Source organism: Ranitomeya imitator, chromosome 5 (genome assembly GCF_032444005.1).
Source record: "Ranitomeya imitator isolate aRanImi1 chromosome 5, aRanImi1.pri, whole genome shotgun sequence".
Classification (NCBI taxonomy): Eukaryota; Metazoa; Chordata; class Amphibia; order Anura; family Dendrobatidae; genus Ranitomeya; species Ranitomeya imitator.
Genome location: NC_091286.1, coordinates 454151311 through 454223399, shown reverse-complemented (window position 1 = coordinate 454223399; position 72089 = coordinate 454151311).

Genomic DNA, 72089 nt, shown 5'->3' with positions numbered 1-72089 from the left:
ACATGCATACATACATATTCTAGAATACCCGATGCGTTAGAATCGGGCCACCATCTAGTATATATACAGTTAGGGCCAGAAATATTTGGACAGTGACACAATTTTCGCGAGTTGGGCTCTGCATGCCACCACATTGGATTTGAAATGAAACCTCTACAACAGAATTCAAGTGCAGATTGTAACGTTTAATATGAAGGGTTGAACAAAAATATCTGATAGAAAATGTAGGAATTGTACACATTTCTTTACAAACACTCCACATTTTAGGAGGTCAAAAGTAATTGGACAAATAAACATAACCCAAACAAAATATTTTTATTTTCAATATTTTGTTGCAAATCCTTTGGAGGCAATCACTGCCTTAAGTCTGGAACCCATGGACATCACCAAACGCTGGGTTTCCTCCTTCTTAATGCTTTGCCAGGCCTTTACAGCCGCAGCCTTCAGGTCTTGCTTGTTTGTGGGTCTTTCCGTCTTAAGTCTGGATTTGAGCAAGTGAAATGCATGCTCAATTGGGTTTAGATCTGGAGATTGACTTGGCCATTGCAGAATGTTCCACTTTTTGGCACTCATGAACTCCTGGGTAGCTTTGGCTGTATGCTTGGGGTCATTGTCCATCTGTACTATGAAGCGCCGTCCAATCAACTTTGCAGCATTTGGCTGAATCTGGGCTGAAAGTATATCCCGGTACACTTCAGAATTCATCCGGCTACTCTTGTCTGCTCTTATGTCATCAATAAACACAAGTGACCCAGTGCCATTGAAAGCCATGCATGCCCATGCCATCACGTTGCCTCCACCATGTTTTACAGAGGATGTGGTGTGCCTTGGATCATGTGCCGTTCCCTTTCTTCTCCAAACTTTTTTCTTCCCATCATTCTGGTACAGGTTGATCTTTGTCTCATCTGTCCATAGAATACTTTTCCAGAACTGAGCTGGCTTCTTGAGGTGTTTTTCTGCAAATTTAACTCTGGCCTGTCTATTTTTGGTATTGATGAATGGTTTGCATCTAGATGTGAACCCTTTGTATTTACTGTCATGGAGTCTTCTCTTTACTGTTGACTTAGAGACAGATACACCTACTTCACTGAGATTGTTCTGGACTTCAGTTGATGTTGTGAACGGGTTCTTCTTCACCAAATTAAGTATGCGGCGATCATCCACCACTGTTGTCATCCGTGGACGCCCAGGCCTTTTTGAGTTCCCAAGCTCACCAGTCAATTCCTTTTTTCTCAGAATGCACCCAACTGTTGATTTTGCTACTCCAAGCATGTCTGCTATCTCTCAGATGGATTTTTTCTTTTTTTTCAGCCTCAGGATGTTCTGCTTCACCTCAATTGAGAGTTCCTTTGACCGCATGTTGTCTGCTCACAGCAACAGCTTCCAAATGCAAAACCACACACCTGGAATCCACCCCTGACCTTTTAACTACTTCATTGATTACAGGTTAACGAGGGAGACGCCTTCAGAGTTAATTGCAGCCCTTAGAGTCCATTGTCCAATTACTTTTGGTCCATTGAAATAGAGGACGCTGTTGTGAATTCTGTGGCTGAGTTCACTCCTGTGGTCACAAGTGGTATTGCAGTCTCTGGGCTTCCTCCCTCAGGTGTTTTGGTGAGCTCGTTGGCTGCCTTGCTATTTAGCTCCACCTGAGTCTGTCTTCCTTGCTCCTTGTCAATGTTCCAGTGTTGGATCTGAGCTACTGCATCTTTCCTTGGGCCTGCTGCTCTGCTAGATAAGTGCTTCTAGTTTGTTTTCTGTTTTTTCTGTCCAGCTTGCTATTAACTTTTGCTGGAAGCTCTGAGAAGCAAAGGGGTGCACCGCCGTGCTGTTAGTTCGGCACGGTGGGTCTTTTTGCCCCTTTGCGTGGTTTTCGTTTTAGGGTTTTTTGTAGACTGCATAGTTCTCTTTGCTATCCTCGCTCTGTCTAGAATATCGGGCCTCACTTTGCTGAATCTATTTCATTCCTACGTTTGTCTTTTCATCTTGCTAACAGTCATTATATGTGGGGGGCTGCCTATTCCTTTGGGGTATTTCTCTGAGGTAAGTCAGGCTTGTATTTCAATCTTCAGGCTAGTCAGCTCCTCAGGCAGTGCCGAGTTGCATAGGTAGTGATAGGCGCAATCCACTGCTGCTTATAGTTGTGTGAGGATAGATCAGGTACTGCAGTCTACAGAGATTCCACGTCTCAGAGCTCGTCCTATTGTTTTTGGTTATTTCCAGATCTCTGTATGTGCGCTGATTACTGCACGCTGTGTTGCCTGATTGCCAGCAATAACAGTACAAGGAGCACACACCAATGATTCCCAATAGAGGGAAAAAAGAAATCCTGACATCATTTTTTTTTCTCTTCAGTCTTTTTTTTCCCCTAGACATTAGAGTGCTTCAGGACACAGCTGTGGACATGGATATTCAGGCTCTGTGCTCCTCAATGGATAATCTCGTTGTAAATGTACAAAAGATTCAAGATACTATTGATCAGAAATCGATGCTAGAACCAAGAATTCCGATTCCTGATTTGTTTTTTGGTGACAGAACTAAGTTCCTGAGCTTCAGAAATAATTGTAAGCTATTTTTGGCCTTGAAACCTCATTCTTCTGGTAATCCTATTCAACAGGTTTTGATTATTATTTCTTTTTTGCGTGGCGACCCACAGGACTGGGCGTTTTCTCTTGCACCAGGAGATTCTGCATTGAGTAATGTTGATGCATTTTTCCAGGCGCTGGGATTGCTTTACGATGAGCCCAATTCAGTGGATCAGGCTGAGAAAAATCTGCTGGCTTTATGCCAGGGTCAGGATGATGTAGAAGTATATTGTCAGAAATTTAGGAAGTGGTCAGTACTCACTCTGTGGAATGAATCTGCACTAGCGGCTTTGTTCAGAAAGGGTCTCTCTGAAGCTCTTAAGGATGTAATGGTGGGATTTCCTATGCCTGCTGGTTTGAATGAGTCTATGTCCTTGGCCATTCAGATCGGTCGTCGCTTGCGCGAGCGTAAATCTGTGCACCATCTGGCGGTATTGTCTGAGAGTAAACCTGAGCCTATGCAGTGCGACAGGACTATGACTAAAGTAGAACGGCAAGAACACAGACGTCTGAACAGACTGTGTTTCTATTGTGGTGATTCTACTCATGCTATTTCTAATTGTCCTAAACGCACTAGGCGGTTCGATAGCTCTGCCGTCATTGGTACTGTACAGTCCAAATTCCTTTTGTCCATTACCTTAATGTGCTCTTTGTCATCGTATTCTGTCATGGCGTTTGTGGATTCAGGCGCTGCCCTGAATCTGATGGATTTGGATTATGCTAAACGTTGTGGATTTTTCTTGGAGCCTTTGCGGTGTCCTATTCCGTTGAGAGGAATTGATGCTACACCTTTGGCCAAGAATAAGCCTCAGTACTGGGCCCAGCTGACCATGTGCATGGCTCCTGCACATCAGGAAGTTATTCGCTTTCTGGTACTGCATAATTTGCATGATGTGGTCGTGTTGGGGTTGCCATGGCTACAAACCCATAATCCAGTATTGGATTGGAACTCTATGTCGGTAACCAGCTGGGGTTGTCAGGGAGTACATGGTGATGTTCCATTTTTGTCTATTTCGTCATCCATTCCTTCTGACATCCCAGAGTTCTTGTCGGACTTTCAGGATGTATTTGAAGAGTCCAAGTCTGATGCCCTACCTCCGCATAGGAATTGTGATTGTGCTATCGATTTGATTCCTGGTAGTAAATTTCCTAAGGGTCGTTTATTTAATTTGTCCGTACCTGAACACACCGCTATGCGCAGTTATGTGAAGGAGTCCCTGGAGAAGGGACATATTCGCCCATCGTCGTCACCATTGGGAGCAGGGTTCTTTTTTGTAGCCAAGAAGGATGGTTCGCTAAGACCGTGTATTGATTACCGCCTTCTTAATAAGATCACTGTTAAGTTTCAGTATCCCTTGCCATTGATTTCTGACTTGTTTGCTCGGATTAAGGGGGCTAGTTGGTTTACTAAGATTGATCTTCGTGGTGCGTATAATCTGGTGAGAATCAGGCAGGGAGATGAATGGAAAACGGCATTTAATACGCCCGAGGGTCATTTTGAGTATCTGGTGATGCCGTTCGGACTTGCCAATGCTCCATCTGTTTTTCAGTCTTTTATGCATGACATTTTCCGTGAGTATCTGGATAAATTCTTGATTGTTTACTTGGATGACATTTTGATCTTTTCAGATGATTGGGAGTCTCATGTGAAGCAGGTCAGAATGGCTTTTCAGGTACTGCGTGCTAATTCCTTGTTCGTGAAGGGATCAAAGTGTCTCTTCGGTGTGCAGAAAGTTTCATTTTTGGGGTTCATCTTTTCCCCTTCTACTATCGAGATGGATCCGGTTAAGGTTCAGGCCATCCAGGATTGGACTCAGCCGACATCTCTAAAGAGTCTGCAGAAATTCCTGGGCTTTGCTAATTTTTATCGTCGCTTCATCTGTAATTTTTCTAGCATTGCCAGACCATTGACCGATTTGACCAAGAAGGGTGCTGATTTGGTTAATTGGTCTTCTGCTGCCGTGGAAGCTTTTCAGGAGTTGAAGCGTCGTTTTTGCTGTGCCCCTGTGTTGTGTCAACCTGATGTTTCTCTTCCGTTCCAGGTCGAGGTTGATGCTTCTGAGATTGGTGCAGGGGCGGTTTTGTCACAGAGAGGTTCTGGTTGCTCAGTGTTCAAACCATGTGCTTTCTTTTCCAGGAAATTTTCTGCTGCTGAGCGTAATTATGATGTGGGCAACCGAGAGTTGTTGGCCATGAAGTGGGCATTCGAGGAGTGGCGTCATTGGCTTGAGGGTGCTAAGCATCGCGTGGTGGTTTTGACTGATCATAAGAACCTTACTTATCTTGAGTCTGCCAAGCGCTTGAATCCTAGACAGGCCCGTTGGTCGTTATTTTTTGCTCGTTTTGATTTTGTGATTTCATACCTTCCGGGCTCTAAAAATGTGAAGGCGGATGCTCTGTCTAGGAGTTTTGTGCCCGACTCTCCGGGGTTATCTGAGCCGGCGAGTATCCTCAAGGAAGGAGTCATTGTGTCTGCCATCTCCCCTGATTTGCGGAGAGTGTTGCAGAAATTTCAGGCTAATAAACCTGATCGTTGTCCGGCCGAGAAACTGTTCGTCCCTGATAGGTGGACTAGTAAAGTTATCTCTGAACTTCATTGTTCGGTGCTGGCCGGTCATCCAGGAATCTTTGGTACCAGGGAGTTGGTTGCTAGATCCTTCTGGTGGCCATCTCTGTCACGGGATGTGCGTGCTTTTGTGCAGTCCTGTGGAATTTGTGCTAGGGCTAAGCCCTGCTGTTCACGTGCCAGTGGGTTGCTTTTGCCCTTGCCGGTCCCGAAGAGGCCTTGGACACATATTTCGATGGATTTCATTTCTGACCTTCCTGTTTCTCAAAAAATGTCGGTCATTTGGGTGGTCTGTGATCGCTTTTCTAAAATGGTCCATCTGGTGCCCTTGGTTAAATTGCCTTCCTCCTCTGATTTGGTGCCTTTGTTCTTCCAGCATGTGGTTCGTTTACATGGCATTCCTGAGAATATTGTTTCTGACAGAGGTTCCCAGTTTGTCTCGAGGTTCTGGCGAGCCTTTTGTGGTAGGATGGGCATTGACCTATCTTTCTCCTCGGCCTTCCATCCTCAGACTAATGGCCAGACCGAACGAACCAATCAGACCTTGGAAACATATCTGAGATGTTTTGTTTCCGCTGACCAGGATGATTGGGTGTCATTTTTGCCGTTGGCTGAGTTCGCCCTTAATAATCGGGCCAGCTCGGCTACCTTGGTCTCTCCATTTTTCTGCAATTCTGGGTTCCATCCTCGTTTCTCTTCAGGACAGGTTGAGTCTTCGGACTGTCCTGGTGTGGATTCTGTGGTGGACAGGTTGCAGCAGATCTGGACTCAGGTAGTGGACAATTTGACCTTGTCCCAGGAGAAGGCTCAGCTTTTCGCTAATCGCAGACGCCGTGTGGGACCCCGACTTCGTGTTGGGGATCTGGTTTGGTTATCTTCTCGTCATATTCCTATGAAGGTTTCCTCTCCTAAGTTTAAACCTTGTTTTATTGGTCCGTATAGGATTTCTGAGATTCTCAATCCTGTGTCTTTTCGTCTGATCCTCCCAGACTCCTTTTCCATACATAATGTATTCCATAGGTCGTTGTTGAGGAGATACGTGGCACCTATGGTTCCATCTGTGGAGCCTCCTGCCCCGGTTTTGGTGGAGGGGGAATTGGAGTATATTGTGGAGAAGATTTTGGATTCTCGTGCCTCTAGACGGAAACTCCAGTATCTGGTCAAATGGAAGGGTTATGCTCAGGAAGATAATTCCTGGGTTTTTGCCTCTGATGTCCATGCCCCAGATCTTGTTCGTGCCTTTCATGTGGCTCATCCTGGTCGGCCTGGGGGTTCTGGTGAGGGTTCGGTGACCCCTCCTCAAGGGGGGGGTACTGTTGTGAATTCTGTGGCTGAGTTCACTCCTGTGGTCACAAGTGGTATTGCAGTCTCTGGGCTTCCTCCCTCAGGTGTTTTGGTGAGCTCGTTGGCTGCCTTGCTATTTAGCTCCACCTGAGTCTGTCTTCCTTGCTCCTTGTCAATGTTCCAGTGTTGGATCTGAGCTACTGCATCTTTCCTTGGGCCTGCTGCTCTGCTAGATAAGTGCTTCTAGTTTGTTTTCTGTTTTTTCTGTCCAGCTTGCTATTAACTTTTGCTGGAAGCTCTGAGAAGCAAAGGGGTGCACCGCCGTGCTGTTAGTTCGGCACGGTGGGTCTTTTTGCCCCTTTGCGTGGTTTTCGTTTTAGGGTTTTTTGTAGACTGCATAGTTCTCTTTGCTATCCTCGCTCTGTCTAGAATATCGGGCCTCACTTTGCTGAATCTATTTCATTCCTACGTTTGTCTTTTCATCTTGCTAACAGTCATTATATGTGGGGGGCTGCCTATTCCTTTGGGGTATTTCTCTGAGGTAAGTCAGGCTTGTATTTCAATCTTCAGGCTAGTCAGCTCCTCAGGCAGTGCCGAGTTGCATAGGTAGTGATAGGCGCAATCCACTGCTGCTTATAGTTGTGTGAGGATAGATCAGGTACTGCAGTCTACAGAGATTCCACGTCTCAGAGCTCGTCCTATTGTTTTTGGTTATTTCCAGATCTCTGTATGTGCGCTGATTACTGCACGCTGTGTTGCCTGATTGCCAGCAATAACAGGACGCTATGCATTACAGAGCTATGATTCCTAAACCCTTTGTCCGATTTGGATGTGGAAACTATCATATTGCAGCTGGGAGTGTGCACTTTCAGCCCATATTATATATATAATTGTATTTCTGAACATGTTTTTGTAAACAGCTAAAATAACAAAACTTGTGTCACTGTCCAAATATTTCTGGCCCTAACTGTATATATATATACATATCTACATACATATATCTATATGCACTATACACACATGTATGCAGTATATTTACACACATATACATATATATATGTATATACAGTATACTGTATATACACGTACAGTTAGGGCCAGAAATATTTGGACAGTGACACAAGTTTTGTTATTTTAGCTGTTTACAAAAACATGTTCAGAAATACAATTATATATATAATATGGGCTGAAAGTGCACACTCCCAGCTGCAATATGATAGTTTCCACATCCAAATCGGAGAAAGGGTTTAGGAATCATAGCTCTGTAATGCATAGCGTCCTCTTTTTTTCAAGGGACCAAAAGTAATTGGACAATGGACTCTAAGGGCTGCAATTAACTCTGAAGGCGTCTCCCTCGTTAACCTGTAATCAATGAAGTAGTTAAAAGGTCAGGGGTGGATTTCAGGTGTGTGGTTTTGCATTTGGAAGCTGTTGCTGTGAGCAGACAACATGCGGTCAAAGGAACTCTCAATTGAGGTGAAGCAGAACATCCTGAGGCTGAAAAAAAAGAAAAAATCCATCAGAGAGATAGCAGACATGCTTGGAGTAGCAAAATCAACAGTTGGGTACATTCTGAGAAAAAAGGAATTGACTGGTGAGCTTGGGAACTCAAAAAGGCCTGGGCGTCCACGGATGACAACAGTGGTGGATGATCGCCGCATACTTAATTTGGTAAAGAAGAACCCGTTCACAACATCAACTGAAGTCCAGAACACTCTCAGTGAAGTAGGTGTATCTGTCTCTAAGTCAACAGTAAAGAGAAGACTCCATGACAGTAAATACAAAGGGTTCACATCTAGATGCAAACCATTCATCAATACCAAAAATAGACAGGCCAGAGTTAAATTTGCAGAAAAACACCTCAAGAAGCCAGCTCAGTTCTGGAAAAGTATTCTATGGACAGATGAGACAAAGATCAACCTGTACCAGAATGATGGGAAGAAAAAAGTTTGGAGAAGAAAGGGAACAGCACATGATCCAAGGCACACCACATCCTCTGTAAAACATGGTGGAGGCAACGTGATGGCATGGGCATGCATGGCTTTCAATGGCACTGAGTCACTTGTGTTTATTGATGACATAAGAGCAGACAAGAGTAGCCGGATGAATTCTGAAGTGTACCGGGATATACTTTCAGCCCAGATTCAGCCAAATGCTGCAAAGTTGATTGGACGGCGCTTCATAGTACAGATGGACAATGACCCCAAGCATACAGCCAAAGCTACCCAGGAGTTCATGAGTGCCAAAAAGTGGAACATTCTGCAATGGCCAAGTCAATCTCCAGATCTAAACCCAATTGAGCATGCATTTCACTTGCTCAAATCCAGACTTAAGACGGAAAGACCCACAAACAAGCAAGACCTGAAGGCTGCGGCTCTAAAGGCCTGGCAAAGCATTAAGAAGGAGGAAACCCAGCGTTTGCTGATGTCCATGGGTTCCAGACTTAAGGCAGTGATTGCCTCCAAAGGATTTGCAACAAAATATTGAAAATAAAAATATTTTGTTTGGGTTATGTATATTTGTCCAATTACTTTTGACCTCCTAAAATGTGGAGTGTTTGTAAAGAAATGTGTACAATTCCTACATTTTCTATCAGATATTTTTGTTCAACCCTTCAAATTAAACGTTACAATCTGCACTTGAATTCTGTTGTAGAGGTTTCATTTCAAATCCAATGTGGTGGCATGCAGAGCCCAACTCGCGAAAATTGTGTCACTGTCCAAATATTTCTGGCCCTAACTGTATAATATATATCCAAGTACTTGTCAACTATATATATAGTAGAATTAAAAGGAATGCAGCACATCATATCTTGGTAACAAATGAATCTGTGAACAAACTTCTATATAATATGTACTGTATGTATTATTATATCTTTTGTTTTGCATTGTTAAATATTTGGCTTACTCCATATTTTCTGATAGAGCTTCAGAGCAGCAGTCTGTTCATGGATTCATTTGTCACCAAGATTGTGATTGGATGTCCATCATTTAAATTAGAATTCCCTGATCCCTCGTATATTTCTATGACTAATGTTGCAGTATACACTATAAATACGTTATGGTTACAACCCATGATGGATCTGTGGCACTCCCGAGGGTCCAATCGCAACAGAGGTACTGCACCTCATCTAGAGGTGTGGTACCCCACTCTCTGGTAAAGAGGAGGCACTACACGGTACCTGCGCACTAGCATCCAACACCACACCACTCCAAGACAGGTGATCTGGGTGGACCCTATTTAGGGAGGGCCCCATCTCAGGCTGGAGGAGAAACTAGGTAGAGGGTGTTGGTGTAGGAAGGAGATATGGGTAGGAGACCTGAGGTAGAGTGATAGTTGGAGTGGAGTGTTGTTATGGAAACAGGAGGGAGGTGGAGTTGGTTGATGAGGAGAAGAGGAGTGAGAGGAGCAATGGCGTGAGAGGAGCTCCAGAGATAGAAGGAGTCCTAGGGGCCAGGAAAGTCAAGAATCCATCCGTGGCGCCCGAATCCACACCAACTGTACTCGGGCGGAGTGACCAGGTCGCAGTGGGGACCGGCACCAGACTAGTGGAGAGACTGTAGGAATCAGCTAGCAAACCGGAGGCTGTGGTGTCTGTATGTGCCACAGCCAAATCTAAAAAACATTCGCTAAGAAGGCAGCAACATAGTATGTTCAAGGGGACCAGGAGGACATCGCCCGACAGGACCTGAGGCTGCTGGCTTGGGACACTGTGTGTAAGGCACAGGGCAGGAGAGCATGAGCCAGCATAGGGAGAGATGACCCAGAAAGGTACACAAGATGGGGTCTCGGAAAAGTGCATTCCAAACTGCCCAAGAGCTGGCTGGATCACCGACCCCGAGGACACAGCACCTGGCTGGTGATTGTAACCTGGAGACTGAGTAAAGTGTGAAGACTGCACCCTGCTGTGTCCTTGGAATTATGTACTACATCACCTGCCCAGTACTGCAACAGTACCCATCGTTTACTTTACTCTATATCTGCCCTGGGGCCCCGCTCTATCCATGGAGAGCTGAAACATCTTTGCTGTATCACCATCGGCCCCAGTGGACCTGAACCGCTACGTTGGCAATGCCTTGCCGAGCACCACAGGTGGCGTCACTAATCAATCCGCAGTCAATGACATCATGCTTTCCCCTGTACCCGAAGTCCGCTGCCTCGGAGTAACCTTCGACTCTGCCCTGTCCTTCAAACCACACATCCAAGCTCTTTCCACCTCCTGTCGCCTCCAGCTCAAAAATATCTCCAGGATCCGTCCTTTCCTCAACCCCCAATCTACTAAAATGCTTGTGCACGCCCTCATCATTTCCCGCCTTGACTACTGCAACATCCTTTTCTGTGGCCTCCCTGCTAACACCCTTGCACCTCTCCAGTCCATCCTTAACTCTGCTGCCCGACTAATCCATCTCTCTCCTCGCTACTCCTCCGCTTCCCCCTCTGCAAATCTCTTCACTGGCTCCCATTCCCTCAGCGTATCCAGTTCAAATTGCTAATACTGACCTACAAAGCCATCCACAACCTGTCTCCTCCATATATCTCTGAACTATTCTCTCGATATCTTCCCTCACGTGATCTCCGGTCCTCCCAAGACCTCCTTCTCTCCTCCACACTTATTCGCTCCTCATCCAATCGCCTCCAAGACTTCTCCCGAATATCCCCCATCCTCTGGAACTCTCTGCCCCAACACGTCCGACTATCAACCACAGTCGGATCCTTCAGACGGAACCTGAAAACTCATCTCTTCAGGAAAGCCTACAGCCTGCACTGACACCGCTGCTGCCTCATCACTATCGAAGCTACCGCCTCACCAACACCGGAGCTACCGCCTCACCAACACCGGAGCTACCGTCTCACCAACACCGGAGCTCCTGCAACCCTCAACCTACTGTCTCCTTCCCCATAATCCTGTAGAATGTAAGCCCGCAAGGGCAGGGTCCTCGCCCCTCTGTATCAGTCCGTCATTGTTAGTTTGTATACTGTATGTGATATTTGTAACTTGTATGTAACCCCTTCTCATGTACAGCACCATGGAATCAATGGTGCTATATAAATAAATAATAATAATAATAATAATCCTATATAATTTTCCTCCTTGCATTTTTATTGCACACCCAGGGCCACTGAGTCAGGTCACTGCCCCGTGGCTTCGAGAAAGAACCGTCCGACCCGATTCCGAGTACCTCACAGCTCTGGTGGGCATCGCAGATCCATTTTTTTTAAAGTTTCCCCATGATTCTTCAATAAAGACTTCTTTTGTCAAATGGATGGAAGTGCTGCATTCCTTTTCCTTCTACTAATTCATAAGCTGTGCTTCACCAGTAGGATCTGGTACGTATTAATCTACCAGTGGGGTGAGCTTCCTTTTTTCTTCCTTTTTTAATTATATATATATATATATATATATATATATATATATATACGTATATATATATATATATATATATATATATATATATACACTACTTAAAAAAATAAAGGGAACACTAGAATCCCACATCCTAAATATCACTGAATGAAATATTTCAGTTGTAAATCCTTAATCATTACATAGTGGAATGTGTTGAGAACAATGACACCTAAAAATGATCAACGTAAGTCATAAATAATATCCCACGGAGGTCTGGAGTTGGAATAAGGCTCAAAATCAAAGTGGAAAATGAAGTTACAGGGTGATCCAACTTCAGTGGAAATGCCCCAAGACAAGGAAATGATGCTCAGTAGTGTGTGTGGCCTCCACGTGCCTGTATGACCTCCCTACAATGCCTGGGCATGCTCCTGATGAGGCAGCGGATGGTCTCCTGAGGGATCTCCTACCAGACCTGGACTAAAGCATCTGCCAACTCCTGGACAGTCTGTGGTGCAATGTGATGTTGGTGGATGGTGTGAGACATGATGTCCCAGATGTGTTCAGGTCTGGGAAACAGGTGGGCCAGTCCATAGCTTCAATGCCTTCATTTTGCAGGAACTGCTGACACACTCCAGCCACATGAGGTCTGGCATTGTCCAGCAATAGGAGGAACCCAGGCCAACCGCACCAGCATATGGTCTCACAAGGGGTCTGAGGATCTCATCTTGGTACCTAATGGCAGCCAGGCTACCTCTGGCAAGCACATGGAGGGCAGTGCGGCCCTCCAAAGAAATGCCTCCCCACACCATTACTGACCCACTGCCAAACTGGTCATGCTGAAGGATGTTGCAGGCAGCAGATCACTCTCCACAGCATCTCCAGACTCTGTCACATCTGTCACATGTGCTCAGTGTGAACCTGCTTTCATCTGTGAAGAGCACAGGGCACCAGTAGCAAATTTGCCAATCCTGGTGTTCTGGGGGAAATGCCAAGTGTCCTGTATGGTGTTGGGCTGTGAGCATAATCCCCATCTGTGGACGTTGGGCACTCAGGCCATCCTCATGTAGTGGGTTTCTATCCGTTTTTGCAGACGCATGCACATTTGTGGCCTGCTCGAGGTCATTTTGCAGGGCTCTGATAGTGCTCCTCCTGTTCCTCCTTGCACAAAGGCTGAGGTAGCAGTCCTGCTTCTGGGTTGTTGCCCTCCTACGGCCACCTCCACGTCTCCTGGTACATTGGCCTGTTTCCTGGTAGCGCCTCCAGCCTCTGGACATTACGCTGACAGACACAGCAAATCTTCTTGCCACAGCTCGCATTGATGGGCCATCCTGGATGAGCGGCACTACCTGAGCCACTTGTGTGGGTTGTAGAGTCCGTCTCATGTTACCATGAGTGTGAAAGCAAAACCAACATTCAAAAGTGACCAAAACATCAGCCAGTAGGGTTGAGCGAAACGGGTCGAACATTTTCAAAAGTCGCCGACTTTTGGCAAAGTCGAGTTTCATGAAACCCGATCCGACCCCTGTGCGTTGTCGGCCATGCGGTACGTGACTTTCGCGCCAAAGTCGCGTTTCAATGACGCGAAAAGCGCCATTTCTCAGCCAATGAAGGTGAACGCAGAGTGTGGGCAGCGTGATGACATAGGTCCTGGTCCCCACCATCTTAGAGAAGGGCATTGCAGTGATTGGCTTGCTGTCTGCGGCGTCCCAGGGGCTATAAAGAAGCATTCCCGCCGACCGCCATCTTACTGCTGCTGATCTGAGCTTAGGGAGAGGTTGCTGCCGCTTCGTCAGAAGCAGGGACAGCGTTAGGCAGGGTCCATTAACCACCAAACCGCTTGTGCTGTAGCGATTTCCACTGTCCAACACCACCTTCGGTGTGCAGGGACAGTGGAAGCTACATTTTTTTTTTTTTCTCAGCGCTGTAGCTCATTGGGCTGCCCTAGAAGGCTCCCTGATAGCTGCATTGCTGTGTGTACGCCGCTGTGCAAACCAACTGCTTTTTTCAAAGCACAAATCCTCTTGTTCCTTCCTTTCTGCACAGCTATCTTTTTTGTTTGTCCACACTTTTTATTTAATTTGTGCATCAGTCCACTCCTTATTGCTGCCTGCCATACCTGGCTGAGATTACTGCAGGGAGATAGTAATTGAAGGACAGTGCCTGTTTTTTTTTTTTTTTTTTGTGGGAGATTAAGATTGGCATTTCTGCTAGAGTGCCATCCCTGTGTGTGCCATCTCTCAGTCAGTGGGCCATAGAAAGCCTATTTATTTTTTTGCTTGATTTGGGTTCTAAAATCTACCTGAAAAAATCACTAAATCAATCAGTGGGAGATAAATATTGGCCTCTGGGCTTGTGTGCCACTCCTGACTCCTGTGTGTGCCATCTCTCAGTCAGTGGGCCATAGAAAGCCTATTTATTTTTTTGCTTGATTTGGGTTCTAAAATCTACCTGAAAAAATCACTAAATCAATCAGTGGGAGATAAATATTGGCCTCTGGGCTTGTGTGCCACTCCTGACTCCTGTGTGTGCCATCTCTCAGTCAGTGGGCCATAGAAAGCCTATTTATTTTTTTGCTTGATTTGGGTTCTAAAATCTACCTGAAAAAATCACTACATCAATCAGTGGGAGAAAAATATTGGCCTCAGGGCTTGTGTGCCACTCCTGACTCCTGTGTGTGCCATCTCTCAGTCAGTGGGCCATAGAAAGCCTATTTATTTGTTTGCTTGATTTGGGTTCTAAAATCTACCTGAAAAAATCACTACATCAATCAGTGGGAAAAAAATATTGGCCTCAGGGCTTGTGTGCCACTCCTGACTCCTGTGTGTGCCATCTCTCAGTCAGTGGGCCATAGAAAGCCTATTTGTTTTTTTGCTTGATTTGGGTTCTAAAATTTACCTGAAAAAATCACTACATCAATCAGTGGGAGAAAAATATTGGCCTCAGGGCTTGTGTGCCACTCCTGACTCCTGTGTGTGCCATCTCTCACTCAGTGGGGCATAGAAAGCCTTTTTTTATTTTTTTTTATTTGGTTTCTAAATTGTCATTGAAAAAATCATTTTACTTTATTTGGTTTCTAAATTATTCCTGAAAAAATCATTTTATTTTATTTTGTTTATAAAGTCTCCCTGAAAAAAAAAAAAAAAAAGGTGGAAGATTAATATTGCCCTTTCTGCTTGTGTGCCAGTCTTGGCTCCTGGGTGTGCCATCTCTCTCTCTCTCTCTCTCAAATTGTGGGCCAAAGAAAGCCGATTAATTTTTTGGCTTGATTTGGGTTCCAAAATCTACCTGAAAAAATCACAACATCAATCAGTGGGAGAAAAATATTGGCCTCTGGGCTTGTGGGCCACTCCTGACTCCTGTGTGTGCCATCTCTCAGTCAGTGGGCCATAAAAAGCCTATTTATTTTTTTGCTGGATTTGGGTTCTAAAATCTACCTGAAAAAATCACAACATCAATCAGTGGGAGAAAAATATTGGCCTCTGGGCTTGTGGGCCACTCCTGACTCCTGTGTGTGCCATCTCTCACTCAGTGGGCCATAGAAAGCCTATTTGTTTTTTTGCTTGATTTGGGTTCTAAAATTTACCTGAAAAAATCACTACATCAATCAGTGGGAGAAAAATATTGGCCTCAGGGCTTGTGTGCCACTCCTGACTCCTGTGTGTGCCATCTCTCACTCACTGGGGCATAGAAAGCCTTTTTTATTTTTTTTTATTTGGTTTCTAAATTGTCATTGAAAAAATCATTTTACTTTATTTGGTTTCTAAATTATTCCTGAAAAAATCATTTTATTTTATTTTGTTTATAAAGTCTCCCTGAAAAAAAAAAAAAAAAAAAGGTGGAAGATTAATATTGCCCTTTCTGCTTGTGTGCCAGTCTTGGCTCCTGGGTGTGCCATCTCTCTCTCTCTCTCTCTCTCAAATTGTGGGCCATAGAAAGCCTATTAATTTTTTGGCTTGATTTGGGTTCCAAAATCTACCTGAAAAAATCACAACATCAATCAGTGGGAGAAAAATATTGGCCTCTGGGCTTGTGGGCCACTCCTGACTCCTGTGTGTGCCATCTCTCAGTCAGTGGGCCATAAAAAGCCTATTTATTTTTTTGCTGGATTTGGGTTCTAAAATCTACCTGAAAAAATCACAACATCAATCAGTGGGAGAAAAATATTGGCCTCTGGGCTTGTGGGCCACTCCTGACTCCTGTGTGTGCCATCTCTCACTCAGTGGGGCATAGAAAGCCTTTTTTTTTTTTTTTTAATTTGGTTTCTAAATTGTCATTGAAAAAATCATTTTATTTTATTTGGTTTCTAAATTATTCCTGAAAAAATCATTTTATTTTATTTTGTTTATAAAGTCTCCCTGAAAAAAAAATAGGTGGGAGATTAATATTGCCCTTTCTGCTTGTGTGCCAGTCTTGACTCCTGGGTGTGCCATCTCTCTCTCTCTCTCTCTCTCTCTCTCTCAAATTGTGGGCCATAGAAAGCTAGAAAGCCTATTAATTTTTTGGCTTGATTTGGGTTCCAAAATCTACCTGAAAAAATCATAACATCAATCAGTGGGAGAAAAATATTGGCCTCTGGGCTTGTGGGCCACTCCTGACTCCTGTGTGTGCCATCTCTCACTCAGTGGGGCATAGAAAGCCTTTTTTTTTTTTTTTTGGTTTCTAAATTGTCATTGAAAAAATCATTTTATTTTATTTGGTTTCTAAATTATTCCTGAAAAAATCATTTTATTTTGTTTATAAAGTCTTACTGAAAAAAAAAAAAAATAGGTGGGAGATTAATATTGCCCTTTCTGCTTGTGTGCCAGTCTTGACTCCTGGGTGTGCCATCTCTCTCTCTCAAATTGCTGGCCATAGAAAGCCTATTAATTTTTTTTCTTGATTTGGGTTCTAAAATCTACCTGAAAAAATCACTACATCAATCAGTGGGAGAAAAATATTGGCCTCTGGGCTTGTGGGCCACTCCTGACTCCTGTGCGTGCCATCTCTCACTCAGTGGGGCATAGAAAGCCTTTTTTTTTTTTTTTTTTGGTTTCTAAATTGTCATTGAAAAAATCATTTTATTTTATTTGGTTTCTAAATTATTCCTGAAAAAATCATTTTATTTTATTATGTTTATAAAGTCTCCCTGAAAAAAAAAAAAAATAGGTGGGAGATTAATATTGCCCTTTCTGCTTGTGTGCCAGTCTTGACTCCTGGGTGTGCCATCTCTCTGTCTCTCTCTCAAATTGCTGGCCATAGAAAGCCTATTAATTTTTTTGCTTGATTTGGGTTCTAAAATCTACCTGAAAAAATCACTACATCAATCAGTGGGAGAAAAATATTGGCCTCTGGGCTTGTGGGCCACTCCTGACTTCTGTGTGTGCCATCTCTCACTCAGTGGGGCATAGAAAGCCTTTTTTTTTTTTCATTTTGTTTCTAAATTGTCATTGAAAAAATCATTTTATTTTATTTGGTTTCTAAATTATTCCTGAAAAAATCATTTTATTTTATTTTGTTTATAAAGTCTCCCTGAAAAAAAAAAAAAATAGGTGGGAGATCAATATTGCCCTTTCTGCTTGTGTGCCAGTCTTGACTCCTGGGTGTGCTATCTCTCTCTCTCTCTCTCTCTCTCTCTCAAATTGTGGGCCATAGAAAGCCTATTAATTTTTTGGCTTGATTTGGGTTCCAAAATCTACCTGAAAAAATCACTACATCAATCAGTGGGAGAAAAATATTGGCCTCAGGGCTTGTGTGCCACTCCTGACTCCTGTGTGTGCCATCTCTCACTCAGTGGACCATAGAAAGCCTATTAATTTTTTTGCTTGATTTGGGTTCTAAAATATACCTGAAAAAATCACTACATCAATCAGTGGGAGAAAAATATTGGCCTCTGGGCTTGTGTGCCACTCCTGACTCCTGTGTGTGCCATCTCTCACTCAGTGGGCCATAGAAAGCCTATTAATTTTTTTGCTTGATTTGGGTTCTAAAATATACCTGAAAAAATCACTACATCAATCAGTGGGAGAAAAATATTGGCCTCTGGGCTTGTGTGCCACTCCTGACTCCTGTGTGTGCCATCTCTCACTCAGTGGGCCATAGAAAGCCTATTAATTTTTTTGCTTGATTTGGGTTCTAAAATATACCTGAAAAAATCACTACATCAATCAGTGGGAGAAAAATATTGGCCTCTGGGCTTGTGTGCCACTCCTGACTCCTGTGTGTGCCATCTCTCACTCAGTGGGCCATAGAAAGCCTATTTTTTTTTTATTTGGTTTCTAAATTCTTCCTGAAAAAATCATTTTATTTTATATTGTTTATAAAGTCTCCCTGAAAAAAAAAAAAAAACAGTGGGAGATTTATATTGACATTTGTGCTTGAGTGACAGTCCTGCGTGTGTGGCATCTCTGTGATTTGGTGCCACAGAAAACAGAGTGTGTAACATTGTGCCTGATTTTCCTTGTGGTCTCACCAACCTGTAAAGGGATATTGAAATCAAACTGAAGTTATAGCTCACCGTGTAAGTTGTTTGACACCAACAAATAAAGTTACTTTGGTTAAGTTTTTAAAACAATGAGGAAGTCTGGTGCAAGAGGTCGTGGCCGTGGGCGTTCATTGTCAGCTGGTAATGATGGTAGTGGAGCATCAGGTGGTCGTGGGAAAAAAAACATTCCACCTAAGTCTGGAGCTGTAGAGCCAGGTTCGTCGTCTGGCTACACAAGGCCTCGAACGCTCTCTTTTCTGGGAGTAGGAAAACCGCTTTTAAAGCCGGAGCAGCAACAGCAAGTTTTGGCTTACCTTGCAGACTCAGCCTCTAGCTCTTTTGCCTCCTCTTCTGAAACTGGTAAATGTAAAAGCAGCGCGTCGTTTGTGGATGTTCACGGTCAGGGACAAGTCGCTTCCTTGTCCTCTTCAGCAAAAACAACAACAAGAGAGAAGGATGCAGCAGGCGACACAACGGGTTACTCCATGGAGCTCTTTACACATACCGTCCCTGGCTTAGAAAGTGAAACAGTTAACAGGCCATGCCCATTACAAGTAGATTCTGACATGGAGTGCACTGGTGCACAGCCACAGCCAGACTACTATGCTGGTCCTTTGACTCAGACCACAACATTGCCCTCTCAGGGTACTGATCCACAATCAGACCCTGATGAGACTATGTTGCCCCATCATGAACGCTATACCACCGACCGACACGGTGACACAGACGAAGTTGCACACGAGGTAGAAGAGGAGGTAATAGATGACCCTGTTGTTGACCCCGATTGGCAGCCATTGGGGGAACAGGGTGCAGGCGGCAGTAGTTCTGAAGCTGAGGAGGAGGGGCCGCAGCAGGCATCAACATCGCAACAGGTTCCATCTGCCGGGCCCGTATCTGGCCCAAAACGCGTGGCAAAGCAAAAAACTGTTGGAGGACAGCGTGTCCATCCGGTTAAAGCTCAGTCTGCAATTCCTGAAAAGGGATCCGATGCTAGGAAGAGTGCAGTCTGGCATTTTTTTAAACAACATCCAATTGATCAGCGCAAAGTCATCTGTCAAAAATGTTCAACTAGCTTAAGCAGAGGTCAGAATCTGAAAAGTCTCAATACAAGTTGCATGCATAGACATTTAACCACCATGCATTTGCAAGCCTGGACTAACTACCAAACATCCCTTAAGGTTGTAGCACCCTCGGCCAATGAAGCTAGTCAGCAACGCAACATCCCTTCCGTCACTGTAAGGCCACCATTTTCCGCACCACCGGCAGTATCTGTGCAGGTTTCTTTGCCAGCCCAAAGCAGTCAGGGTCAGGGAATCACCAGTTTTGTAGGAGGAAATACTGCATCTAGGGCACCGGCGGAAACAATACCGTCTCCAACAGTCTCTCAGTCTGCCATGGCCACCGGCACACCCGCTAGTTCCACGATCTCCAGCTCTCCAGTCCAGCTCACCCTACATGAGACTCTGGTTAGAAAAAGGAAGTACTTATCCTCGCATCCGCGTACACAGGGTTTGAACGCCCACATAGCTAGACTAATTAGCTAGACTAATCTCGTTAGAGATGATGCCCTACCGGTTAGTTGAAAGCGAAGCTTTCAAAGCCCTGATGGAGTACGCTGAACCACGCTACGACCTACCCAGTCGACACTTTTTTTCCAGAAAAGCCATCCCAACCCTGCACCCGCATGTTAAACAGCGCATCGTCCATGCACTCAGGCAATCTGTGAGTACAAAGGTGCACCTGACTACAGAAGCATGGACCAGTAGGCATGGCCAGGGACGTTACGTGTCCATCACGGCACACTGGGTGAATGTGGTGGATGCAGGGTCCACAGGGGACATCAATTTCGGGATAGTTGTGCCTAGCCCACGGTCTAGGAAACAGTTGGATGTAGGCGTTCGCACCCCCTCCTCCTCCTCCTCGTCCTCGTGCAGAAGCGAGAGCTCTTCCACAGACCACAGTCGCCAAACCACTACATCGTCAGCTGTCACTGTTGCACACCAGTTGTCCCATTATGGGGCAGCTACTGGCAAGCGTCAGCAGGCTGTATTGGCTATGAAGTGTTTGGGTGACAACAGACACACCGCGGAAGTTCTGTCTGAGTTCTTGCAGGAAGAAACGCAGTCGTGGCTGGGCACAGTAGATCTTGAGGCAGGCAAGGTAGTAAGCGATAATGGAAGGAATTTCATGGCTGCCATCTCCCTTTCCCAACTGAAACACATTCCTTGCCTGGCTCACTCCTTAAACCTGGTGGTGCAGTGCTTATTGAAAACTTATCCTGGTTTCTCCGACCTGCTCCTCAAAGTGCGTGGACTTTGCTCACATATCCGCCGTTCGCGTGTACACTCCAGCCGTATGCAGACCTATCAGCGGTCTTTGAACCTTCCCCAGCATCGCCTAATCATAGACGTTGCAACAAGGTGGAACTCAACACTGCACATGCTTCAGAGACTGTGCGAACAGAGGCGGGCTGTTATGTTTTTGTGGGAGGATACACATACACGGGCAGGCAGTAGGATGGCAGACATGGAGTTGTCGGGTGTGCAGTGGTCGAAGATACAAGACATGTGTCAAGTCCTTCAGTGTTTTGAGGAATGCACATGGCTGGTTAGTGCAGACAACGCCATAATAAGCATGAGCATCCCCCTAATGCGTCTGCTGATGCAAAATTTGACGCACATAAAGGATCAGGCGTCTGCACCAGAGGAAGAGGAAAGCCTTGATGACAGTCAGCCATTGTCTGGTCAGGGCAGTGTACAGGACGAGGTAGCGGGCGAAGAGGAGGTGGAGGACGAGGAGGATGATGGGGATGAGTATATTTTTAATGAGGAAGCTTTCCCGGGGGCACTGGAAATTGGTGGCGTGGCAAGGCCGGGTTCTGGTTTTTTGAGGGACACAAGAGACGTAGATTTGCCTGCAACTGCACCTCAACCAAGCACAACCGCAGATTTGACAACTGGAACTTTGGCCCACATGGCGGATTATGCCTTGCGTTTCCTCAAAAGGGACACACGCATTACTAAAATGATGAACGATGACGATTACTGGTTGGCCTGCCTCCTTGATCCTCGCTATAAAGGCAAATTGCAAAATATTATGCCACATGAGAACTTGGAACTAATATTAGCAACAAAACAATCAACTCTTGTTGACCGTTTGCTTCAGGCATTCCCAGCACACAGCGCCCGTGATCGTTCTCACACGAGCTCCAGGGGGCAGCAGACCAGGAGTGTTAGGGGTGCACACATCAGAAGTGGCGTTGGACAGAGGGGTTTTCTGACCAGGTTGTGGAGTGATTTTGCTATGACCGCAGACAGGACAGGTACTGCTGCATCATTTGAAAGTGACAGGAGACAACATTTGTCCAGTATGGTTACAAACTATTTTTCATCCCTTATCGATGTTCTCCCTCAACCGTCATTCCCATTTGATTACTGGGCATCAAAATTAGACACCTGGCCAGAATTGGCTGAATATGCATTGCAGGAGCTTGCTTGCCCGGCAGCTAGTGTCCTATCAGAAAGAGTATTCAGTGCTGCAGGTTCAATATTAACCGAAAAAAGGACTCGTCTGGCTACACAAAATGTTGATGATCTAACATTCATTAAAATGAACCACAACTGGATTTCGAATTCTTTTGCCCCACCTTGCCCGGGCGACACCTAGCTTTCCTATGAAAAGCTCTTGCCTGTGGACTACTGTGAATGACTTTTCAAATGTCTTAATTTGCAGCAGCTGATTGTCCAGCATACGACATGTTTACACCTCCCTAAATGGCCAAACTCCCCACACGGGGCCGTGGTATCGTGACTTGGCGCAAGTACCCGTGAGAGTGCTGTTTGTCTGAAGAGGTGGGTGTGCCCGCTTTTGGTCGACAGCACTGCCACTGGGTCCCTCATAGTACAATAAACTGTCTCTGGCGGTGGTGGTGCGCACCCAACGTCAGACACACTGTTGTAACATGAGGGGCACTGGGCCTGTACCGCCGTCCACAAGAGAGTTCACCCACCCCCAGGTCAAATATTGCTCTGCCACTTCCACAATTATCTCTCACACTTCCACCAATGTTTAGACTATGCGCTGAAATCCTTCCATTCCTGCCACTGACAATACCATTGTGTTGACATGTATAATGGTACTTAACATAGTCAGGGGCAGTGTCTTCTATTTACCTAAGTAAAAACTTTGCGCCAAATTAGTAGGTCAGAAACAACGCAGAGGATCCCACCCCTGTACCTAAAGATTGCACCCTTTAGTGTTTTCGCTGGATTTTAATGTGAGACATTCACATTTATGTATTGTTTTGGACTACTAACTGGCAGACACTCATTACAATCATCCTCCGCTGACCAGGCCACTGCTGGCCGTGTTCACCTGGAACCAATTTAAAATTGCCTACAGCCATATGTTATTATGTTAGGCCTTTGATGCCTGTCTGCGGACACTCCTTCCACTAGGCCTCCACTGACCACACCACTGCTGCCCGTGTTCCCCTGGAACCAATTTAAAATTGCCTACAGCCAGCCCAATTTTTTTATGTTAGGCCTTCGAAGCCTGCCTGCGGTCCGTTCTTTCTACTACTACTACACTGACCAGGCCACTGCTGCCCGTGTTCCCCTGGAACCAATTTAAAATTGCCTACAGCCATCTGTTATTATGTTAGGCCTTCGATGCATGTCTGCGGTCACTCCTTCCACTAGGCCTCCACTATCCAGACCACTGCTGCCCGTGTTCCCCTAGAACCAATTTAAAATTGCCTACAGCCAGCCCAATTTTTTTATGTTAGGCCTTCGAAGCCTGTCTGCGGTCCGTTCTTTCTACTACTACTACACTGACCAGGCCACTGCTGCCCGTGTTCCCCTGGAACCAATTTAAAATTGCCTACAGCCAACCCAATTTTTTTATATTAGGCCTTCGAAGCCTGTCTGCGGTCCGTTCTTTCTACTACTACTACACTGACCAGGACACTGCTGCCCGTGTTCCCCTGGAACCAATTTAAAATTGCCTACAGCCATCTGTTATTATGTTAGGTCTTCGATGCCTGTCTGCGGTCACTCCTTCCACTAGGCCTCCACTGACCAGATCACTGCTGCCCGTGTTCCCCTGGAACCAATTTAAAATTGCCTACAGCCAGCCCAATTTTTTTATGTTAGGCCTTCGAAGCCTGTCTGCGGTCCGTTCTTTCAACTACTTCTACACTGACCAGGCCACTGCTGCCCGTGTTCCCCTGGAACCAATTTAAAATTGCCTACAGCCAACCCAATTTTTTTATGTTAGGCCTTCGAAGCCTGTCTGCGGTCTGTTCTTTCTACTACTACTACACTGACCAGGCCACTGCTGCCCGTGTTCCCCTGGAACCAATTTAAAATTGCCTACAGCCATCTGTTATTATGTTAGGCCTTCGATGCCTGTCTGCGGTCACTCCTTCCACTAGGCCTCCACTGACCAGACCACTGCTGCCCGTGTTCCCCTGGAACCAATTTAAAATTGCCTACAGCCAGCCCAATTTTTTTATGTTAGGCCTTCGAAGCCTGTCTGCGGTCCGTTCTTTCTACTACTACTACACTGACCAGGCCACTGCTGCCCGTGTTCCCCTGGAACCAATTTAAAATTGCCTACAGCCATCTGTTATTATGTTAGGCCTTCGATGCCTGTCTGCGGTCACTCCTTCCACTAGGCCTCCACTGACCAGACCACTGCTGCCCGTGTTCCCCTGGAACCAATTTAAAATTGCCTACAGCCAGCCCAATTTTTTTATGTTAGGCCTTCGAAGCCTGTCTGCGGTCCGTTCTTTCTACTACTACTACACTGACCAGGCCACTTCTGCCCGTGTTCCCCTGGAACCAATTTAAAATTGCCTACAGCCATCTGTTATTATGTTAGGCCTTCGATGCCTGTCTGCGGTCACTCCTTCCACTAGGCCTCCACTGACCAGACCACTGCTGCCCGTGTTCCCCTGGAACCAATTTAAAATTGCCTACAGCCAGCCCAATTTTTTTATGTTAGGCCTTCGAAGCCTGTCTGCGGTCCTTCCTTCCAATTGTTCTCCACTGACCAGACCAATGCTGGCCGTGTACCCCTGGAACCCAGCTGAAAGTGCATGGAGCCTCCTTTTTTTCTTTGTTTTATATTTAGAAAGCCCAGATGAACTACGCTGTACCACAGTTCAAGCTACCCAGTCGACATTTCTTTTGCGAGAAAAGCCATCCCAGCCCTCCAGCGGCATGAAAAAGTCTGCATTGTCATAGCACTCAGGCAATCAAACAGTAGAAAGGTGCACCTGACAAGAGACGCATGGACCAGTAGGCATGTCCATAAAAAGTTACGTGTCCATTACGGCGCACTGGGTTAATGTGTTGGATGCATGGTCCACAGGGGACAGCCTACAAAGTCTGTCTGCAGTCCCTAATTCAAATTTTCCTCCGCTGACCACACCACTGCTGCCCGTGTACCCCTGGAACCAATTTTAAAGTGTCTACAGCCTAATTTTGTTATGTTAGGCCTACTACGCCTGTCTGCGGTCCCTCCTTCCAATACTCATCCACTGACCAGACCACTGATGCCTGTGGACCCCTGGAACCTATTTTTAATTGCATAGAGCATCCTTATTTTAATAGTAGGCGTACAAAGTCTGTCTGCGGTCCACTATTGAAATTGTCCTCCACTGCCCAGAGCAATGCTGCCTGTGTACCCCTGTAACTTTTTTAAGCTGCAGTGAGCCACATTTTTGGTTTAAGGCCTACTACCTGTGTCTGTCTGCGCCACTCAATTCAGCTGTGTTCCTTTGAAAAAAGCTGAGCGTCAATAGTCTTGTTTTCAGCCTCTAGGAATTTTAAAACTGCATTGGGGGTACAAATTTGGTAGGGCCTACTAACGGTGTCTGCCGCCCCAAGGTGTGCCCCAGGTTTCGTCCACATTGCTTCGGTCTTCCGACTCTCGTTTAGTAGTTGTAGAAAACTACACTGCATTAGGCCTACAAATTGGGTATGGGGTGTAGAGAGATGGTGTGTTCAACTCCAAGGTGTTCCCCAGGTTTCCTCTCCATTGCTTCGATCTTCATGCTCTCGTTTAGTAGTTGTTGGAAACTACGCTGCATTAGGCCTAAGAATTGGGTATGGGGTGTAGAGAGATGGTGTGTTGCACTCCAAGGTGTTCCCCAGGTTTCCTCTCCATTGCTTCGATCTTCATGCTCTCGTTTAGTAGTTGTTGGAAACTACGCTGCATTAGGCCTACAAATTGGGTATGGGGTGTAGAGAGATGGTGTGTTACACTCCAAGGTGTTCCCCAGGTTTCGTCCACATTGCTACGGTCTTCCGACTCTCGTTTAGTAGTTGTAGAAAACTACACTGCATTAGGCCTACAAATTGGGTATGGGGTGTAGAGAGATGGTGTGTTGCACTCCAAGGTGTTCCCCAGGTTTCCTCTCCATTGCTTCGATCTTCATGCTCTCGTTTAGTAGTTGTTGGAAACTACGCTGCATTAGGCCTACAAATTGGGTATGGGGTGTAGAGAGATGGTGTGTTACACTCCAAGGTGTTCCCCAGGTTTCGTCCACATTGCTTCGGTCTTCCGACTCTCGTTTAGTAGTTGTAGAAAACTACACTGCATTAGGCCTACAAATTGGGTATGGGGTGTAGAGAGATGGTGTGTTACACTCCAAGGTGTTCTCCAGATTGCCTTTCCTGAGCTTCTATCTTCAGGCTCTCGTTTAGTAGTTGTTGGGAACTACACTGCATTAGGCCTACAAAATGGGTATGGGGTGTAGAGAGATGGTGTGTTGCACTCCAAGGTGTTCCCCAGGTTTCCTCTCCATTGCTTCGATCTTCATGCTCTCGTTTAGTAGTTGTTGGAAAGTACACTGCATTAGGCCTACGAATTGGGTATAGGGTGTAGAGAGATGGTGTGTTCCACTCCAAGGTGTTCCCAAGGTTTCCTCTCCATTGCTTCGATCTTAATGCTCTCGTTTAGTAGTTGTTGGAAACTACACTGCATTAGGCCTACAAATTGGGTATGTGGTGTAGAGACGATGTGTTCCACTCCAAGGTGTTCTCCAGGTTGCCTTTCCTGAGCTTCTATCTTCAGGCTCTTGTTAAATAGTGGTTAAATGGAACAACTGCATTTGGCGTACTAGTTGGTTTGGGGCCTACTAACAGTGTTTGCCGCTCCTTGCTGTTCTCCTGGTTTCCTGTCCTGAAATTCCATTTTCAGGCTCTCGTTAAGTAGTTGTTAATGTTAGACTGCATTTGGCTTACTAGTTGGGTTGGGGCCTACTTGATCCTTGATGCAAACAACTGGCTAAGACGATGGTGCAGACAACAAGGATTTGGATTCCTGGACCACGGTGTGAATGACTGGTATGATGGACTCCTCGCCAGAGACGGACTACACCTCAACAAACCTGGGAAACACACATTCGCCAGAAGACTCGCTACACTCATCAGGAGGGCGTTAAACTAGAAGAAGAGGGGACGGGAAGAAAAACATTAGACTCGAACAAAGACGACCCAGGAAAACATACTCAGAAGGGAGGTAAGAACATTTCTAAAACAATCCACAGTGAGGAGATTGGAACAAAACAAAATCCTCTAAACTGCATGCTCGCAAACGCCAGAAGCCTGACAAACAAGATGGAAGAACTAGAAGCAGAAATATCTACAGGTAACTTTGACATAGTGGGAATAACCGAGACATGGTTAGATGAAAGCTATGACTGGGCAGTTAACTTACAGGGTTACAGTCTGTTTAGAAAGGATCGTAAAAATCGGAGAGGAGGAGGGGTTTGTCTCTATGTAAAGTCTTGTCTAAAGTCCACTTTAAGGGAGGATATTAGCGAAGGGAATGAGGATGTCGAGTCCATATGGGTTGAAATTCATGGAGGGAAAAATGGTAACAAAATTCTCATTGGGGTCTGTTACAAACCCCCAAATATAACAGAAAGCATGGAAAGTCTACTTCTAAAGCAGATAGATGAAGCTGCAACCCATAATGAGGTCCTGGTTATGGGGGACTTTAACTACCCAGATATTAACTGGGAAACAGAAACCTGTGAAACCCATAAAGGCAACAGGTTTCTGCTAATAACCAAGAAAAATTATCTTTCACAATTGGTGCAGAATCCAACCAGAGGAGCAGCACTTTTAGACCTAATACTATCTAATAGACCTGACAGAATAACAAATCTGCAGGTGGTTGGGCATTTAGGAAATAGCGACCACAATATTGTGCAGTTTCACCTGTCTTTCACTAGGGGGACTTGTCAGGGAGTCACAAAAACATTGAACTTTAGGAAGGCAAAGTTTGAACAGCTTAGAGATGCCCTTAATCTGGTAGACTGGGACAATATCCTCAGAAATAAGAATACAGATAATAAATGGGAAATGTTTAAGAACATCCTAAATAGGCAGTGTAAGCGGTTTATACCTTGTGGGAATAAAAGGACTAGAAATAGGAAAAACCCAATGTGGCTAAACAAAGAAGTAAGACAGGCAATTAACAGTAAAAAGAAAGCATTTGCACTACTAAAGCAGGGTGGCACCATTGAAGCTCTAAAAAACTATAGGGAGAAAAATACTTTATCTAAAAAACTAATTAAAGCTGCCAAAAAGGAAACAGAGAAGCACATTGCTAAGGAGAGTAAAACTAATCCCAAACTGTTCTTCAACTATATCAATAGTAAAAGAATAAAAACTGAAAATGTAGGCCCCTTAAAAAATAGTGAGGAAAGAATGGTTGTAGATGACGAGGAAAAAGCTAACATATTAAACACCTTCTTCTCCACGGTATTCACGGTGGAAAATGAAATGCTAGGTGAAATCCCAAGAAACAATGAAAACCCTATATTAAGAGTCACCAATCTAACCCAAGAAGAGGTGCGAAACCGGCTAAATAAGATTAAAATAGATAAATCTCCGGGTCCGGATGGCATACACCCACGAGTACTAAGAGAACTAAGTAATGTAATAGATAAACCATTATTTCTTATTTTTAGTGACTCTATAGCGACAGGGTCTGTTCCGCAGGACTGGCGCATAGCAAATGTGGTGCCAATATTCAAAAAGGGCTCTAAAAGTGAACCTGGAAATTATAGGCCAGTAAGTCTAACCTCTATTGTTGGTAAAATATTTGAAGGGTTTCTGAGGGATGTTATTCTGGATTATCTCAATGAGAATAACTGTTTAACTCCATATCAGCATGGGTTTATGAGAAATCGCTCCTGTCAAACCAATCTAATCAGTTTTTATGAAGAGGTAAGCTATAGACTGGACCACGGTGAGTCATTGGACGTGGTATATCTCGATTTTTCCAAAGCGTTTGATACCGTGCCGCACAAGAGGTTGGTACACAAAATGAGAATGCTTGGTCTGGGGGAAAATGTGTGTAAATGGGTTAGTAACTGGCTTAGTGATAGAAAGCAGAGGGTGGTTATAAATGGTATAGTCTCTAACTGGGTCGCTGTGACCAGTGGGGTACCGCAGGGGTCAGTATTGGGACCTGTTCTCTTCAACATATTCATTAATGATCTGGTAGAAGGTTTACACAGTAAAATATCGATATTTGCAGATGATACAAAACTATGTAAAGCAGTTAATACAAGAGAAGATAGTATTCTGCTACAGATGGATCTGGATAAGTTGGAAACTTGGGCTGAAAGGTGGCAGATGAGGTTTAACAATGATAAATGTAAGGTTATACACATGGGAAGAGGGAATCAATATCACCATTACACACTGAACGGGAAACCACTGGGTAAATCTGACAGGGAGAAGGACTTGGGGATCCTAGTTAATGATAAACTTACCTGGAGCAGCCAGTGCCAGGCAGCAGCTGCCAAGGCAAACAGGATCATGGGGTGCATTAAAAGAGGTCTGGATACACATGATGAGAGCATTATACTGCCTCTGTACAAATCCCTAGTTAGACCGCACATGGAGTACTGTGTCCAGTTTTGGGCACCGGTGCTCAGGAAGGATATAATGGAACTAGAGAGAGTACAAAGGAGGGCAACAAAATTAATAAAGGGGATGGGAGAACTACAATACCCAGATAGATTAGCGAAATTAGGATTATTTAGTCTAGAAAAAAGACGACTGAGGGGCGATCTAATAACCATGTATAAGTATATAAGTGGACAATACAAATATCTCGCTGAGGATCTGTTTATACCAAGGAAGGTGACGGGCACAAGGGGGCATTCTTTGCGTCTGGAGGAGAGAAGGTTTTTCCACCAACATAGAAGAGGATTCTTTACTGTTAGGGCAGTGAGAATCTGGAATTGCTTGCCTGAGGAGGTGGTGATGGCGAACTCAGTCGAGGGGTTCAAGAGAGGCCTGGATGTCTTCCTGGAGCAGAACAATATTGTATCATACAATTATTAGGTTCTGTAGAAGGACGTAGATCTGGGGATTTATTATGATGGAATATAGGCTGAACTGGATGGACAAATGTCTTTTTTCGGCCTTACTATGTTACTATGTTACTATGTTACTATCGGTGTCTGCCACTCCTTGCTGTTCTCCTCCACTGAACAAAGCTGTGCCGCCTGTTTACTACGGTTGCCAATTTTGAACTGCATTTCGACTACTTACTGATTTGGGCCTACTCTCTGTGTCAGCCTCTCATTCCAGTTGTCCTCCACTGCAATGCCCCCTGGTTAGTCCTGTGTTACCAATTTTGAACTGCATTTAGCCCACTTTATTCTTTGGGCCTATATCTGTGTTTCCTCCTCATCCTGCCCATTGCCCAGCCAGTGATAGATGAGTCTGCTGGTACATTGACCCATAACGCAACATTCCCCGTGCACGCTACACAGCAAGATTGTGACCCTGCTGAAAGTCAGGTTCCTCTTCCCGCATACCATACCACCTTACACGGGGACAAAGAGGAAGGTGCAGATGAAAGTGCAGGTTCCTTCATCAGGTGAGGGGAGGAATACTAGTTGGCGACGTCACTGGCACAGGGCCTCTCATAGTACGCAAAAGTGTTGCTGCCGGTGGGAGGCGCCCCCGCCGTGCAAACACACCGCTGTACTTTGAGGGGCCCTGTGCCAGTGCCAATGCCAACTAGTGGGCCCCCCCTGCTTGCTCAGGATCACAGCACTTGCAAAGTTTAAATACTTACCTCTCCCTGCTCCACTGCTGTGATGTGTTCCAGATTTCCTGGGCCCACTAATTACTTGAACCAGCCCTACCCCCCACAACTTTAGCCAAATGACCCCCAATTTCAAATGCCTTCCAATTATTATAAGGTAAATTACGATTGACAAGCTTCAGTAACAAGAATGGATGTTTTTGCCATTAAAATGGGCAGTGTAGATGTTTTCCTGGCCTCCACTCACTGCCGACTATGCTCCCCCATTGACTTGCATTGGGTTTCGTGTTTCGGGCGATACCCGACTTTTCGCGATAATCGGCCGATTCCACTCGACTTAGCACACCTCCATGAAGGCTTGGGGTGGTCGCACAGCTTTAGATTAGACTAATAGCATTTGAGAACATGACAGGTTCCCTTGAAAGAGGACTTATCATTTGCCATAAACATGTAATTGTGCTATTACATGATGTAAATACTGTCATTCTCATGTCTCTGTTATTTTTTCTTTTTCCATTTATTTCTCTCCATTCCTGATAAATGCTCCTCTCTTGCAAGTACAGGTCCTTCTCAAAAAATTAGCATATAGTGTAAAATTTCATTATTTACCATAATGTAATGATTACAATTAAACTTTCATATATTATAGATTCATTATCCACCAACTGAAATTTGTCAGGTCTTTTATTGTTTTAATACTGATGATTTTGGCATACAACTCCTGATAACCCAAAAAACCTGTCTCAATAAATTAGCATATTTCACCCATCCAATCAAATAAAAGTGTTTTTTAATAACAAACAAAAAAACCATCAAATAATAATGTTCAGTTATGCACTCAATACTTGGTCGGGAATCCTTTGGCAGAAATGACTGCTTCAATGCGGCGTGGCATGGAGGCAATCAGCCTGTGACACTGCTGAGATGTTATGGAGGCCCAGGATGCTTCAATGGCGGCCTTAAGCTCATCCAGAGTTTCTCTTCACAATATCCCACAGATTCTCTATGGGGTTCAGGTCAGGAGAGTTGGCAGGCCAATTGAGCACAGTAATACCATGGTCAGTAAACCATTTACCAGTGGTTTTGGCACTGTGAGCAGGTGCCAGGTCGTGCTGAAAAATGAAATCTTCATCTCCATAAAGCATTTCAGCCGATGGAAGCATGAAGTGCTCCAAAATCTCCTGATAGCTAGCTGCATTGACCCTGCCCTTGATGAAACACAGTGGACCAACACCATCACTGACTGTGGGTACTTGACACTGGACTTCAGGCATTTTGGCATTTCCTTCTCCCCAGTCTTCCTCCAGACTCTGGCACCTTGATTTCCGAATGACATGCAAAATTTGCTTTCATCAGAAAAAAGTACTTGGGACCACTTAGCAACAGTCCAGTGCTGCTTCTCTGTAGCCCAGGTCAGGCGCCTCTGCCGCTGTTTATGGTTCAAAAGTGGCTTTACCTGGGGAATGCGGCACCTGTAGCCCATTTCCTGCACACGCCTGTGCACGGTGGCTCTGGATGTTTCCACACTAGACTCAGTCCACTGCTTCCTCAGGTTCCCCAAGGTCTGGAATCGGTCCTTCTCCACAATCTTCCTCAGGGTCCGGTCTCCTCTTCTCGTTGTACAGCGTTTTCTGCCACATTGTTTCCTTCCAACAGACTTACCATTGAGGTGCCTTGATACAGCACTCTGGGAACAGCCTATTTGTTGAGAAATTTCTTTCTGGGTCTTACCCTCTTGCTTGAGGGTGTCAATGATGGCCTTCTTGACATCTGTCAGGTCGCTAGTCTTACCCATGATGGGGGTTTTGAGTAATGAACCAGGCAGGGAGTTTATAAAAGCCTCAGGTATCTTTTGCATGTGTTTAGAGTTAATTAGTTGATTCAGAAGATTAGGGTAATAGGTCGTTTAGAGAACCTTTTCTTGATATGCTAATTTATTGAGACAGGTTTTTTGGGTTATCAGGAGTTGTATGCCAAAATCATCAGTATTAAAACAATAAAAGACCTGACAAATTTCAGTTGGTGGATAATGAATCTATAATATATGAAAGTTTAATTGTAATCATTACATTATGGTAAATAATGAAATTTTACACTATATGCAAATTTTTTGAGAAGGACCTGTATGTAAACCTAATCTTGACTGTCAAATAGGTATGGGTCTCAATTCCTCTCAATGCCAAAAAAAAAAAGATTTAGGAGGACAATGGCATTTTCACCAGGTGAACAATTACATATTATGGCAATTGTCAGGTTGTCTTTGAATTTGCACATATTTCAGATAATAAATGGAGGTAAAAATTTCTTAGAGTATTTGCACACGCTGCGGATTTTAATGCGGATCTGCAGCGGATTTGACGCTGTGGATCTGCAGCAGTTTTCCATGAGTTTACAATACCATGTAAACCTATGTAAAACAAAATCCGCAGTGCACATATTGCAGAAAAAAACGCACAGAAACGCAGCGGTTTGTATTCCGCAGCATGTCTATTCTTTGTGTGGTTTCCGCAGCGGTTTAAACTTGCTCCTCAATAGGAATCCGCAGGTGTAAAAACGCAGGTGGAATCCGAAAAAATCCATGGAAAATCCACAGTAAATCCGCGGTAATTCTACAGTAAATCCGCAGTACGGATTACCTACGGATTTACTAAAATCAGTGTGGAAAAATCCGCACACCATTCGGCCAGTTTCATACGTCAATGGCTCCGGTACGTGAGGTGACAGTTTCCTCACGTACTGGAGCCACTGACACACGTAGACACATAAAAATCAATGCATCTGTTCAGATGTCATTGATTTTTTGCGGACCGTGTCTCCATGTGCCAAACACGGAGACATGTCAGTGTTCGTGGGAGCGCACGTATTACACGGACCCATTAAAGTCAATGGGTCGGTGTAAAACACGTACCAAACACGGACGTTGTCCGTGTGCAGTCCGTGTGCCGTGCAGGAGACAGCGCTACATTAAGTGCTGTCCCCCCCCACTGGTGCTGAAGCCGCGATTCATATCTTCCCTGCAGCAGCGTTTGCTGCAGAGAAGATATGAATAAGTGTGTTTAAAATAAAGATCTATGTGCCCACCCCCTTCCCACCCACTGTGCGCCTCCACCCCGCTGTTCTGAAAATACTCACCCGGCTCGCTCCCTCGCCGGCGCTGCTTCCTCTCCTGGCCGCATCTTCTCCTGTATGCGGTCACGTGGGGCCGCTCATTTACAGTAATGAATATGCGGCTCCACCTCCCATAGGGGTGGAGCCGCATATTCATGACTGTAATTGGCGGCCCCACGTGACCGCATACAGGAGAAGCTGCGGCCCAAACAGGAAGAAGCGACAGCCAACGAGGGAGCTGGGTGAGTATTTTCAGAACAGCGGGGGGGGGGGGGGGGTACAGGGGGTGGGGGGCGCACAGGAGATGGGAGGGGGGTCGGAAGATAGATCTTTATTTTAAACACTATTATTCATATCTTCTCTGCAGCAAATGCTGCTGCAGGGAAGATATGAATGGGGCTTCAGCACCAGATGCTGGTACGTGTGGTACCCAGCACGGTGCATGTGGTACCCAGTGGGCACACAGGTGGCACATGTGTGCCGCATGTGTGCCACACTGATGTGCCACAAAAACGTAGGGGCACACGGACACGGAAAATTTCGGTACCGATTTTTTCCGGTACCGGAATTATCTGGACGTGTGAGACTGCCCTTCCGCAGCGTGTGCACATATCCTTAAGGCCGGCTTCACACTTGCGAGTTTTACGGACGTAAGAGCGCAGAAACTACGTCCGTAAAACTCGCAAAAAATACGGCACAATTATTCTCTATGCCCCTGCTCCTATCTGCCGTATTTTACTGATCAGTATTATACGGCTTTCTACGGCCGTACAAAATCGCAGCATGCTGCGTTTGTCACCGTACTGCGCAAGAAATACGCCAATGAAAGTCTATGGAAGCCCCAAAAATACGGATTACACACGGACAAGCAGTGTGACTTGCGAGAAATACGCAGCGCTGTTAGAGAGAAAAGCCGGCAATTCAGTGCGGTGTACAGTAAAATCACACTGACAGCTTCCAGTCCAATAGGTAGAATAAATGTGTACACATAGAATAGGTATATATATATATATATATATATGTCAGTAGACACATATATGTATATATACAGTGGGGCAAAAAAGTATTTAGTCAGTCAGCAATAGTGCAAGTTCCACCACTTAAAAAGATGAGAGGCGTCTGTAATTTACATCATAGGTAGACCTCAACTATGGGAGACAAACTGAGAAAAAAAAATCCAGAAAATCACATTGTCTGTTTTTTTAACATTTTATTTGCATATTATGGTGGAAAATAAGTATTTGGTCAGAAACAAAATTTCATCTCAATACTTTCTAATATATCCTTTGTGGGCAATGACAGAGGTCAAACGTTTTCTGTAAGTCTTCACAAGGTTGCCACACACTGTTGTTGGTATGTTGGCCCATTCCTCCATGCAGATCTCCTCTAGAGCAGTGATGTTTTTGGCTTTTCGCTTGGCAACACGGACTTTTAACTCCCTCCAAAGGTTTTCTATAGGGTTGAGATCTGGAGACTGGCTAGGCCACTCCAGGACCTTGAAATGCTTCTTACGAAGCCACTCCTTCGTTGCCCTGGCGGTGTGCTTTGGATCATTGTCATGTTGAAAGACCCAGCCACGTTTCATCTTCAATGCCCTTGCTGATGGAAGGAGGTTTGCACTCAAAATCTCACGATACATGGCCCCATTCATTCTTTCATATACCCGGATCAGTCGTCCTGGCCCCTTTGCAGAGAAACAGCCCCAAAGCATGATGTTTCCACCACCATGCTTTACAGTAGGTATGGTGTTTGATGGATGCAACTCAGTATTCTTTTTCCTCCAAACACGACAAGTTGTGTTTCTACCAAACAGTTCCAGTTTGGTTTCATCAGACCATAGGACATTCTCCCAAAACTCCTCTGGATCATCCAAATGCTCTCTAGCAAACTTCAGACGGGCCCGGACATGTACTGGCTTAAGCAGTGGGACACGTCTGGCACTGCAGGATCTGAGTCCATGGTGGCGTAGTGTGTTACTTATGGTAGGCCTTGTTACATTGGTCCCAGCTCTCTGCAGTTCATTCACTAGGTCCCCCCGCGTGGTTCTGGGATTTTTGCTCACCGTTCTTGTGATCATTCTGACCCCACGGGGTGGGATTTTGCATGGAGCCCCAGATCGAGGGAGATTATCAGTGGTCTTATATGTCTTCCATTTTCTAATTATTGCTCCCACTGTTGATTTCTTCACTCCAAGCTGGTTGGCTATTGCAAATTCAGTCTTCCCAGCCTGGTGCAGGGCTACAATTTTGTTTCTGGTGTCCTTTGACAGCTCTTTGGTCTTCACCATAGTGGAGTTTGGAGTCGGACTGTTTGAGGGTGTGCACAGGTGTCTTTTTATACTGATAACAAGTTTAAACAGGTGCCATTACTACAGGTAATGAGTGGAGGAAAGAGGAGACTCTTAAAGAAGAAGTTACAGGTCTGTGAGAGCCAGAAATCTTGATTGTTTGTTTCTGACCAAATACTTATTTTCCACCATAATATGCAAATAAAATATTAAAAAAACAGACAATGTGATTTTCTGGATTTTTTTTTCACAATTTGTCTCCCATAGTTGAGGTCTACCTATGATGTAAATTACAGACGCCTCTCATCTTTTTAAGTGGTGGAACTTACACTATTGCTGACTGACTAAATACTTTTTTGCCCCACTGTATTAATATTTATTCCAGCGCTATACAGCTTGAAAGCCGGTAATTCAATTACCGGTTTTTCTTTCTCCTTCCTAAAACCCGACATGATTTGAGACATGGTTTACATACAGTAAACCATGTCTTCTCTCCATTTTTTTGCAGATTCCACACTACTAATGTTAGTAGTGTGTATCAGCAAAATTTGGCCGTTCTATCTACTAAATGAAAGGGTTAAATGGCGAAAAAATTGGCGTGGGCTCCCGCACAATTTTCTCCGCCAGAGTAGTAAAGCCAGTGACTGAGGGCAGATATTAATAGCCTGGAGAGGGTCCACGGTTATTGGCCCCCCCTGGCTAAAAACACCTGCCCCCAGCCACCCCAGAAAAGGCACATCTGGAAGATGCGCCTATTCTGGCACTTGGCCACTCTCTTCCCATTCCCGTGTAGCAGTGGGATATGGGGTAATGAAGGGTTAATGCCACCTTGCTATTGTAAGGTGACATTAAGCCAAATTAATAATGGAGAGGCGTCAATTATGACACCTATCCATTATTAATCCAATTGTAGTAAAGGGTTAAATAAAACACAAACACATTATTTAAAATTATTTTAATGAAATAAAAACAATGGTTGTTGGAGTATTTTATTCTACGCCCAATCCAGTCACTGAAGACCCTCGTTCTCTAAGTAAAAAAACATAATAAACCAACAATATCCTTACCCTCCGCAGATCTGTAACGTCCAACGATGTAAATCCATCTGAAGGGGTTAAAATATTTTGCAGCCACGAGCTTTGCTAATGCAATGATGCTCATGGCTGCAAAAACCCCGGAAAATGAAGGTAAAGTAGGTCAATGACCTATATTTACCTGCATTTACGGTGAGGCGCCCTCTGCTGACTGTTTCTAGATCGTGGGAACTTTCCTAGAAAGCTCCCAGGCTCGAGTTCATATGAGGACAACCAGCAGAGGGCGCCTCACCGCAAATGCAGGTAAATATAACCGTGGACCCTCTCCAGGCTATTAATATCTGCCCTCAGTCACTGGCTTTACTCTGCAAAAAAAATGGAGAGAAGACATGGTTTACTGTATGTAAACCATGTCTCAAATCATGTCGGGTTTTAGGAAGGAGAAAGAAAAAGCCGGTAATTGAATTACCGGCTTTCAAGCTGTATAGCTCTGGAAAAAATATTAATATATATACATATATGTGTCTACTGACATATATATATATATATATATATATAGACAGTATATATATATATATTTTTTTTTTCTTTTTGGGACACATGGATCACTTTTATAGCCGTATGTTGGTTTGGCAAGCCTGCGAGAAAACCACGCAGTACGGATGCCATACGGATTAGATACGGAGGATGCCATGCGCAAAAAACGCTGACACACCCTGCCTACGGAGGAGCTACGGACCACTATTTTCGGGACTTTTCAGCGTATTACGGCCGTAATATACGGACCGTATTGTTTTACGCTGTGTGTGACGCCGGCCTAAGACCAACATATACTCCTGCTGTTCTACTTGACTGAGAAAGGAGTGGCCCTTGAGAACAAAAGGATCTGGCATGTTGAAATCTATGATGTCTCAGGATGAAAACACATTTATATGCAACTCAATGCAATTTTAATGTATCAAATCCATTGTAAATTTCAATAATATATCAGAAAAACATGAATATATTAAAAAGAAAATGAAAATGTTCTTAAAAGAATTAATCTTTATGTTAACTTACAAGTTGACATACATTTTATATTGTTAGTGTAACTTACTATTCATTGTGAATTTTTGATTTATTTGACATTTTTCTTTCTTACTAAAACATAGCTGTCAAGAATAACAATATTATATTCCCACTGAAATACACAATGTACTAATGATAACGTACATAAAGCATTTCATGCTGCGGTGCCCCATAACTCTGTGTTCTTCTGATCAATCAATGCTTTTCTTATCAAGGCAAAACATGAGCCATCGTGGCTCTAAGGTGCTAGAATGATGGTTATTTATGAAAGATTTCACTTGTCTCTGTAGATTCTTTAATCTGATATATACAGAACAAGATCTATGACCCTTAGAGTAAATTTACATTGACCGATTATCAGGAACGAGCGTTACGATGACTCCTGGGAACACTAGCTTCCAATATTCGTCCAGTGTAAACAGGTTGCCAGTCACCCAACAAACAAGCAAAACGTTGATTTGTCATGTAAATTGTTTTTAAAGCTTGCTTAAAAATCATCGTTCTCGTTACTTGTCATTATTCTTGGCAGCATATGTTGTGTTTTTCAATCTAAACGCACAGAACAATCATGATAACGATCATTCTGTGCACATGCAAGTACGTATCTGAACAGGCCACGAAACAACCATCGATCTGCATTTATGTAGCCGTTTAATTTCTGCATTCATAAAGTCACAACAAGCACTCTTTAACTTTTAGGACTATACAAAATCATGCAGCTGTCTGTATTAATTGAGGGATGTTGTACCATATTTAAATGCACAAATAGTATGTAATGTATGGGAATTTCATGTTGTTTATGTATGTTTTTATATTGTAAAAATAAACTTTGTTCCATCTGTTCTTTTCATGGATACAACACTTAAGGCCTGGGTCACACTTAGCGTAGGGAAATACGGTCCGTTTTTTACAGGCGAAATACGCAGAAAAGTTCCTGAACAGTGATCCGTATTCAACGCGAGGATGCGATTTTTTCTCTAAAAATTATCCGTGTGTCATCTGTATGGCATCCGTACGGCGAGATTTTCTCGCCGGATTGCAGAATAGATCCATGGGCTCAAATACTCATGAAAAAATATATACAGTTTATATATATATATATATATATATATATATATCTGTCAGTGAGACATATATACAGTGGGGCAAAAAAGTATTTAGTCAGTCAGCAATAGTGCAAGTTCCACCACTTAAAAAGATGAGAGGCGTCTGTAATTTACATCATAGGTAGACCTCGACTATGGGAGACAAACTGACAAAAAAAAATCCAAAAAATCACATTGTCTGTTTTTTTAACATTTTATTTGCATATTATGGTGGAAAATAAGTATTTGGTCAGAAACAAAATTTCATCTCAATACTTTGTAATATATCCTTTGTTGGCAATGACAGAGGTCAAATGTTTTCTGTAAGTCTTCACAAGGTTGCCACACACTGTTGTTGGTATGTTGACCCATTCCTCCGTGCAGATCTCCTCTAGAGCAGTGATGTTTTTGGCTTTTCGCTTGGCAACACGGACTTTCAACTCCCTCCAAAGGTTTTCTATAGGGTTGAGATCTGGAGACTGGCTAGGCCACTCCAGGACCTTGAAATGCTTCTTACGAAGCCATTCCTTTGTTGCCCTGGCGGTGTGCTTTGGATCATTGTCATGTTGAAAGACCCAGCCACGTTTCATCTTCAATGCCCTTGCTGATGGAAGGAGGTTTGCACTCAAAATCTCACAATACATGGCCCCATTAATTCTTTCATGTACCTGGATCAGTCGTCCTGGCCCCTTTGCAGAGAAACAGCCCCAAAGCATGATGTTTCCACCACCATGCTTTACAGTAGGTATGGTGTTTGATGGATGCAACTCAGTATTCTTTTTCCTCCAAACATGACAAGTTGTGTTTCTACCAAACAGTTCCAGTTTGGTTTCATCAGACCATAGGACATTCTCCCAAAACTCCTCTGGATCATCCAAATGCTCTCTAGCAAACTTCAGACGGGCCCGGACATGTACTGGCTTAAGCAGTGGGACACGTCTGGCACTGCAGGATCTGAGTCCATGGTGGCGTAGTGTGTTACTTATGGTAGGCCTTGTTACATTGGTCCCAGCTCTCTGCAGTTTATTCACTAGGTCCCCCCGCGTGGTTCTGGGATTTTTGCTCACCGTTCTTGTGATCATTCTGACCCCACGGGGTGGGATTTTGCGTGGAGCTCCAGATCGAGGGAGATTATCAGTGGTCTTGTATGTCTTCCATTTTCTAATTATTACTCCCACTGTTGATTTCTTCACTCCAAGCTGGTTGGCTATTGCAGATTCAGTCTTCCCAGCCTGGTGCAGGGCTACAATTTTGTTTCTGGTGTCCTTTGACAGCTCTTTGGTCTTCACCATAGTGCAGTTTGGAGTCAGACTGTTTGAGGGTGTGCACAGGTGTCTTTTTATACTGATAACAAGTTTAAACAGGTGCCATTACTACAGGTAATGAGTGGAGGAAAGAGGAGACTCTTAAAGAAGAAGTTACAGGTCTGTGAGAGCCAGAAATCTTGATTGTTTGTTTCTGACCAAATACTTATTTTCCACCATAATATGCAAATAAAATGATTAAAAAACAGACAATGTGATTTTCTGGATTTTTTTTTCTCAGTTTGTCTCCCATAGTTGAGGTCTACCTATGATGTAAATTACAGACGCCTCTCATCTTTTTAAGTGGTGGAACTTGCACTATTGCTGACTGACTAACTACTTTTTTGCCCCACTGTATATTTATATTTCATACAGCGCTATATAGCAGAAAAGCCGGTAATTCAATTGCCGGCTTTTGCTATCTCCTTATCAAACCTGACAGGATATGTGACATGGTTTACATACAGTAAACCATTTCATATCCCTTATTTTTAACATATTCCTCACTACTAATGTTAGAAGTGTCTGTGTGCAAAATTTGGTGGGTCTAGCTGTTAAAATACAGGATTAAATCACAGAAAAAACTGGCGTGGGCTCCCGCGCAATTTTCTCCACCAGAGTGGGAAAGCCAGTGACTAGGCTATATTAATAGCCTAGAGAGGGACCATGGTTATTGCCCCCCCCCCCTTTGGCTAAAAACATCTGCCCCCAGCCACCCCAGAAGAGGCACATCTGTAAGATGTGCCTATTCTGGCACTTAGCCTCTCTCTTCCCACTCCTGAGTAGCGGTGGGATATGGGGTAATAAAGGGTTAATGTCACCTTGCTAATGTAAGTTGACATTAAGCCTGGTTAATAATGGAGAGATGTCAATAAGACACCTATCCATTATTAATCCAATAGTAGCAAAGGGTTAATAATACACACACATTATGAATAAATTATTTTAATAAAATAAATACACATGGTGTTTTAAAATCTTTATTGTACGCTTAATCCACCTGAAGACCCTCGTTCTGTAAAAAAATTTAAAAAAAAGCAACAATATTCCATACCTCTCCGGCGTTTAGTCATGTCCCACGCTGTAAATCCATCTGAAGGGGTTAAATAAATTTACAACCAGGAGACTGCTAATGCAGCTGTTGCTCCTGGTTGTAAAAAATGGACAATGAATGGAATGCAGGGGAACGTAGCTCCCTAGACTTGCTGTGATGCACCCCCTTCTGGCATAAACTCATATGAACTCTAGCGTGGGAATTTTTCAGAATTTTTCTTTGTGCTGATTTAGTATAGACTTCTCCCTTTGCAATGGAGAGGTTGAAATCTGCATCAAACCACAGCAAAATCTGTAGCAAACTCTCTATGTAATACGCAGCTTTTTTTTTGCAGTTAGGCCAAGTTAAGACAATTGTATGCAAAATTATCTGTTTATGTCCTGAGAAATACAGCCTTTGTTCACATCTGATTTGTGCTCCGTATATCTATTTTACATATACATGTTGCATCAGAATTTCCATCTTTTATGTCCATGCATGTTCATTTTGTACTTACATCCAATTTTACAAGAATTATTTACTAAATAATGAAGGTCAGAGTTTTGTATCTTATTTGTAATGAATCCATAAAAACCACGTGACATGTGGATGGTAACCTGTATGTTATTTGTTTCTTACAAGTCTGGAATACAGAACAAAGTAGGGTATGCAGCGATTTTTTTTCTACACAGACCATTAATTGGTGTAAAAACCTTCTTGGACAGCACAGAGACGTTTCACATGATTGTATGAACAAGCCTTTAGGCCACATTCACACGTTCCTTTTTATCCTGCGGGTTCTCCCGCAGCGGATTTGATAAATCTGCAGGGCAAACCCGCTGCGGTTATCCCTGCAGATTTATCGCGGTTTGTCCTGCGGGTTCCGCTGCGGGTTCCGCTGCGGGATTTACCCCTACTATTGATGCTGCATATGCAGCAATATGCAGCATCAATAGTAGTGTTAAAAATAATAAAATCATGATGATATACTTACCCTCTGACGTCCCGATCTCCTCGGCGCTGCAGGCGGCGGTCCGGTTCCAAAGATGCTGTGCGACCAGGACCTTCGGTGACGTCACGGTCATGTGACCGCGACATCACCGAAGGTCGTGGTCGCATAGCAAACCTGAGACCGGACGGCCGCGTGCAGCGCTGAGACTTCATTGGTGAGTATATCATGATTTTTCATTTTAATTCTTTTTTTTTAATACAAATATGGTTCCCGGGGCCTGGAGGAGAGTCTCCTCTCCTCCACCCCGGGTATAACCCGCACATTATCCGCTTACTTCCCGCATGGTGTGCACAGCCCCATGCGGGAAGTAAGCGGATCAATGCATTTCTATGGGTGCAGAATCGCTGCGATTCTGCACAAAGAAGTGACATGGTCCTTCTTTTTTTCCGCAGCAATTCAGCGTGGTTTTTTTCGGGTTTTTCCGCATCATGTGCACTGCGGTTTCTGTTTTCCATAGGGTAACATTGTACTGTACCCTGCATGGAAAACAGCTGCGGACCCGCAGAGGCAAAATCGCCGCGGTTCCGCAGTAAAAACCGCATAGTGTGAACATGACCTTAAGTTGCAGAAATGCTGTAAACAATTTGCACCTTATATGCCATGTGTCAACTTACCCTAAAAGAAATAGCAATAAGGCCACGGTCACACCTTCAGTATTTGGTCAGTATTTTACCTCAGTATTTGTAAGCCAAAGCCAGGAGTGGAAAAATCAGAGGAAAAGTATAAGGCCGGGATCACACGTGAGAAATACGGCCGAGTCGCGCATGTTAATACCCGGCATTGCCGCCGTCACTCAGGAGCAGAGAGTGCGGCTGCATGTATTGCTATGCAGCCGGATGCTCTGCCCCTGAGTGGTGGTGGCAATGCCGGGTATTAACATGTGAGACTCAGCCGTATTTCTAGCATGTGTGATCCCGGCCTAAGGGTATGTTTCCACTGGGCATAATCTCCGTGCTTTGGATGCAGTGGTTACCTTGCACCGCCCCCCTGTTGTACCCGCTGTGATTCCAGATGTGTTCATTTAACACAGGCGAAATCACCACATCGTATTCATAGACTGGGTTATTTATCTTGTGGAGACAGAGCGTCTCCTCAAGATAAATAGACATGCTGCTGTCTGGAAAGACGCGGCACATGTCCAGTTACGCAGGGCTGCTGGATGCGGCCCTGCTCACATAGTGGAGACGGGATTTCATAAAATCCCTTCCACTATGCTGTAATATCTGGACACTGCGGATTGGACGCTGTGGCTGTATGCAGCGTCCAATCCGCAGCAAAGGCTGAGTGTATACTTAACGTGGGAACATACCCTAATAGAAACATGTCACCATTTCTGTATTTATCACCCACTCCTGGTTTTGGCTTACACATCCTGAGGTAAAATACTCACCAAATACTGAACGTGTGAACATGGTGTTATTACTATTCTAAGATTTATTAGTTAAAAAGTATTTTGTTGAGGGGACAAACCCCTAACGTTAAACGTATCCACTTTGCTGCTACTGTAAAATGCTGCATTTTTTACACATGTAAAATTAGCTCGTCAAATCTGCACCAAATAAGCAGCATGTGAATTCAGCCTACCGGCTTTTGTCAGACCAGAAGCAGTCTTCACAGCAATGCCATTTGTAAAAGCCATGCTGGGAGGAACATCTATCACTGGTAGCCCCTTTCCATATAGCACAACAACTTAAAAAGATTGCAGTTGCTCTCGGTGTACCCACAATTGTGCAATTCTCTGCAGTAAAACGCTTTAGGCCGGGATCACACATGCGAGAAACACGTCCGTGTCTCGCATGTGAAATCCAAGCTCTTGAGCAGGCACTTGGGAGCGGAGCGTGCGGCTACATAGCAACACATGGAGCCGCACGCTCCGCTCTGGAGTGTCGGCGCCAGAGCTTGGATTTCACATGCGAGACACGGACGTGTTTCTCGCATGTGTGATCCCGGCCTTAGACTTATTTACCACAGTGGCATATATTTATCTAGATTTTTTAAAATTATTATTATTTTGAAGGACATTTCAAGGACATTTGTGCAATCTCCCTCAATAAAGACATATTTTTGTAATATGTAGCTGCACAGTATCTATTTTCAGCTTGTGTAACAGAGCCAACTAGGGTAATCTTCATGAGCAGTCTAAAATTAAAATATTTATCTTCTACATTTTCAGCGATTAAATAGTATTTTTTTTCTGTCACTGGAAGCCTCTGATAAATGATTCCCATCCCAAACAACGATGGGAATCCTTGTGTAGTTTGTCGGCAATATTTTCAGCACAATATCAGCATTTACCGAGTCCTCTAATGAGTGTAAATGATTCCCTGCATTGAGTCTGATTTTCAGCTAATCTCCAACAGATAAATCCTAAATTAAGAACTAGAATTGAAGTTGGTGTATTGTCTAATTAAACATATTAAAGGCTGATGACTGACTATGTGATGCCATCTGTGCAAACTTAGCAGTTCTGATTTGACAAACCCGTGAGAGGCTCCGCTGAGAAGAGGAGAATGTCATTCAAGCTTATCCCGCGTATCCCTGCTCCTTAGAAGGAATGCCAGTTTGTTTCTGAAGACAGTTAATCTGACGGAAGTAAATTCAAGTTTTGGCAAAGATGAATGGCAAGATAACAGGACAAGCTGCCAAACAAAATGATTTGAAAAAAAAAAAAAGTGGTATGACCTCTCTAGACAACGCCAAGTACACCTTCACTTGTCTGTCTCCGTCAATCCAAAGAAACACTAAATATTTTTAGTTACATGAGCATTGCGCTCGTTTACCCCGGGGCACCGCAGTCAACACTGAGATAAATTCCTAATCACTAATACGCCATTCAGTGAAATGGCCCAGTTCTGACGGTAAACCCCACACAGGAATTATTACACGGAAAAGAAAAAACGAGCTAGGAGGAAAATGCCACTGCAATAATGTCTCTACATAGGAAAGATCATTATGTCAGCTGTGTGTTGTTATTCATTTTAAACATGACAGGTCTATACCTGGAGGGCAAATTGTTCTTAATAGCCCACTTAGGCAGTCATCAGAAGTCATCACATGTACTGCAAAACTAGCTCAGCGCCGGGCAGACAACCAGCAAGCGCCCTGATATTGTCAATCTATCATTTCTATCAGTTAGCAAATGGCTGCCTGACAATTAGCGGGAGTTGTCGTTGAAAAACAAATGCGTTGTTTGATTTTAGCTAGCCATACTTTTTCGCTCAGGATAACCTGCAGGATAAGGCTGTGTGCATACGATCAGGAATTGTCGCGTTTTGTTTTCCAACAAATCTAAGATCAGCATAATGTAGAGACAGAGATCCGAAATCTAGTGATGTGTCACTTACTTGGCTGCTTGTTTTTGCCAATCAGTGGGGTTTATACCAGGGCTGTATTTAGAGTTTCTGCTGCCCTAGGCACTTTTAGTGCTGCCTCACCCTTTGGTGAGTATGACAATATCGGCAGTAACTTTGGCAAAAATCGCTGATGTGAAAGTAGCCTTTTGCAGCAGACCCGGCAGTTTTTCTGCATCTGCCGCATAACGGATCGCTTGCGGCAACACTGCGTTCGGCCTCATTCATTCCCTATGGGACTTGCGGACATTTGTGGCACTTGCGGTTTTGCCACGATAAGGAAAATGCGGTACTTGCAGCAATGGAAAAAACGCTGCTAGCAGTGTTTTTTGTATCGCCGCAAGTGCAAAACCGCAAGTGCCACACATGTCCACAAGTAGCCATCACTATCAGTCCCTGCACCTTGCTAGCTCATCCCTAACCATCCTTCTCTGACCTAAAACTACACTATAAAGCTTTACAAAAACAATTTATTATCTGACATATTCCTATGATAATGAGGGCTCCAGGCTATGGTGTAGATTGGGATGGGCAGTGTCCGGTTCTCCATTCTCTCGTTGTACACACGCTCAGTCCCTGCCTCACTGCCTGTGCACAGACATCCCTCCACCGGACCCGGCAATCACCGCTCACAGTAGTATACCATCAGAGGTGTATGTCGGTTTTCTGGCACCCGGGGAAAGAATTTTGGTGCCCCCCTCAGCACACATGCGATTTGCACACTTAGGGCTTGTTTTCACTTGCGAGGAACACGTCCGTGTCTCGCATTTGGAAACGAAGCTCTGGCGCCGGCACTGTGGAGCAGAGCGTGCGGCCGCATAGGTACACATGCAGCCGCACGCTCCGCTCCAAAGTGCCGGCACCAGAGCTTCGTTTCCACATGCGAGACACGGACGTGTTTCTCGCAAGTGAAAACAAGCCCTTAGTCATGTGCCGACGAGCTTCTCTTCCTAATACTCTCAATTTTCAGTGAAAAACAGAGAAGCAGAAGAGAAGCTCATTGTCCCAGGACCATAAGTGTGAAAACTACTGTAACCAGCAGAGCTGAATCCTGACATTGCAGGCTTCTGAATTCTCATAACGCATGCACTGCACACTTTTAGGATTCTCCCTTGCCGGTGGACAGTCATGTCAGCACAAGCATACAATTTGTATACTTCTGACCACATTCTGACTAGTCGTTCCCGGCCTCACTCAGTTCATTTTCATAGAGTGTGGCCACACATGTCTAGTCAGCACGTGACCACATGTGTTATGGACCTGGTGGTTAGGAGCACCCGGAACGACCTGATGGTTAAACTCACACAGGACAAGCTCTGGGAAGTGGGAGCTCTGCTGACCGCAACCCCTAATCCTATCACACAACTATAAATAGCCGTGGAGCGTACCTAACACGACCTAGACGCCTCTTCACAGCCTAAGAGCTAACTAGCCCTAAAGATAGAAAATAAAGCCTACCTTGCCTCAGAGAAATTCCCCAAAGGAAAAGGCAGCCCCCCACATATATTGACTGTGAGTTAAGATGAAAGTCACAAACACAGAAATGAAACAGGTTTCAGCAAAGGGAGGCCAGACTTACTAAACAGACTGAGGATAGGAAAGGTATCTTTGCGGTCAGCACAAAAAACTACAAAAGACCACACAGAGTGTGCAAAAAGACCTCCGCACCGACTCACGGTGCGGAGGTGCCACTCTGCATCCCAGAGCTTCCAGCTAGCAAGACAAAAACATGATAGCCAACTGGACAAGGAAACAATGAACAAATAATTAACTAGCAGGGACTTAGCTTCTGCTGGAGTAGACAGGTCACCAGAAAGATCCAAGAGCGAACTGAACCAGTACAAGAACATTGACAGCTGGCATGGAGTAACGATCTGAGTGGAGTTAAATAGAACAGCCAGCCAAAGAATAAACTACGTCACCTGTGGAAGGAACCTCAGAAGCAGCAGCTCCACTCACAGCCACCAGAGGGAGTCCATGGACAGAACTCACCGAAGTACCATTCATGACCACAGGAGGGAGTTCGAAAACAGAATTCACAACAGTACCCCCCCCTTGAGGAGGGGTCACCGAACCCTCACCAGAGCCCCCAGGCCGATCAGGACGAGCCAAATGAAAGGCACGAACTAGATCGGCAGCATGAACATCAGAGGCAAAAACCCAGGAATTATCTTCCTGACCATAACCCTTCCACTTGACCAGGTACTGGAGTTTCCGTCTCAAAATACGAGATTCCAAAATCTTCTCCACCACATACTCCAACTCCTCCTCGACCAACACCGGGGCAGGAGGATCAACGGAGGGAACCATAGGCGCCACGTATCTCCGCAATAACGACCTATGGAACACATTATGGATGGCAAAAGAAGCTGGATGGGCCAAACGAAATGACACAGGATTAAGAACTTCAGAAATCTTATACGGACCAATGAAACGAGGCTTAAACATAGGAGAGGAAACCTTCATAGGAACATGACGAGACGACAACCAAACCAAATCCCCAACACGAAGTCGGGGACCAACACAGCGCCGGCGGTTAGCGAAACATTGAGCCTTCTCCTGGGACAATGTCAAATTGTCCACCACATGAGTCCAAATCTGCTGCAACCTGTCCACCACTGTATCCACACCAGGACAGTCCGAAGGCTCAACCTGCCCTGAAGAGAAACGAGGATGGAAACCAGAATTACAGAAAAAAGGCGAAACCAAAGTAGCCGAGCTGGCCCGATTATTAAGGGCGAACTCAGCCAAAGGCAAGAAGGACACCCAATCATCCTGATCAGCAGAAACAAAGCATCTCAGATATGTCTCCAAAGTCTGATTAGTTCGTTCGGTTTGGCCATTTGTCTGAGGATGGAAAGCCGAAGAAAAAGACAAATCAATGCCCATCTTAGCACAAAAGGACCGCCAAAACCTCGAAACAAACTGAGAACCTCTGTCCGAGACGATGTTCTCCGGAATGCCATGCAAACGAACCACATGCTGGAAAAACAATGGCACCAAATCAGAGGAGGAAGGCAATTTAGACAAGGGTACCAAATGGACCATCTTAGAGAAGCGATCACAAACCACCCAAATGACCGACATCCTTTGAGAGACAGGGAGATCTGAAATAAAATCCATGGAAATATGCGTCCAGGGCCTCTTCGGGACCGGCAAGGGCAAAAGCAACCCACTGGCACGAGAACAGCAGGGCTTAGCCCGAGCACAAGTCCCACAGGACTGCACAAAAGAACGCACATCCCGTGACAAAGAAGGCCACCAAAAGGATCTAGCCACCAAATCTCTGGTACCAAAGATTCCAGGATGACCCGCCAACACCGAACAATGAACCTCAGAGATAACTCTACTAGTCCATCTATCAGGGACAAACAGTTTCTCCGCTGGACAACGGTCAGGTCTATCAGCCTGAAACTTCTGCAGCACGCGCCGCAAATCAGGGGAGATGGCAGACAAAATTACCCCCTCTTTGAGAATACCCGCCGGCTCAGGAACACCCGGAGAGTCAGGCACAAAACTCCTTGACAGGGCATCAGCCTTCACATTCTTAGAGCCCGGAAGGTACGAAACCACAAAATCAAAATGGGAGAAAAACAGCGACCATCGAGCCTGTCTAGGATTCAACCGTTTGGCAGACTCGAGATAAGTCAAATTCTTGTGATCCGTCAAGACCACCACGCGATGCTTGGCTCCTTCAAGCCAATGTCGACACTCCTCGAATGCCCACTTCATGGCCAACAACTCTCGATTGCCAACATCATAATTGCGCTCAGCAGGCGAGAATTTTCTAGAAAAGAAGGCACATGGTTTCATCACCGAGCCATCAGAACTTCTTTGCGACAAAACAGCCCCTGCTCCAATTTCAGAAGCATCAACCTCAACCTGAAACGGGAGCGAAACATCTGGCTGGCATAACACAGGGGCAGAAGAAAAACGATGCTTCAACTCCTGAAAAGCCTCTACAGCCGCCGAGGACCAATTGACCACATCAGCACCTTTCTTGGTCAAATCAGTCAACGGTTTAGCAACACTAGAAAAATTAGTGATGAAGCAACGGTAAAAATTAGCAAAGCCCAGGAACTTCTGCAGGCTCTTCACAGATGTCGGCTGAGTCCAATCATAAATGGCCTGAACTTTAACAGGGTCCATCTCGATAGTAGAAGGGGAAAAAATGAAACCCAAAAATGAAACCTTCTGAACCCCAAAGAGACATTTCGACCCCTTCACAAACAAGGAATTCACACGAAGGACCTGGAACACCATTCTGACCTGCTTCACATGTGACTCCCAATCATCCGAAAAGTCCAAAATATCATCCAAATATACAATCATGAATCTATCCAGGTACTCTCGGAAGATGTCATGCATAAAGGACTGAAACACAGATGGAGCATTAGAAAGCCCGAATGGCATAACCAGGTACTCTAAATGGCCCTCGGGCGTATTAAATGCTGTTTTCCATTCATCGCGCTGTTTAATTCGCACAAGATTATACGCCCCTCGTAGATCTATCTTGGTGAACCAACTAGCCCCCTTAATCCGAGCAAACAAATCAGACAGCAGTGGCAAAGGGTACTGAAATTTGACTGTGATCTTATTAAGAAGGCGGTAATCAATACAAGGTCTCAAAGAGCCATCCTTCTTGGCCTCAAAAAAGAACCCTGCTCCCAACGGTGATGACGACGGGCGAATATGACCTTTCTCCAAGGATTCCTTTATATAACTCCGCATAGCGGCGTGCTCTGGCACAGATAAATTAAACAGTCGGCCCTTAGGAAACTTACCACCAGGAATCAAATTAATAGCACAATCGCAATCCCTATGAGGAGGTAAGGCACCGGATTTGGGCTCTTCAAATACATCCCGGTAATCTGACAAAAACTCAGGGACTTCAGAAGGAGTGGAAGGCGAAATTGACAGCAATGGAACATCACCATGTACCCCCTGACAACCCCAGCCGGACACAGACATAGATTTCCAATCCAATAATGGATTGTGGACCTGTAGCCATGGCAACCCCAAAAACGACCACATCATGCAGATTATGCAACACCAAAAAACGAATATCCTCCTGATGTGCAGGAGCCATGCACATGGTCAATTGAGTCCAGTACTGAGGCTTATTCTTGGCCAAAGGCGTAGCATCAATTCCTCTCAATGAAATAGGATACTGCAAGGGCTCCAAGAAAAAACCACAGCGCCTGGCAAAATCCAAGTCCATCAAATTCAGGGCAGCGCCTGAATCCACAAATGCCAAAGCAGAATAGGACGACAGAGAGCAAATCAGAGTAACGGACAAGAGAAATTTAGACTGTACCGTACCAATGGTGGCAGACCTAGCGAACCGCTTAGTACGCTTAGGACAATCGGAGATAGCATGAGTGGAATCACCACAGTAAAAATACAGCCCATTCCGACATCTGTGTTCTTGCCGTTCCGCTCTGGTCAAAGTCCTATCACATTGCATAGGCTCAGGCCTATGCTCAGAAAATACTGCCAAATGGTGCACAGCTTTGCGCTCACGCAAGCGCCGATCGATCTGAATGGCCAAGGACATAGACTCATTCAGACCAGCAGGCATGGGAAATCCCACCATGACATCCTTAAGGGCTTCAGAAAGACCCTTTCTGAAAATTGCCGCCAGGGCACACTCATTCCACTGAGTAAGCACAGACCACTTTCTAAACTTCTGACAGTACACCTCCGCTTCATCCTGACCCTGACACAAAGCCAGCAAGATTTTCTCTGCCTGATCCACTGAATTTGGTTCACCATAAAGCAATCCAAGCGCCAGAAAAAACGCATCTACATCACGCAATGCAATCACGCAAGGGAAAATGCCCAGTCTTGAGGGTCACCACGCAACAAAGAAATAATGATTTTTACTTGTTGAACGGGGTCACCAGAGGAGCGGGGTTTCAAAGCTAGAAACAGTTTACAATTATTTTTGAAATTCAGGAATTTAGATCTATCCCCAGAAAACAAATCAGGAATTGGAATTCTAGGCTCTAACATCGGATTCTGAACCACAAAATCTTGAATGTTTTGTACCCTTGCAGTGAGATGATCCACACAAGAGGACAGACCTTGAATGTCCATATCTACACCTGTGTCCTGAACCACCCAGAGGTTAAGGGGAAAAGAAAGACAAAAAACACTGCAGAGAAAAAAAAATGGTCTCAGAACTTCTCTTATCCCTCTATTGAGATGCATTAGTACTTTGGGCCAGCTGTACTGTTATGGACCTGGTGGTTAGGAGCACCCGGAACGTATTTATAGCGGGATATAATACAAAAAATAGTATATATGAAGCAATTGGACTAAAAATTAACTTTTAATTAAATATGCTTAAAAAAGACAAACCAATGTGATAACGTCACCAAGTGAAGTACAGACAAGGGAAAAATTAAAAAAGAGGAACTTGCGTTCACTCTTAAAGACACAAGAGGGTACAAGGGAATAACTAACACACTCGTGCTGGTCCGTAAGGACTCATAGACCCAGCACGTCTGTTAGTAGTTACTCACAGAGGAATACGTCAGTATATCAACAAGTGCTGACAAAGGCGAGAGTGGTATAATGTACTAAGAATATGCTGTATCTACTGGAGATGCATAGGGTCAAATATTCATAATTACCCCACTTGTATGCATACATTCAGAATAGCCTCTCAAACCACATAATCAGTCTTTTCACTTTGCCAAACTGACAACGTATCCATAACTCAGAGAGTGAACATATATAAATTCAGCAGCATAGAGGCCGTGAAAACATCGTCATGATGGAGCCCATCAAATCACATACACATACACATATGCCAGGAAAAAGTAAACTCCCTTTTCATAAGTAGGGTTTCCACGTGTATTTAAATAATATTATGCTCCAATCAAAATTGACAGGTGTGAACTGTCTTAGCCGTAAAAGCTTTAATGCCTAGTGGCACAAATAGCATGGTACAATCTCACCCATATGTCTTTATGTGAGAAATGTTTCCTGCCTCATTCATGTCAGATAGCGTCTCCCAACACGTTTCGTCCTAACCAGGACTCATCAGGGGAATGACAGGGATACCTGCGGGGCTGCATTACCTAGCACCCGCTGTGTCTCCCTTATGTACATACCGGCCGGACCGCTAAACGCCGCTCACCATTCTCGGCGTGCACCGCACTTCCGGTCCTTGTGTCCTCAGTTCCGGTTTCTCCCATGCTGGCATTGCGCATGCGCACGGCATGGAACGCATACAACCCACGCCGTGGAACGCAAACAGTTTCTCGCTGTGAGGATTAACCCCACAGACATCACGGAACATTTACAAAATGTGAGGACTCATACAAAGGCAATATCTCCGAAGAAATGTAATCCAGGAGAAGTATTGCCTGTAAGGTTGCTTTACTGTGCAGACTATAAACTTGCATAATAGCAAAGCAATCATGCCCAAGCGGAGGCCACCTGAAATGTGCTTCCAAGGTACTGCTCCGTTTATCCATCGGTCATGGTCTGGATTTTACTCCGGTGTTATATCGTACCAACCACAGAGTAGTGGGACTTGAGGTCAAAAAAGAGGAAAAAACTGTCATAAAACAGGCATAGGCTAGTGAAAGAAAACTTGGGGAGTACAATTTCAAAAAGCAAGCATTGTTTGTCATGATCCCAATGGCAGGGGATCACTAAAGGACAAGCACAGATACAAACAAGCTCTAGGGCGATGGAACCTGAGCTGACCGCGACCCTGAACCTAACACACAAATAAAAGTAGCCGGGGAACGTGCCTACGATGATCCTAGACGTCTCGCTCCAGCCGAAGATCTAACTTCCCCTATTAGAAGAAACACAGACCTCTCTTGCCTCCAGAGAAATACCCCACAGAAATAGCAGCCCCCCACATATAATGACGGTGAAATGAGAGGAAAGCACATACGCAGTATGAAAACAGTTTCAGCAAAATGATGCCCGCTAAAGCTAGATAGCAGAGGATACAAAAGTGAACTGCGCGGTCAGCGAAAAACCCTTCAAAAAACCATCCTGAAATTACTTGAACTCATGTGCCAACTCATGGTACATGAAAAGCAATTTCAGCCCACTAGAGCAACCAGCAGCAGAGAATCACATATCTGCAGGCTGGACTAAAAACCAAATTAAGCAAAACACAAAACAGGAAAATCCAAACTTAGCTTGTCCAGAAGGTTCTAGGAGCAGGGAGCAGAGGTAACAAGACACACTGGATACATTGATAACCGGCGAGGAAATGCCAGCAAAGCCAGGTTAAATAGGAAACTCCCATATCCTGATGGAACAGGTGGAACCCAGAGACCCAGGAAAGACAAGTCACCCAGTACCATCAGTAACCACCAGAGGGAGCCCAAAAACAGAACTCACAACAGTACCCCCCCCTTGAGGAGGGGTCACCGAACCCTCACGAGAACCACCAGGGCGACCAGGATGAGCCCTATGAAAAGCGCGAACCAAATCATCAGCATGAACATCCGAGGCAACCACCCAAGAATTATCCTCCTGACCATAACCCTTCCACTTGACCAAATACTGGAGTTTCCATCTGGAAACACGAGAATCCAAGATCTTCTCCACAACATACTCCAATTCTCCCTCCACCAGCACTGGAGCAGGAGGCTCAAGCGAAGGAACAACAGGTACCTCATACTTCCGCAACAACGACCGATGGAATACATTATGAATAGCAAACGATGCCGGGAGATCCAAACGAAATGACACAGGGTTAAGAATTTCCAAGATCCTATAGGGACCGATGAACCGAGGCTTGAACTTAGGAGAAGAGACCTTCATAGGAACAAAACGAGAAGACAACCACACCAAGTCCCCAACAAGAAGTCGAGGACCCACACGGCGACGGCGATTAGCAAACTGCTGAGCCTTCTCCTGGGACAACTTCAAATTGTCCACCACATGACTCCAAATCCGATGCAACCTATCCACCACCATGTCCACTCCAGGACAATCAGAAGGTTCCACCTGACCAGAGGAAAAACGAGGATGAAACCCCGAATTACAAAAGAAAGGAGAAACCAAGGTAGCAGAACCAGCCCGATTATTAAGGGCAAACTCGGCCAGCGGCAAAAAGGTAACCCAGTCATCCTGATCAGCAGAAACAAAACACCTTAAATAAGTTTCCAAGGTCTGATTAGTTCGTTCAGTCTGGCCATTCGTCTGAGGATGGAATGCAGACGAAAAGGACAAATCAATGCCCATCTTAGCACAGAACGTCCGCCAAAATCTAGACACAAACTGGGATCCCCTGTCAGAAACGATGTTCTCAGGAATCCCATGCAAACGAACCACATTCTGAAAAAACAGAGGGACCAACTCAGAGGAGGAAGGTAACTTAGGCAAGGGTACCAGATGAACCATTTTAGAAAAGCGATCACACACAACCCAGATGACGGACATTTTTTGAGAGACAGGGAGATCCGAAATAAAGTCCATGGAAATGTGCGTCCAAGGCCTCTTCGGGATAGGCAAAGGTGACAACAATCCACTGGCCCGAGAACAGCAAGGCTTAGCCCGAGCACAAACCTCACAAGACTGCACAAAAGAACGCACATCCCTCGACAAGGAAGGCCACCAAAAAGACCTGGCCACCAAGTCTCTTGTACCAAATATTCCAGGATGACCTGCCAACGCAGAAGAATGGACCTCGGAGATGACTCTACTGGTCCAATTATCCGGAACAAACAGTCTCTCAGGCGGACAACGATCAGGTTTACCCGCCTGAAACTCCTGCAAAGCACGTCGCAAGTCTGGGGAGACAGCAGACAAAATCACCCCATCCCTAAGGATACCAGAGGGCTCAGAATTTCCAAGGGAGTCAGGCACAAAACTCCTAGAAAGAGCATCCGCCTTCACATTCTTTGAACCTGGCAGGTATGAAACCACAAAATTGAAACGAGAGAAAAACAGTGACCAACGAGCCTGTCTAGGATTCAGACGCCTGGCAGACTCAAGGTAAATCAAATTTTTGTGATCAGTCAAGACCACCACACGATGTCTAGCACCCTCTAGCCAATGACGCCACTCCTCAAATGCCCACTTCATGGCCAAAAGTTCCCGATTACCAACATCATAATTCCGCTCAGCCGGCGAAAACTTTCTAGAAAAAAATGCGCATGGCTTCATCACTGAGCCATCGGAGCTTCTCTGTGACAAAACCGCCCCCGCTCCAATCTCGGAAGCATCAACCTCAACCTGAAAAGGGAGCGAAACATCTGGCTGACGCAACACAGGAGCAGAAGAAAACCGGCGCTTAAGTTCCTGAAAGGCCTCCACAGCCGCAGGAGACCAATTAGCAACATCAGCACCCTTCTTAGTCAAATCCGTCAAAGGCTTAACAACACTAGAAAAATTAGTTATAAAACGACGATAGAAATTAGCAAAGCCCAAGAACTTCTGTAGACTCTTAAGAGATGTAGGCTGCGTCCAGTCACAAATAGCCTGAACCTTGACGGGATCCATCTCAATAGTAGAAGGGGAAAAAATATACCCCAAGAAAGAAATCTTCTGGACTCCAAAGAGACACTTTGAGCCTTTTACAAACAAGGAATTGGCCCGCAGGACCTGAAACACCTTCCTGACCTGCTGAACATGAGACTCCCAGTCATCAGAAAAAACCAAAATATCATCCAAATACACAATCATAAATTTATCCAGATATTCACGGAAAATATCGTGCATAAAGGACTGGAAGACTGAAGGAGCATTAGAAAGTCCGAAAGGCATTACCAAATACTCAAAATGGCCCTCAGGCGTATTAAATGCGGTTTTCCACTCATCACCTTGCTTTATTCGTATAAGATTATACGCACCCCGAAGATCAATCTTAGTGAACCATTTAGCCCCCTTAATGCGAGCAAACAAATCAGTCAACAATGGCAAAGGATACTGATATTTTACGGTAATCTTATTCAAAAGACGATAATCTATACAAGGCCTCAAGGAACCATCTTTTTTGGCCACGAAAAAAAAACCTGCTCCCAAAGGGGACAAAGATGGACGGATATGTCCCTTTTCCAAGGACTCCTTAACATAATCCCGCATAGCAGTATGCTCTGGCACTGACAGATTGAACAAACGACCTTTAGGAAATTTACTGCCTGGAATTAAATTTATAGCACAATCGCAATCCCTGTGAGGAGGAAGCGAACTGAGCTTAGGCTCCTCAAAAACATCCCGATAGTCAGACAAAAACACAGGAATCTCAGAAGGAGTAGATGAAGCGATAGAAATCGGAGGTGCATCATCATGAACCCCCTGACAACCCCAGCTTAACACAGACATCGATTTCCAGTCAAGGACTGGATTATGAGTTTGTAACCATGGCAGACCAAGCACTAGGACATCATGCAAATTATACAGTACCAGGAAGCGAATCACCTCCTGATGAACAGGAGTCATACGCATGGTCACTTGTGTCCAGTACTGAGGTTTATTCATAGCCAAAGGTGTAGAGTCAATTCCCTTCAAAGGAATAGGGACTTCCAGAGGCTCCAGACTAAACCCACAGCGATTGGCAAATGACCAATCCATAAGACTCAGGGCAGCGCCTGAATCCACATAGGCATCGACGGAAATGGATGATAATGAACAAATCAGAGTCACAGACAGAATGAACTTAGACTGTAAAGTACTAATGGCAACAGACTTATCAACCTTTTTTGTGCGTTTAGAGCATGCTGATATAACATGAGCTGAATCACCACAATAAAAGCACAACCTTTTTTTCCGCCTATAATTTTGCCGTTCACTTCTGGACTGAATTTTATCACATTGCATTATCTCAGGTGACGGTTCAGACGACACCGCCAAATGGTGCACAGGTTTGCGCTCCCGTAAACGCCGATCAATCTGAATAGCCATAGTCATAGACTCATTCAGACCAGTAGGCGCAGGGAACCCAACCATAACATCTTTAATGGCCTCAGAAAGGCCATCTCTGAACCTTGCAGCCAGGGCGCAGTTATTCCACTGAGTAAGCACCGACCACTTCCGAAATTTTTGACAATAAATTTCTGCTTCATCTTGCCCCTGAGAGAGGGCCAACAAAGCTTTTTCAGCCTGAATCTCTTGGTTAGGTTCCTCATAGAGCAAACCCAATGCCAGAAAAAACGCATCCGCATTAAGCAACGCAGGGTCCCCTGGTGCCAATGCAAATGCCCAATCCTGAGGGTCACCCCGCAGGAAAGATATAATAATCTTGACTTGCTGAGCAGGGTCTCCAGAGGAGCGAGATTTCAAAGAAAGAAACAACTTGCAATTGTTCCTAAAATTCAGAAAACGAGATCTATCTCCAGAAAAAAACTCTGGGACAGGAATTCTAGGTTCAGACATAGGAGCATGTACAACAAAATCCTGTATATTTTGAACCTTAGCGGCAAGATTATTCAGGCTGGAAGCCAAACTCTGGACGTCCATGATAAACAGCTGGGATCAGAGCCATTCAAAGATTAAGAGGAGGAGGAAGTAGCCAGGCTGCAATAAGGCTAGGCAGCAAACTCTGAGGGAAAAAAAAAAAAAAACTTCCTCAGACTACTTATCCTCCTACTTCAGCCAATACAATTAACACTTTGTGGGCCGGTTATACTGTCATGATCCCAATGGCAGGGGATCACTAAAGGACAAGCACAGATACAAACAAGCTCTAGGGCGATGGAACCTGAGCTGACCGCGACCCTGAACCTAACACACAAATAAAAGTAGCCGGGGAACGTGCCTACGATGATCCTAGACGTCTCGCTCCAGCCGAAGATCTAACTTCCCCTATTAGAAGAAACACAGACCTCTCTTGCCTCCAGAGAAATACCCCACAGAAATAGCAGCCCCCCACATATAATGACGGTGAAATGAGAGGAAAGCACATACGCAGTATGAAAACAGTTTCAGCAAAATGAGGCCCGCTAAAGCTAGATAGCAGAGGATACAAAAGTGAACTGCGCGGTCAGCGAAAAACCCTTCAAAAAACCATCCTGAAATTACTTGAACTCATGTGCCAACTCATGGTACATGAAAAGCAATTTCAGCCCACTAGAGCAACCAGCAGCAGAGAATCACATATCTGCAGGCTGGACTAAAAACCAAATTAAGCAAAACACAAAACAGGAAAATCCAAACTTAGCTTGTCCAGAAGGTTCTAGGAGCAGGGAGCAGAGGTAACAAGACAGACTGGATACATTGATAACCGGCGAGGAAATGCCAGCAAAGCCAGGTTAAATAGGAAACTCCCATATCCTGATGGAACAGGTGGAACCCAGAGACCCAGGAAAGACAAGTCACCCAGTACCATCAGTAACCACCAGAGGGAGCCCAAAAACAGAACTCACAACAATTGTTTCGACATACGGGACACCACAGAACCTTCAAAAGCCTATATACCCTATAGGTAAACTACACTACCTGGCCCTACGTGGAAGTTGGCACCCTTAAAACCTGCGCAAATGGCGCCCCCACTCAACAAAGGCTGTCCCTAACTATCCATCCCTACACGTCTCTACTATAAAGAGATGAGGAAGAGATGTGTCAGGTGAATATACATAGTGCAACCTGTCCCAGTTATTGGTATTTATGTTATAGTGTCATCCCCAAATCCAAGATGTAATTCACGGGAAAGTACTTATATAACCTATCGAGAAAAGCCTATTAATGTCTGCGCTGTACTGCTACAAGCTGTTATTCTACCTAGCGCGGGGGTTGGCACCCTAAAAATCCTGCGCATAGTGGCGTCCCCACTTCTCGACGACTATCCCTATCCTGTCCCTATGCCACCCTATAGGACATAGATAGCAAGAGGGAAAACGGTGGGTAGAACAGCATATCCAATCATAGGCTGACATATATAACATGTGTATGAGAGTACTAATAGATTATAAAAAGCACCCATATGATAATTGCTCATTTAAGCCATGTGGTTGTGTAGTTTGAAGGTTGAAAATCCATCTGCATTCTTTTTGCAGTATTTGTTTGTCCCAATCACCCTCCCCCCCCCAGGTGATGGTATAATTTTGTCGATCCTGACAAATTTGATTTTTTTGTGGTCATCATTGTGATGTACATTCATGTGGTTGGCCACTGGTGTGTCCCTTTTATTCAGAATGTAACGGATATGTTCGCATATCCTTCTGCGGAATTCCCTTTTGGTTTTCCCAACATACTCCATACCGCACTCACAGGTGGCCTTATAGATCACACCCTTACTTCGACAGTTTATAAAATGTCGGATGGAGTATGTGGTACCATTCACATTTCCGCGGAAGGACCTGCTAGGGAGGATAGAGTCACAAGCCTTACACTTTCCACATTTGAAGCAGCCCATAGTCTGGGTAGTCAAAAAATTTTGTTTCCTGGATTCGATTGGAAATGGCTGTGGACCAATCGATCCCCTAGGGATCTCCCCCTCCTGTATGTAATTTGGGGTGTTTCAGGAAGGAACTCTTTAATGTCATTGTCCATACCTAATATCGACCAATGACGTTGGAGGATAGTCCTAATGTCACTTGCTCCATTAGAGTATTTAGTAATGAAGCGAACTTTTGTTTCCGCTTGCTCCCTCGTTTTGGGGATAAGCAATTACCTCCTGTCCTTCTTGGCTGATTCCTTGTAGGCTCTATTCAAAATTTCCTGTGGGTACCCCCTTTCAAGGAACCTTGTTTGTAAATCATTAGCCTGTTCCTTGAAAGTCTCCATTTGTGAGCAGTTTCTTCGCATGCGGAGGTACTGTCCTTTTGGAATACCCCTCTTGAGTGGGACAGGATGGTTACTCTCCCATCTCAAGAGGGAATTGGTAGAGGTATCCTTCCTATACGTTTTGGTGGATATTGCCCCATTGGAAGTCTTTTCGATACTTATGTCCAAAAAGGACAATTTGGTAGTACTGACCTCATATGTGAATCTGAGGCCTATGTTATTGGTATTCAGGCCATCCACAAATGAGCCAAAATCAGAAGGACTGCCCCTCCAAATGACCAGAATGTCATCGATGTAACGTAGCCATAATACTACTTTCTCATCGAGACATGGTGTAGCATCACTAAAGACAATTGTCTCCTCCCACCAGCCCAGGAGTAAATTTGCATACGAGGGCGCACATGGGCTGCCCATCGCAGTACCCCTGAGCTGGTGGTAGAGCTTCCGGGTCAAAAAGGAAAATGTTTTTTGTGAGACAAAATTCTAAGATTTTTAGTATGAATTTGTTGTGTTCATCGAATTGTGTGCCTCTAGTATTCAAAAAGTATTCCACGGCTGTTAGGCCCTTGTCATGCGGAATGGAGGAGTATAAGGCCTCGACATCTATACTCCAAAAAACCATGTCGGGGTCCAAGAAAACATCATCCAATTTAGAAGGTCCGTGGTGTCCCGTACAAACGAATTGCCTCAGAGAAATTCCCCAAAGGAAAAGGCAGCCCCCCACATATATTGACTGTGAGTTAAGATGAAAGTCACAAACACAGAAATGAAACAGGTTTCAGCAAAGGGAGGCCAGACTTACTAAACAGACTGAGGATAGGAAAGGTATCTTTGCGGTCAAAAAAACTACAAAAGACCACGCAGAGTGTGCAAAAAGACCTCCGCACCGACTCACGGTGCGGAGGTGCCACTCTGCATCCCAGAGCTTCCAGCTAGCAAGACAAAAACATGATAGCCAACTGGACAAGGAAACAATGAACAAATAATTAACCCCTTCCCGACCCATGACGCCACGTAGGCGTCATGAAAGTCGGTGCCATTCCGACCCATGACGCCTATGTGGCGTCATGGAAAGATCGCGTCCCTGCAGGCCGGGTGAAAGGGTTAACTCCCATTTCACCCGATCTGCAGGGACAGGGGGAGTGGTAGTTTAGCCCAGGGGGGGTGGCTTCACCCCCTCGTGGCTACGATCGCTCTGATTGGCTGTTGAAAGTGAAACTGCCAATCAGAGCGATTTGTAATATTTCACCTATTATAACGGGTGAAATATTACAATCCAGCCATGGCCGATGCTGAAATATCATCGGCCATGGCTGGAAATACTAATGTGCCCCCACCCCACCCCACCGATCGCCCCTCCAGCCCCCCGATCTGGCTGGTACACTGCTCCGGCTCCCCTCCGTCCAGTGCTCCGCTCCCCCCCCGTGCTCTTGTTCGCTCCCCCCGTGCTCCAATCACCCCCCCGTGCTCCGATCACCCCCCCTGCACTCCGATCCACCCCCCCCGGTGCTCCGTTCCACCCCCCCGTGCTCCGTTCCAGCCCCCCCGTGCTCCGTTCCACGCCCCCCGTTCTCCGTTCCACCCCCCCGCGCTCCGATTCCCCCCCCGTGCTCCGATCCCCCCCCCTGTGGTCCCCCCCACCCCATCATACTTACCGATCCAGCCGGGGTCCCATCCGTCTTCTCCCTGGGTGCCGCCATCTTCCAAAATGGCGGGCGCATGCGCAGTGCGCCCGCCGAATCTGCCGGCCGGCAGATTCGTTCCAAAGTGCATTTTGATCACTGAGATAGATTATATCTCAGTGATCAAAATAAAAAAAATAATAAATGACCCCCCCCTTTGTCACCCCCATAGGTAGGGACAATAAAAAAATAAAGAAATTTTTTTTTTCCACTAATGTTAGAATAGGGTTAGGGTTAGGGGTAGGGTTAGGGGTAGGGTTAGGGCTAGGGTTAGGGTTAGGGCTAGGGGTAGGGTTAGGGGTAGGGTTAGGGTTAGGGCTAGGGGTAGGGTTAGGGTTAGGGGTAGGGTTAGGGGTAGGGTTAGGGGTAGGGGTAGGGTTAGGGCTAGGGTTAGGGCTAGGGTTAGGGTTTCGGTATGTGCACACGTATTCTGTTCCTCTGCGGATTTTTCCTCTGCGGATTTGATAAATCCGCAGTGCTAAACCGGTGCGGATTTATGGCGGATTTACCGCGTTTTTTTCTGCGCATTTCACTGCGGTTTTACAACTGCGATTTTCTATTGGAGCAGTTGTAAAACCGCTGCGGAATCCGCACAAAGAAGTGACATGCTGCGGAATGTAAACCGCTGCGTTTCCGTGCAGTTTTTCCGCAGCATGTGTACAGCGATTTTTGTTTCCCGTAGGTTTACATTGAACTGTAAACTCATGGGAAACTGCTGCGGATCCGCAGCGTTTTCCGCAGCGTGTGCACATACCTTTAGAATTAGGCCATGTGCACACGGTGCGGATTTGGCTGCGGATCCGCAGCAGTGTTCCATCAGGTTTACAGTACCATGTAAACATATGAAAAACCAAATCCGCTGTGCCCATGGTGCGGAAAATACCGCGCGGAAACGCTGCGTTGTATTTTCCGCAGCATGTCAATTCTTTGTGCGGATTCCGCAGCGTTTTACACCTGTGTTGTGAGTTCTGTTTTTGGGCTCCCTCTGGTGGTTACTGATGGTACTGGGTGACTTGTCTTTCCTGGGTCTCTGGGTTCCACCTGTTCCATCAGGATATGGGAGTTTCATATTTAACCTGGCTTTGCTGGCATTTCCTCGCCGGTTATCAATGTATCCAGTGTGTCTTGTTACCTCTGCTCCCTGCTCCTAGAACCTTCTGGTCAAGCTAAGTTTGGATTTTCCTGTTTTGGTGTTTTGCTTTATTTGGTTTTTAGTCCAGCCTGCAGATATTTGTTTCTTTGCTGCTGGTTGCTCTAGTGGGCTGAAATTGCTCCTCATGTACCATGAGTTGGCACATGAGTTCAAGTAATTTCAGGATGGTTTTTTGAAGGGTTTTTTGCTGACCGCGCAGATCACTTTTGTATCCTCTGCTATCTAGCTTTAGCGGGCCTCATTTTGCTGAAACTGTTTTCATACTGCGTATGTGCTTTCCTCTCATTTCACCGTCATTATATGTGGGGGGCTGCTATTTCTGTGGGGTGTTTCTCTGGAGGCAAGAGAGGTCTGTGTTTCTTCTAATAGGGGAAGTTAGATCTTCGGCTGGAGCGAGACGTCTAGGATCATCGTAGGCACGTTCCCCGGCTACTTTTATTTGTGTGTTAGGTTCAGGGTCGCGGTCAGCTCAGGTTCCATCGCCCTAGAGCTTGTTTGTATCTGTGCTTGTCCTTTAGTGATCCCCTGCCATTGGGATCATGACAGTATAACCGGCCCACAAAGTGTTAATTGTATTGGCTGAAGTAGGAGGATAAGTAGTCTGAGGAAGTTTTTTTTTTTTTTTTTTTCTCTCTTTCCCTCAGAGTTTGCTGCCTAGCCTTATTGCAGAGTGGCTACTTCCTCCTCCTCTTAATCTTTGAATGGCTCTGATCCCAGCTGTTTATCATGGACGTCCAGAGTTTGGCTTCCAGCCTGAATAATCTTGCCGCTAAGGTTCAAAATATACAGGATTTTGTTGTACATGCTCCTATGTCTGAACCTAGAATTCCTGTCCCAGAGTTTTTTTCTGGCGATAGATCTCGTTTTCTGAATTTTAGGAACAATTGCAAGTTGTTTCTTTCTTTGAAATATCGCTCCTCTGGAGACCCTGCTCAGCAAGTCAAGATTATTATATCTTTCCTGCGGGGTGACCCTCAGGATTGGGCATTTGCATTGGCACCAGGGGACCCTGCGTTGCTTAATGCGGATGCGTTTTTTCTGGCATTGGGTTTGCTCTATGAGGAACCTAACCAAGAGATTCAGGCTGAAAAAGCTTTGTTGGCCCTCTCTCAGGGGCAAGATGAAGCAGAAATTTATTGTCAAAAATTTCGGAAGTGGTCGGTGCTTACTCAGTGGAATGAGTGCGCCCTGACTGCAAAGTTCAGAGATGGCCTTTCTGAGGCCATTAAAGATGTTATGGTGGGGTTCCCTGCGCCTACTGGCCTGAATGAGTCTATGACTATGGCTATTCAGATTGATCGGCGTTTACGGGAGCGCAAACCTGTGCATCATTTGGCGGTGTCGTCTGAACCGTCACCTGAGATAATGCAATGTGATAGAATTCAGTCCAGAAGTGAACGGCAAAATTATAGGCGGAAAAAGAGGTTGTGCTTTTATTGTGGTGATTCAGCTCATGTTATATCAGCATGCTCTAAACGCACAAAAAAGGTTGATAAGTCTGTTGCCATTAGTACTTTATAGTCTAAGTTCATTCTGTCTGTGACTCTGATTTGTTCATTATCATCCATTTCCGTCGATGCCTATGTGGATTCAGGCGCTGCCCTGAGTCTTATGGATTGGTCATTTGCCAATCGCTGTGGGTTTAGTCTGGAGCCTCTGGAAGTCCCTATTCCTTTGAAGGGAATTGACTCTACACCTTTGGCTATGAATAAACCTCAGTACTGGACACAAGTGACCATGCGTATGACTCCTGTTCATCAGGAGGTGATTCGCTTCCTGGTACTGTATAATTTGCATGATGTCCTAGTGCTTGGTCTGCCATGGTTACAAACTCATAATCCAGTCCTTGACTGGAAATCAATGTCTGTGTTAAGCTGGGGTTGTCAGGGGGTTCATGATGATGCACCTCCGATTTCTATCGCTTCATCTACTCCTTCTGAGATTCCTGTGTTTTTGTCTGACTATCGGGATGTTTTTGAGGAGCCTAAGCTCAGTTCGCTTCCTCCTCATAGGGATTGCGATTGTGCTATAAATTTAATTCCAGGCAGTAAATTTCCTAAAGGTCGTTTGTTCAATCTGTCAGTGCCAGAGCATACTGCTATGCGGGATTATGTTAAGGAGTCCTTGGAAAAGGGACATATCCGTCCATCTTTGTCCCCTTTGGGAGCAGGTTTTTTTTTCGTGGCCAAAAAAGATGGTTCCTTGAGGCCTTGTATAGATTATCGTCTTTTGAATAAGATTACCGTAAAATATCAGTATCCTTTGCCATTGTTGACTGATTTGTTTGCTCGCATTAAGGGGGCTAAATGGTTCACTAAGATTGATCTTCGGGGTGCGTATAATCTTATACGAATAAAGCAAGGTGATGAGTGGAAAACCGCATTTAATACGCCTGAGGGCCATTTTGAGTATTTGGTAATGCCTTTTGGACTTTCTAATGCTCCTTCAGTCTTCCAGTCCTTTATTCACGATATTTTCCGTGAATATCTGGATAAATTTATGATTGTGTATTTGGATGATATTTTGGTTTTTTCTGATGACCGGGAGTCTCATGTTCAGCAGGTCAGGAAGGTGTTTCAGGTCCTGCGGGCCAATTCCTTGTTTGTAAAAGGCTCAAAGTGTCTCTTTGGAGTCCAGAAGATTTCTTTCTTGGGGTATATTTTTTCCCCTTCTACTATTGAGATGGATCCCGTCAAGGTTCAGGCTATTTGTGACTGGACACAGCCTACATCTCTTAAGAGTCTACAGAAGTTCTTGGGCTTTGCTAATTTCTATCGTTGTTTTATAACTAATTTTTCTAGTGTTGTTAAGCCTTTGACGGATTTGACTAAGAAGGGTGCTGATGTTGCTAATTGGTCTCCTGCGGCTGTGGAGGCCTTTCAGGAACTTAAGCGTCGGTTTTCTTCTGCTCCTGTGTTGCGTCAGCCAGATGTTTCGCTCCCTTTTCAGGTTGAGGTTGATGCTTCCGAGATTGGAGCGGGGGCGGTTTTGTCACAGAGAAGCTCCGATGGCTCAGTGATGAAGCCATGCGCGTTTTTTTCTAGAAAGTTTTCGCCGGCTGAGCGGAATTATGATGTTGGTAATCGGGAACTTTTGGCCATGAAGTGGGCATTTGAGGAGTGGCGTCATTGGCTAGAGGGTGCTAGACATCGTGTGGTGGTCTTGACTGATCACAAAAATTTGATTTACCTTGAGTCTGCCAGGCGTCTGAATCCTAGACAGGCGCGTTGGTCACTGTTTTTCTCTCGTTTCAATTTTGTGGTTTCATACCTGCCAGGTTCAAAGAATGTGAAGGCGGATGCTCTTTCTAGGAGTTTTGTGCCTGACTCCCTTGGAAATTCTGAGCCCTCTGGTATCCTTAGGGATGGGGTGATTTTGTCTGCTGTCTCTCCAGACTTGCGACGTGCTTTGCAGGAGTTTCAGGCGGGTAAACCTGATCGTTGTCCGCCTGAGAGACTGTTTGTTCCGGATAATTGGACCAGTAGAGTCATCTCCGAGGTCCATTCTTCTGCGTTGGCAGGTCATCCTGGAATATTTGGTACTAGAGACTTGGTGGCCAGGTCTTTTTGGTGGCCTTCCTTGTCGAGGGATGTGCGTTCTTTTGTGCAGTCTTGTGAGGTTTGTGCTCGGGCTAAGCCTTGCTGTTCTCGGGCCAGTGGATTGTTGTCACCTTTGCCTATCCCGAAGAGGCCTTGGACGCACATTTCCATGGACTTTATTTCGGATCTCCCTGTCTCTCAAAAAATGTCCGTCATCTGGGTTGTGTGTGATCGCTTTTCTAAAATGGTTCATCTGGTACCCTTGCCTAAGTTGCCTTCCTCCTCTGAGTTGGTCCCTCTGTTTTTTCAGAATGTGGTTCGTTTGCATGGGATTCCTGAGAACATCGTTTCTGACAGGGGATCCCAGTTTGTGTCTAGATTTTGGCGGACGTTCTGTGCTAAGATGGGCATTGATTTGTCCTTTTCGTCTGCATTCCATCCTCAGACGAATGGCCAGACTGAACGAACTAATCAGACCTTGGAAACTTATTTAAGGTGTTTTGTTTCTGCTGATCAGGATGACTGGGTTACCTTTTTGCCGCTGGCCGAGTTTGCCCTTAATAATCGGGCTAGTTCTGCTACCTTGGTTTCTCCTTTCTTTTGTAATTCGGGGTTTCATCCTCGTTTTTCCTCTGGTCAGGTGGAACCTTCTGATTGTCCTGGAGTGGACATGGTGGTGGATAGGTTGCATCGGATTTGGAGTCATGTGGTGGACAATTTGAAGTTGTCCCAGGAGAAGGCTCAGCAGTTTGCTAATCGCCGTCGCCGCGTGGGTCCTCGACTTCTTGTTGGGGACTTGGTGTGGTTGTCTTCTCGTTTTGTTCCTATGAAGGTCTCTTCTCCTAAGTTCAAGCCTCGGTTCATCGGTCCCTATAGGATCTTGGAAATTCTTAACCCTGTGTCGTTTCGTTTGGATCTCCCGGCATCGTTTGCTATTCATAATGTGTTCCATCGGTCGTTGTTGCGGAAGTATGAGGTACCTGTTGTTCCTTCGCTTGAGCCTCCTGCTCCAGTGCTGGTGGAGGGAGAATTGGAGTATGTTGTGGAGAAGATCTTGGATTCTCGTGTTTCCAGACGGAAACTCCAGTATTTGGTCAAGTGGAAGGGTTATGGTCAGGAGGATAATTCTTGGGTGGTTGCCTCGGTTGTTCATGCTGATGATTTGGTTCGCGCTTTTCATAGGGCTCATCCTGGTCGCCCTGGTGGTTCTCGTGAGGGTTCGGTGACCCCTCCTCAAGGGGGGGGGTACTGTTGTGAGTTCTGTTTTTGGGCTCCCTCTGGTGGTTACTGATGGTACTGGGTGACTTGTCTTTCCTGGGTCTCTGGGTTCCACCTGTTCCATCAGGATATGGGAGTTTCCTATTTAACCTGGCTTTGCTGGCATTTCCTCGCCGGTTATCAATGTATCCAGTGTGTCTTGTTACCTCTGCTCCCTGCTCCTAGAACCTTCTGGTCAAGCTAAGTTTGGATTTTCCTGTTTTGGTGTTTTGCTTTATTTGGTTTTTAGTCCAGCCTGCAGATATTTGTTTCTTTGCTGCTGGTTGCTCTAGTGGGCTGAAATTGCTCCTCATGTACCATGAGTTGGCACGAGTTCAAGTAATTTCAGGATGGTTTTTTGAAGGGTTTTTCGCTGACCGCGCAGATCACTTTTGTATCCTCTGCTATCTAGCTTTAGCGGGCCTCATTTTGCTGAAACTGTTTTCATACTGCGTATGTGCTTTCCTCTCATTTCACCGTCATTATATGTGGGGGGCTGCTATTTCTGTGGGGTGTTTCTCTGGAGGCAAGAGAGGTCTGTGTTTCTTCTAATAGGGGAAGTTAGATCTTCGGCTGGAGCGAGACGTCTAGGATCATCGTAGGCACGTTCCCCGGCTACTTTTATTTGTGTGTTAGGTTCAGGGTCGCGGTCAGCTCAGGTTCCATCGCCCTAGAGCTTGTTTGTATCTGTGCTTGTCCTTTAGTGATCCCCTGCCATTGGGATCATGACACACCTGTTCCTCAATAGGAATCCGCAGGTGAAATCCGCACAAAAAACACTGGAAATCCGTGGAAAATCCGCAGGTAAAACGCAGTGCCTTTTACCCTTGGATTTTTCAAAAATGGTGCGGAAATATCTCACACGAATCCGCAACGTGGGCACATAGCCTTAGGGTTAGGGTTGGAATTAGGGTTGTGGTTAGGGTTAGGGGTGTGTTGGGGTTAGGGTTGTGGTTAGGGGTGTGTTGCGGTTAGGGTTGTGATTAGGGTTATGGCTACAGTTGGGATTAGAGTTAGGGGTGTGTTGGGGTTAGTGTTGGAGGTAGAATTGAGGGGTTACCACTGTTTAGGCACATCAGGGGTCTCCAAACGCAACATGGCGCCACCATTGATTCCAGCCAATCTCGTATTCAAAAAGTCAAATGGTGCTCCCTCACTTCCGAGCCCTGACGTGTGCCCAAACAGTGGTTTACCCCCACATATGGGGTATCAGTGTAATCAGGACAAACTGCGCAACAATTACTGGGGTCCAATTTCTCCTGTTACCCTTGTGAATCTAAAAAAATGCTTGCTAAAACATAATTTTTGAGGAAAGAAAAATGATTTTTTATTTTCACGGCTCTGCGTTGTAAACGTCTGTGAAGCACTTGGGGGTTCAAAGTGCTCACCACATATCTAGATAAGTTCCTTGGGGGGTCTAGTTTCTAAAATGGGGTCACTTGTGGGGGTTTCTACTGTTCAGGCACACCAGGGGCTCTGCAAACGCAACGTGACACCCGCAGACCATTCCATCAAAGTCTGCATTTCAAAAGTCACTACTTCCCTTCTGAGCCCCGACGTGTGCCCAAACAGTGGTTTACCCCCACTCATGGGGTATCAGCGTACTCAGGAGAAACTGGACAACAACTTTTGGGGTCCAATTTCTCCTGTAACCCTTAGGAAAATAAAAAATTCTGGGCTAAATAATTATTTTTGAGGAAAGAAAACGTATTTATTATTTTCACGGCTCTGCATTATAAACTTCTATGAAGCACTTGGGAGTTCAAAGTGGTCACCACACATTTAGATAAGTTCCTTTCGGGGTCTAGTTTCCAAAATGGGGTCACTTGTGGGGGGTTTCTACTGTTTAGGCACATCAGGGGCTCTGCAAACGCAACGTGATGCCCGCAGAGCATTCCATCAAAGTCTGCATTTCAAAACGTCACTACTTCAATTCCAAGCCCCGGCATGTGCCCAAACAGTAGTTTACCCCCACATATGGGGTATCACCGTACTCAGGAGAAACTGGACAACAAATATTGGGGTCAAATTTCTCCTGTTACCCTTGGGAAAATAAAAAATTCTGGGCTAAATAATTATTTTTGAGGAAAGAAAACGTATTTATTATTTTCACGGCTCTGCATTATAAACTTCTATGAAGCACTTGGGGGTTCAAAGTGCTCACCACACATCTAGATAAGTTCCTTTCGGGGTCTAGTTTCCAAAATGCGGTCACTTGTGGGGGGTTTCTACTGTTAAGCCACATCAGGGGCTCTGCAAACGCAACGTGACGCCCACAGAGCATTCCATCAAAGTCTGCATTTCAAAACGTCACTACTTCACTTCCGAGCCTCGGCATGTGCCCAAACAGTGGTTTACCCCCACATATGGGGTATCAGCGTACTCAGGAGAAACTGGACAACAACTTTTGGGGTCCAATTTCTTCTGTAACCCTTGGGAAAATAAAAAATTCTGGGCTAAATAATTATTTTTGAGGAAAGAAAACGTATTTATTATTTTCACGGCTCTGCATTATAAACTTCTATGAAACACTTGGGGGTTCAAAGTGCTCACCACACATCTAGATAAGTTCCTTTGGGGGTCTAGTTTCCAAAATGGGGTCACTTGTGGGGGGTTTCTACTGTTAAGCCACATCAGAGGCTCTGCAAACGCAACGTGACGCCCACAGAGCATTCCATCAAAGTCTGCATTTCAAAACGTCACTACTTCACTTCCGAGCCCCGGCATGTGCCCAAACAGTGATTTACCCCCACATATGGGGTATCAGCGTACTCAGGAGAAACTGGACAACAACTTTTGGGGTCAAATTTCTCCTGTTACCCTTGGGAAAATAAAAAATTGCAGGCTAAAAGATCATTTTTGAGAAAATATATATTTTTTTTTATTTTCATGGCTCTGCGTTATAAACTTCTGTGAAGCACTTGGGGGTTCAAAGTCCTCACCACACATCTAGATTAGTTCCTTTGGGGGTCTAGTTTCCAAAATGGTGTCATTTCTGGGGGATCTCCAATGTTTAAGCACACAGGGGCTCTCCAAACGTGACATGGTGTCCGCTAATGATTGGAGCTAATTTTCCATTTAAAAAGCCAAATGGCGTGCCATCCCTTCCGAGCCCTGCCGTGCGCCCAAACAGTGGTTTACCCCCACATATGGGGTATCAGCGTACTCAGGACAAACTGGACAACAATATTTGGGGTCCAATTTCTCCCATTATCCTTGGCAAAATAGGAAATTCCAGGCTAAAAAATCATTTTTGAGGAAAGAAAAATTATTTTTTATTTTCATGGCTCTGCGTTATAAACTTCTGTGAAGCACCTGGGGGTTTAAAGTGCTCAATATGCATCTAGATAAGTTCCTTGGGGGGTCTAGTTTCCAAAATGGGGTCACTTGTGGGGGAGCTCCAATGTTTAGGCACACAGGGGCTCTCCAAACGCGACATGGTGTCCGCTAACAATTGGAGCTAATTTTCCATTCAAAAAGTCAAATGGCGCGCCTTCCCTTCCGAGCCCTGCCGTGTGCCCAAACAGTGGTTTACCCCCACATATGAGGTATCGGCGTACTCGGGAGAAATTGCCCAACAAATTTTATGATCCATTTTATCCTACTGCCCATGTGAAAATGAAAAAATTGAGGCGAAAAGAATTTTTTTGTGAAAAAAAAGTACTTTTTCATTTTTACAGATCAATTTGTGAAGCACCTGAGGGTTTACAGTGCTCACTAGGCATCTAAATAAGTTCCTTGGGGGGTCTAGTTTCCAAAATGGGGTGACTTGTGGGGGAGCGCCAATGTTTAGGCACACAGGAGCTATCCAAATGCGACATGGTGTACGCTAACGATGGAAATAATTTTTCATTCAAAAAGTCAAATGGCGCTCCTTCCCTTCCGAGCCTTACCATGTGCCCAAACAGTGGTTTACCCCCACATGTGAGGTATTGGTGTACTCAGGAGAAATTGCCCAACACATTGTAGGATCCATTTTATCCTGTTGCCCATGTGAAAATGAAAAAATTGAGGCTAAAAGAATTTTTTTGTGAAAAAAAAGTACTTTTTCATTTTTACGGATCAATTTGTGAAGCACCTGGGGGTTCAAAGTGCTCACTATGCATCTAGATAAGTTCCTTGTGGCGTCTAGTTTCCAAAAT